The sequence below is a fragment of the Sesamum indicum genome, linkage group LG9, assembly GCF_026168435.1.
Source record: "Sesamum indicum cultivar Baizhima isolate 11 linkage group LG9, ASM2616843v1, whole genome shotgun sequence".
NCBI lineage: Eukaryota > Viridiplantae > Streptophyta > Magnoliopsida > Lamiales > Pedaliaceae > Sesamum > Sesamum indicum.
Window position 1 is genome coordinate 14,874,104 of NC_142665.1, and position 60,236 is coordinate 14,934,339.

Sequence of the window (60,236 nt, forward strand, 5' to 3'; positions counted from 1 at the left end):
CCTGTTGTTATCGCAGAAGATAACTACGAGCTTCGCAATGCTAGGTACCATACCCAACTTTTGGGTGTAGGTTTTCATCCAAGCCGCTTCTTAAGCTGCTATGTATTCAGCTTCCGTGGTGGAAGCCACTGTGGTATCCTGCTTGGAGCTTTTCCAAGAAACCATACCACCATTTAGCTTGAATACAAGACCTGATTGGGACTTGGCATCATCATCATCCGACTGGCAGCTAGTGTCATTATAGCCTTCCAATATCAATTTCCACCACCGTAAATCAAGAAAATATCTTTATTCCTCTTCAGGTACATAAGTATGGTCGTGACTGTGCTCCAGTGCGCCTCCCCCAACGCATGCCTGCTATCTGCTTGTCACGCTCAAAGCCTATGCGACATTGGGCTTGGTGCACTGGACAACATATTGAATGCTTCCTGCGGCTGAAGCATAGGGAATATTCGACATCCTTTCAAGTTCGTCATCAGTCTTGGGAGACTGGTTCATGGACATCTTAATCCCATGCCTCATGGGAAGGCATCCACGTTTTGAGTTCTCCATCTTGAATCTCTTCAAGACTTTCTCAATGTACGAGGATTGGGTCAATCCTAATATTTTTCTAGATCTATCCCTATAGATCTTGATGCCAAAGATGTAAGTGGCCTCACCCATATTCTTCATGGAAAACTGTGTGGACAACCATGATTTAATGTCACCCAACATCTTGACATAATTTCCAATGAGAAAGATGCCGTCTACATAAAGCACAAAGTATGCAACCGTGCTCCTACTGATCTTTTTGTATACACAAGGATCGAATTCATTTTTTATGAAATCATAACCCCGTATAACTTCATTAAAATGCATGTTCCAGCTTTGGGAAGCTTGTTTGAGGCTATAGATGGACCTTAAGAGGCGACAAACCTTTTGTTCTCCTAATGGAAGTGAAACCCTCCGGCTGATCCATGTACATCTCTTCCTCAATGAAACTGTTGAGAAAAACCGTTTTACGTACATCTGTCATATTTCATAGTCATACCATGCTGCTATGGTAAGAAGAATCCGAATGAACATGGCCATGGCTAAGGGCGAATAGGTTTCCTCAAAACTAACCCCGATCCTTGAGTGTATCCTTTTGCCATGACCTTAGCCTTGAAGGCTGTAACCTCCCCATCAGCTCCAAGCTTATGTTTGTAGACCCATTTGCACCCAACAGGTTTAACACCTTTAGTTGGGTCTATGAGGGTCAAAATTTAATTTGAACCCATTGAGTCCATTTTGGATCTCATGGCCTCAAGCCACTTTTCCGAATCGATGTCTAACATCGCTTCTCTGTATATCTTTGGATCATTTTCCAATTGACTGGTTAGTCCAAAGAATCCATACCTATCAGGCGGTCGTGATTCCTTGGTCGACTTATAGAGGACTGGAACACTATCAGTGGAAACTATAGGTTCAAATGATGTTCCTTCTTTCTGCTAAGGTGCCTCACTTGTTTCCTCAAGTAGCACTTCATCACGTCGGCTATCTGCAGGAAAACCCTTTTTCAAGAACATGTGTTTCTTGAGACAAAACCTTTTGCTCAGACGTATCATAGAAGTAGTATCTCGCAGTTTCTTTCTAATATCCAACAAACCTGCATAAACTAGATCTTGAATCTAGTTTGTCTCCCACTAGCCTCTTGACGTTTGCGGGACTACCCCACACTCTCAAGTACTTGTAGGACGCAGGCTTGCCATGCCATATCTCATATGGCGACTGGGGTACCGTCTTAGGTGGTGCCATGTTTTACAATTTGGCCACCATCTCAAGAGCATCACCTCAGAAGGAGGGGGAATTCTGTAAAACTCATCATGAACCGAACCATGTCCATAAAGGGTTCGATTCCTCCTTTCAGTCACACCATTACGTTGTGGCATTTCAGGGGGAGTCCACTAAGAGAGAATTCCATTCTTTTTTAAGTAATCAATGAATTCACCACGTAAATACTCTCCACCTCGATCTGACCGAAGGGTTTTAATTTTACAGCCAGTTTGATTCTCGACTTCAAGTATGTACTCCATGAACCTTCCAAAGGCCTCAGACTTGTACCTCATTAGGTAGACATAACCATACCATGAGTGATCATTGGTGAAGGTTATGAAGTACAAGCATCCTCTCTAGCCGGTATATTTAATAGTCCATAGACGTCCATATGGATCAAATCCAAAAGACCGCTGGCAAACGCACTTTTTCAAACAAAAGGCTTCTTGGGAATTTTCCCTTTCAGATAAGATTTTGCAAGTTGGTAGATTGTCCAAATCGTCTACCTCTAGATTTTTTGAGTCTACTAACTTCCTTATCCTATCTTTTGAGATATGGCCTAGCCTTGCGTGCCGTAACTATGCGCTTTCATGATTATCTAATTTTCATTTGTGTTGGGCAGTCACAATTCAATTATACTGTTGGAGAATATAAAGACCATTGACTAATGTACCAAGAAGAGGAGGGTTATTATCAATCATCAAATAAAAATTATTTTTATTGATCGCAAATTTATAACCATTATTGTCTAAAATAGGAATGAAAATAATATTTTTGATCATGCTTGTTACATAATAACAGTCTTTTAAATCTATCCGAATATTGTCACTAATAACTAAGTTGAGTGATCCCACGGCTTCCGCAGCGACGACCTTACCATCGCCTAGCCTTAGAATCATCTCGCCCTTACTTAGTCTTCTGTTTCTTTCCAGCACCTGCAAGTTATTGCAGATGTGAGCTCCACAGCCGGTATCCAATATCCAAGAAGCAAAATTAGTTATCATATTCACTTTAATCACAAACATACCTGGGTTGGAGGGGAGTTGTGGGCACCTCTTCTAGTGCCCCTTTCCTTGGCAATGTATGCAGACATCATTTGTCTTTTACCGCTAAGAACCACCAACTTTCCCTTTCCCTTTGCCCATTCCCACGGGAGCAGTAGGGGCGCTCGGAGCGCTAATATTGGCTGCAACAGCTTTTCCCTTGCCCTTCTTTCTTCCAGCGTCCAGTCCTCTTGCCTTTCGCTTTAGAGGTTGAAACCTCTCCTACCACTACCACCGATGCAGACTTTAGGGTTGTCGCCTTGTATTGTATCAGCATATTAACTAACTCTCCAGAGGATCAGACGATTGGGGGGGATCCACCTGTGGTTGAAGACAAAATAAGGATTTGGTGGAAGTTCAATCTTAACGGGGTAGCCAAGCACTCCAGTATGAATAGATTTAGTTAATAATAAACGGGTCATAGGCCGGAGCAACTGATTGAAGGATCATGTCAATGTACGTGTCATTTTTAAGCCCAGCTTTGAGGTCTTCAAGCTTCTCCACCAGGGATAGCATCTTAACCCCGTGACTTTATACAAATGATCCTTCAGCCATCTTGGTCCCGAAGAATGTTTTTGTGGCGGCATATCTAATATGTCTATCAGGAAGTATAAACTTCCTTCATGCGGAGCATTATCAAGGGAACATCATATAGCATATCATATTACTTTTGGATGTTATTAGACATCAAAGCCAATATGATACTGTGGACCTTGTAGTTGTCCTTAAGCCACTTCTCGAACATAACACACTCTTTGGGCGAGGACCCTTCTGGCAAGGCCATTGGGAGTGGCTTGTTCAAGACATAGCCCTGATTTTTGAAATCTAAGATAATCCTCAGATTTCACAGCCAGTCGTTATAGTTCGTGCCATTGAGTTTGTTAGTCTTGATAATCATGGTTAAAGGTTCTTAGACATTTTCTAGAAAATATAGAAAATAATAAAAAATCAGTGAATGATTGTAATATTATGAATTAAGCTCAAAGACTTGGTCTTTAGTCTTTAACTCTCCCACTATTTATACGAAAGCCCACCACTCTCAAGTGAAATTTTTGGAATAACTTTTTCTAGTGAGCTTGGGATCCACAAGCGAATTTTCCATTCCCCGCTTTTATGATTCATATGGTAAAAGCCTCATAGGAGGTATGCAATACCATTCTCATTCCATGAGATTCCCAAGATCTTTTACCTCACCTCTTCACATGATTCCGAGGACTCCAAGCGAATCATGTTACTTGGTGTTAGGCCCGACCCATCAACCAAATCATATTTCATTTTTCGCCCCCCATAGCTCGTGAGATAGGAAATGGTGAAATATGTTCTTTTGTTCACAACAATGGTGCAACTTTTCTCTATCCCAAATGTGCCATGATTCGTGAGACTACACTTGGGTATCGGTAGTTTCTTCACCACATTGCAATGGATGGAAGTCTTGGACAGATCAAAACCATTTTGATCCAAGTCCATTATGGGCCTAATATTTAACTTGGTCCAACCAAGTGAGAGTTAATATTGAGTTTTAGACCGAGACCTCATCACATAATAGCATTCCATGCATTGATATCAAATATTTGAAGTATTAAGTAAACGCATCACATGCAATGAAACCTAGCATACCACTGTTGGATGATCACGAGCCCAACCTATGCGTCTCACTGAGCCCGCAGTGAGTCTAAGGACTGTCTAAGGTGGCCCTATGCTATTATAAAAGTGATTTACCCATTAACATATAAATGGGCCTTCAAACTCCTTCCTTCTTCGCGGGCCTTTATCTCCATGAGCTTGCTTTTGTATAGAAATTGCAAAACCTCACCAGAAAACCCATGCTACTTTCATTACAATTGAAATAAAAAACCCCGATCAAAACTCAAGGGAGTACATAGTAGGGAGGAGAGAAAGCCTTATTATTCCAAGGCATAAAACAAGAAAGAGGAGAAAATAAATCATAAGGGCACACGAGCCCATCCAACAAAATTAAAAGACATAAATGCGGTTTAGGGCTACGTGATCATCCATCCATATTCAACTAGCACATAATAACAATTAATCATGCTAGATAAGAAAATGAACATCCCAGAAAAAAAATAATGTGATATCCAATATCACTATAAATAATTATACGTAGAAAAAATAAGTTTAAAATTTGCAATTTAAAAAGATGATTGCACGTAAACCAACCAAATTAATTAAAGTAATTTAATTCTACAAAAATTCAATTTTATCCAAAATTAAATTAACAAAAATTAATGTCTTCAAAAAATGTGCAGAAACTAGAAAATTCAATTTTTTAGAAGAAACGGCGAAAAATGGCCCGGCCGTCAATCACAACAGCGGCCCAGCGGCCGCATAGCCAACTGCATGCTTGCATGTGGCATCCACCGCCTACACGCGGCCTCGTGCACGCACTGCCTTCCAGTGCCCACAGCACATGCGTTGGCCAGGCTACATGCGGGCCCGAGCGCGCTCATGCTATGCACTGCCGGTCGTAGTGCCCTGCTACAATACTAATTTTTTTTGGTTTCTGCATAATAATCTGAAAGTAAAACCAAGTATATTACTAGAAAATTCAATTTTCTTGAAATACTTAAATCATCCAAAAATTGAAAAATTTAAAAAGTTAATTTTCTCATATAATTATTCAACAATAAGCAAAACAAATAACTTGCTTCAGAAGTAATAAAAATCACGTTATCATGCTTATTCACATAAAAACCATAGCCCCACATTGCACCGGGCTCTGGTACCACTTGAAGGCAATAAAAAATTAGGAGTGGATCGGCCTGGGAACACGCAAGCTAAAGGGGTAAATAAAAAATTCTAAATTAAAAACCAAATTAAATAAAATCATTATCACAAGGGGTGTATGGAGTTTCCGGGCGTTCGATGTAGTTAATTATAACAACAATAAAACTAGAATGGGGCTTATGGTAAAAACTAAAACGAGAAGTGCAAGAAACGTAAATCAAGGTTACCTTTTGCTTGATTTGCATCGAACTTCTTTTAGTTGATTCGTTCACGTGAGACATCAACGGAATATGGGATCCCTTAGTTCCCTTTGCTAGATCTACTTGAGGGTATGCGGTAGTCCTGCATGCGACAAAAGGCTAGTGGGAGACAAACTAGAATCAAGATCTAGTCTGTGCAGGTTTGTCGATTATCCGGAAAGGAACTCCAGGTAATATTTTTATAACCTATCGGAACCAAAGGTTTTTGTCTCGAGGAACGTAGTATTCTTGGAAAAGGGTTTTCCTATGGATAGCTGGCATGATGAGGAACTGCTTGAGATAAAATAATACAACATCATCCATACCTACATGATAGTCAAGTGAGATACCTCATCAAAATAATACAACATCATCTGTACCTACAGTTCCCAGTACTAATTCTCTAGTTCTCCGTAGGTCAACCAGAATATCCCGATAGGTATGGATTCTTAAGCTTGACTGGCAAATTGGACGGTGATCGAAGAACGTATGGAGAAGCGATGTCTAACATTGACTCGGATAAGTGGCTTGAGTCCATGAAATCCGAAATGGACTCGATCAGTTCAAATCAAGTTTGGACCCTTGTGGACCCACCTAAAGGCGTTAAGTTAGTTGGTTGCAAATGGGTCTACAAACGTAAGCTTGGAGTTGAGCGGGAGGTTATCGCCTTCAAAGCTGGTCTCGTGGAAAAAGTATACACTTAACGACTAGGGGTCAAATTTGAGGAAACCTATTCGTCGGGGGCGATGGCCAAGTCCATTTGACTACTGCTCGCTATAGTAGCATGGTATGACTATGAGATATGGCAGATGAATGTGAAAACGGCTTTCCTGAATGGTTTCATCGAGGAATAAATCTATATGGATCAGCTGGAAGGTTTCACCTCCACTAGAGAAGAATAGAAAATCTGTCATCTCCAAAAGTCCATCTATGGTCTCAAACAAGCTTCTCGAAGCTAGAACATATGTTTTCATGAAGTCATACGGGGATATCATTTCATCAAAAAGTAATCTGATCTATGTATATACAAGAAGATCAGTGGTAGCTAAGTTACGTTCCTTGTACTTTGTGTTGACGATATCTTGCTCATTGAAAATGATGTGAAGGATATGGGTAGATCTAAAAGGATGTTGGGATTAACCCAATCCTCGTACATTGAGAAAGTTTTGAAGAGATTCAAGATGGATAACTCAAAACGAGGATTCCTTCTAATGAGCCATGGGATTAAGATCTCCAAGAAATAATCTCCTAAGACTGGTAAGGAACTTAAATGGATGTCGGACATCACCTATGCTTCAGCCGTGGGTAGAATTGTATGTTGTCCTATGCACTAGGCTTGATGTCACATGCGCTTTAAACGTAACGAGCATATATCAGGCGTGTGCTGGTGAAGCACATTGGAGTGCAGTCAAGATCATACTTAAGTACCTGAAAAGGACTAAAGATATGTTCTAGATCTACGGTAATGGAGAATTGATACTAGAAGGCTACAGCGACGCTAGCTTCTAGTCAGACAATAATGATGCCAAGTCTCAATCAGATTGTATTCAAGCTAAATGGTGGTGTGGTGACTTGGAAAAGTTCCAAGAAAGCTACCACAGCGGATTCCACTACGGAGGCTGAATACATAGCAACTTCAGAAGCAGATGGATGAAAAACTACATCCAAGAGTTGGGTGTAGTGCCTAACATTGTTGAGCTGAAAGTTATCTTTTGTGATAACAACAGGGTAATAGCGCAAGCAAAGGAACCGAGACCTCATCACTGTTCCAAACCTATTTTTAGACGCTACCATCTACTTAGAGATGGTGAGCAGAGGTGATGTTCGGTAGTCAACTCAGCATAAAACACAGCAGATCCACTGACTTTAGGTTAAGTGTCGCGAATTGCTCATACTCAACATCATGATAAGATGGGTTTGCGGACAATGGGGATTGGCTTTAGGTTAAGTGGGAGATTGTTAGAATAAATGACCATAAGCTAATCAGATTGGCCTAAGATGTATTTTATTCTAACAAATTAATCGATATCATATAATATTATTTCAAGTGAATAAACTGAGTATTCGCTTATTTTGGCATCCATTTTGTTGTGCTCATTTTGTATGTTTACAATTTACTTAAACATCACAACAAAGCTACAAATCGATTGACAACCGTGTAGTTGAGCTGCTCATTGGATGGCGGTCATGAAACCAACTGTCAAAAGGTTGGGTCTAAAACATTACAAGTCGAGGACCTCGAGTATGCGCATCGAGAGTCCTATAGAGACTTACACTAAGAGTCACCTGCAATTGTGAGTACTGTGTTTCATCGGTGACAGACGTGAAGTGTCTATGGGATCTTGGTGGGTTGATTGGCTAGGTGTCGAATTAACTAAGCTAACTTGCGGTGATCGTCATATGGAAGCCTTGGTGGCTTGGTCGGTATGACTCGGATCTCCTGCTTTGATAGTGTAGGAATAGTCCTTAGACTTGAGGAACATAGCAGTCACGAGCATACGATGACTGTATCTTGGATTTGTACGAGAGGTGACTGTGTCACAGACACGATCATCATAAGCCTTATCCAGTATAGCCGGAGTATGTAGCGAGGACGATGAGTTCCAAGAAGAGGATCCGCCCCTGTCAATATGTGACAGAGGTATCTCCTATGCACTTGGAGATGCGTCCACGTTCTATGAATCTGTGGCCATGGTCGTTGATCGAATAGGAAAAAACGGTTCCTATGTCGAGAAACTTGGTGTAGCACGATCTCTAGTATTAAGCATAGACGCCTAGTCCAGAATGGGAACCGACAACTAATTCCATACCCTAGACTAAGGTCGGGAGATGATAGATGGAAGAACCAATCCGTATGGACTCGAGAGCCTAAATGTTCACACAGTAATTCACCTAATCTCTAAAGACATGGACCGTTGCTAGACGGCCACCTAGGGCAACGTGTTTTCTTGATTAAGGATTAATCAAGAATTATTAATTAAAATTAGATTTAATTAATAATATTGTTAGACACCAGCCCAAGTCTAGCTGAAAGGTGAACCTAAAGTGTCACGCACAAATCACCAGAAAGGAACAAAGAATTAATTTGGAATTGATTTCACAAGTAATTGGATTACTTGCAAAGAGAGATCCATTGTATGGCAAAAGGCCCAAGAATAAGTTAGTGGCATTACTTTATATTGGGTTTGTCTTTATAATCTAACAAGTTGGATCTTATTAAATAATGAGGATAATTTGAGCCTATGTATTTAATTAGATTAAATACAAGTTTGGCTCAATTAAATTGGATTTTTATTAAATTGAATTTAAATAAAAATTCATTAGGCATGTATTTTGAAGGGTAAGCATTGGCCAAGCCCAATTGTTTTGAGCCCAAGAAAAATTCTATGGAAGGAAATAAATGACTAGCAAATTGCAATTTTGAAAAGTGCACTTCTAGCCATTTTGGGGATCTCTTTATTTGGAATAAAGAGAAATATGCTTTGTAGATAATAGAATGTATTTAGAGATATTTTTAACTATCAAACAAGGTATATATATATATATATATGAAATATAATTATTTGAAAAATAATTATGATCATTGTTACACAACAAAAAAAAAAAAATCCCTCTCCTTCCGCAAGCTATTTTCTGCCGCCCCTCTCTTTGTGCACTAAGGTGCAATTTCTCCTCTCATTCTCTTCTAGCAAAGAGGATGTAGATACCCCGACTCCATTGTGGTGTGCAAATTATAGGTCTGCTACGTTGGAACCTCAAGTGAAGAGCATTTCAAGCGATCATGAAAAAAGAAGGTACCATTTTTCACCCTTCATTTTTGGTTTTTATGGTTTGCACATCAGCCCTTTGCATGTTTTAATTTTAGTACATCAAGCGCCCATGAACTCCAACTATACACCCCTTGGATTCGTTTAATTTCTGCGTTTAATTTTTGTTATTACGCATTTTTATCTTCACCGATTTCGCCAATGTGTTCCTGGGTCGTACCACGCGATCCTTCAGATTTATGGGTGTTTCTCCTTCTTAGAAAAGTTTTGCAAGCTGATAGATCCAAGTTGTCTATTTCTAGTACTCTTTGAATCCATCAATCTTCCTCATTCTCAAGTAGAAGATATTGACTTACCAAAACTGTAAGTTTCATTCTTGATTATCATTTTAATTCTTTATTTGAGTATTCATAATCTAATTATAAGATAGTGAAAGTTTTATATTTGAAACAAGCAGATAGGAATCCCATTTCTGTCAAATAAAATAACTTTATTGATAAAAAAAAATAGGTAATCAAAGATTGCCCAAAAATAAATAAAAATATTATTTTGATCATGCTGATTTACATAAATATTATCCTAACATGATTACTACTAACCCTAACTTAATCCTCAGTCTTTTCAACAACAGCCCCGTTATCGCTAATCCTTAGGATCATTTGTTTCAACTCTCTACTCCTAATCACCACTGGCAAACCATTCGCAAATTATTAATTATTGGTATCCAATAACAAGAGTAGAATAGTAATCATGTTAATGCACAATTATAGTTTTACCTTCATCAAAGAGGAGCTTAGGACACTCATTTTTCCAATGGTTTTTTCTCAGTAGTAAATGCAAACATCAATTGAAATCTTTGATTGTCAAACATTCTTCCTCTTTCCTTTGCCCCCTCATAGCTATGTAATAGGAGTGCTTGAAGTGTTAGTAGCAGATAATGATGTCTCATCCTTCTTTCTCTTCCAACGTCCGACATCCTTGCCTTCTGCTTTAGAGGTTGAACCTATTCTACTAGTACCGACGGTGCAAATTTTTCAATCATTGCCTTTAATTGGAGCAGCATATTAATCAACTCATGAAAAGTTTTATCAAGCCTATTCATGTTGCAGTTGACAATAAATTGATCGAATGCGGGAGGTAGAGACTGTAGGATCACGTCAATGTACCTTCCATCTTAAGATCAGCGTGGAGGTCTTTGAGTTTCTCCATAAGGGATAGCACCATCACTCCATGCTCACGTACATATGATCTCTCAATCAGTCTAGCGCAAAAGAATGCCTTCATCGTGGCATATCTAATATACTAGTCCAGGACCGCATAAATGTCTTTCATTCGAAGCATTATCTACTAGACATCATCATACCTCCCTCACTATTTCTGGATCTTGTTAGTCATTGAGCCTAGTACGATACTTTGTACTTTTGAGTCAAATGTTCCCTGGGTAAGGACCCCTCCAGCAAAGTTTGATGTAGAGACTTATCCAAAACATAAGTGTAGCTCTGAAAATTGAGGACTATCCTCGAATTTCTTATCCAATTAGCGTAGTTGGTTCCATCAAATTTGTTTGCCTCAAGTATAGAGGTCAGTTGATTCTTAGACATCTACAATTAACATAAAAATACTTTTAGTAGATTATCATATAACCTTTACCACTGTTTTTTTTTTTTTTATATAAAAGCCCACAAGCGAAATTCTCCATGCCCCACTTTTACAATCCACATGAAAAATAACCTTGTGGGAGCTATCTAATATTATTCTCATCCTACGAGATCCCCACTATGCTGATGTAGATCTATGGTCAACCTAGGATTTGGCCAACGCAATTATAAGATATTTAACCCATTCACAAATAATGGGCCTGTAATACCTCTTCATTTTCTTGGACTTCCATCATGGGCTTCGTCCTTCGGGCCTCTTCTCCATGGATCCTCTATTGGCCAATCCATGGACCTCCATTACCTTGGGCTTGTTCCTTATCGTTTATTTATAAAATAAAATAACCTCCCACCTATCTACTCTCATTACAATTGAAGAATAAAAAAAAATTCAATGAAATATTGGGGGGAGTACATAAATAGGGAGAAAAGCAAGCTTTAAATAACAAGGCTAAAAAGCGAGAGGAATAAGTAAACAAGAGGCACGCAGGCCCCAACCCGACAAAAAATAAACCAAGTACAAGGACAATGGGCGTTGTGATCATAAGTCAATGGGTGTCTAATTTAGAAATCTTAGGCAAATTAATTTTAGGAAAAATCCAATCTCATCTCAAATTAAATCAACCAAAAATCAAATATTTTAGAAAAATATGTAAAAACCTAAAAAAATAATTTTTTTGAAAAAGTGGCGAAAAAACGGCCCAGCCATTCAGCCGTCTCAACCACCCGTGCATAGATGGTTGTGCGCACACGCATAGGTTTCCTTGCCTTAGCATCGTGTGCCTGCGATCAGTCCACTTTGTCGCCCGCATGCTATGCCTACACTAGCCTCTGTCTTCTGGTAGAGCGCTATAACAGTAACTGAAATAATTTTTTTTAGTCAGCATACAAAAATTAAAATAAATTTTGAAATCTACAAAAAATTCAATTTGCTAAAAAATCACAAAATTCATTTATTGCTAAAAAATCACAAAATTCATCCATAAACAATAGCAATTTAAACATGCAATTTTTCATAAATAATTATGAAAGTACGAAAGCAATAAACTATATGCTTTCTAGCCAATCTAATCATGTTGTACATGTTCAAAACACGTAAAACACATAGATCCATAGCCTTATACACCAATCCCGGCTCGATACCATTGAAAAAATGGATCGGCCTGATAACATGGCGGAAGTGCGGAAAAGCAAAAATAAAAGCAAGGATGGTGTTCAAGGCCATACCCTTGAACGTTCACTGGCTAGCGGTGTATTACAATCTAGAGGTAATATTATCTAGGCTATGGAGAAATGGAAAAAACCGATAGCAACAAATAAAAGAGAATACTTTTTTTGGTTTTTCACCTTCAATCAGCTACAAGCGTTGCTCCTCTTTGAACGATCATCCATGCAAGTTCCAACATAGGAACTCTCCAAAGGCATCCATACCACAGTGGGAATATGAAAATTTTTCTCGTGCTATCAAAAAATAAATCCGGAAAGAGGGATCGAAAAAGCTACATTATTTGTTAGCATATTTTTCGATCCACCTAGTTCTTGACTTGGTTCTAAACCAAAAAGAAGAGAGATGGAGAGGGATGGTGCGATGGATGAAATCAACAATTAGAAGAGGCACAAATCAGCTAGGGTTAAGAGTTTTGAGTGTTGGAAGAATGAAAATTATATTAGGAGTAAAAAGGAGAAAGACCTAGTCAACTTGGTGAGTTTTCTATCTCCACCAACTTTTCATAAACTCTCCTCTCCCCCTAAAATTCGAAAATCACCCTCAAAATTAAACCCTAGCAGCTATTTTTACTCTCTAAGTTGACTTAGACAAGTCAATCTGGGCTACGCTTGGTGTATTTGAATCGGACTTGATTAATTTGTCCAACAAATTAAATTGAGCCCAATAACTAATTCTGTTGGGCTTATTATTTAATTTAATTAAATAAAATGCCCAACTTAAAAAGTCCAAGTAAATATTTAATCCAGTTAAATATTCACAAGCCCAAAATACACTTAATTAATTAAAACCCACTTAATTAATTATGCCCAATCAACCATAATTAGTCCAACTAATTATTTCTAGCCCAATGCTAATTAATAAATCTAATCCACTAATTAGACAAGTCCATATACTAATCAATTAATGAATTCAATTCACTAATTAATTAGGTCAAGCCTCTACAATTAATCCAATTAATTTAAAGGTCAAATTCAAAATTCAATTAATATAATTAACTAAATTTTGGATCATCCATCCAATGGACGACTCCACATATATGATCCAATAATTAAATTAATTTTCCTCTTTCAAAATTAATTCCAAATTTATTCCATTACTTTTTAGTGATTAGTGTGCGACTCTTTAGGTTCACCCTCAACTAGACTTAAACATGTTACCACATAATTAATTAAAATAATTTAATTAGTTATTTTGTATTAACCTATAACCAGAAATAGCCAATTACCATGAGCAATCGTCTAACAACATCCTTGGCACTAGAGACTAGTTGAATAGTGGCGTGAACATCTAGTCTCTGAGTCCATACGGGCACGATCCTACTGTCATTCAACTTCTAGCCTTAATTTAGGATATGCAATTAGGCGTTGGCTCCCATCCTTAACTATGCATCTATGCTTCATACTCGAGATGTGTTTACTCTACTAATCGTCATAGGGAGTCCCTTCCCACTCAATCAATTGCTATGGCCATAAATTTAAATAGTCTAACCATCTTAGAGCGCAGGAGATCTCGTTATCATAATATTAATAGCGGACATATTCTTTCTTGGAATCCACTGTCCTCACTGCATACTACTACTACTACTACATTGGACAAGACTTATGATAACTATCTCATGACACAGTCACCGCTCGCTAGATCCAAGATATAGTCTTTGTATGCACGTAATTATCATGATTCCTCAAGTTTGAGAACTAATTCCGTACTATCATAATCGAAATTACTAATCATACGGACCAAGCCCTCAAGGCTATGAAAATTCTCATTAGTCAATTCAATCAGTTGACTACCTTACCAACAACTTACTAAAATTGCATAGACGACCTACATCTCCTGCTGACAAAACATGAATGCAATACTTTATACAAATTTCTATTGGACAGTCGATGTCCTGTCTCGAGGTTCTCAACTTGGAACGTTTTAGACTGTCGTTTAGAAGTTGGTTTCATTATTGTAAAACATATGTGCAACCAACTCCACGAATTAACCTTTCAGTCTGTGGGCATTTTGTTGCAATTTTGAAATGTCATACAATATAAGTAGTAAGAACAACAAAACACTAATGTCTTTTGATAAACTCTTATTATATTTGTCATTACAATATTATCTTGATAAAGATTGACGAATAGAAAACAACCAATTCAATTGGCTTCCTAGTCACCTATTCAAACACGTTAATATTTGTTCTTAGTTGTTTTTCAATCTACTGTAAGCTCTGTGTTAATAAGATTTCTGGACCGCGAACAACGACGAGTTTGTTATGTGAGTCATAGACAAGGTGCTAAAAAGAATTATATACTGATTGAGAAATATTCCTTAGCAATGATAGTGACAGCGAGAAAATTGAGACCTTATTGCCAGTTTCATTTCATGCTACAATTGTATTAACTAACCAACCCTTAAAGTACTATCAAAGCCGGATGCATCAAGGAGATTGATTAAATGGGTAGTGGAACTTGGAGAGTATCATATTGAATTTCAACCAAGAACTGCTATCAAAGCTTAAGTTCTCGCAGACTTTTTGGTAGAGATGAACAACCAAAGCAAAGAAATCAGTTGAGGAAAATGGCTTCTTCAAATAGACGGATCTTCAAATTCATATGAAGGGGGGCGAGTATTGTTCTGAGGAACCCAGAAGGTCTTGAATCTAAAAGTAGCCCTAAAAATAAATTTTACAGTCACTTACAATGACGTAGAGTATAAATTTCTTACTGCAAGAATGAGTCTAGCTTCCTAGTTAGGAGCCAAGCACTTGATCGCTTATGCAGATTCCCAGCTTGTGCCTCAACAGTTTAATGGAGTCTATGAATCAAAAGAAGCAAACATGGTAAGATACGTTGAGAAAGTAAGGGAACTTCGATGTAACTTTGTAAACTTTGCATTACATCAAGTCCGAGAGAAGAGAATTAAAGGGTTGATCCCTATTCAAAATTCACAAGCACATCTTTTGTAATAAAATCCAAGAAAATTACTTTACGTATGTCTAAAAAGTCAGAAGTGGAAAGGTTAGAAAAAGACCTACCAGCAAGTGGGTCAGAAAAAAGACCCTTAGGTGTTGAGGTTTGAAAAAGACTTTTGCATTGAAGAACCAGGCAAGGTCCGCAGTTATTGAATGTCCAGATTTTCGCAGATGCTTTGGAAGAATCGATGATCAAATTCCTCCAAGGGGAAGAACAAAGGATTAAAACCACAAACTACAAATGAGAATTTGATCATCAAAATTTATATCATTGGAGGCGAGCGATATAAAAGAATACATTCTGAGATTTTTATTGAAATGTTGGAACACGAATGAAACCATTTATGTGATGAGGGAGATACATGAAGGTGTTGCGGAGGAACAATTCAGGTGGGCGAGCACTAGCTCAGAAGATATTTCGGCAAGGATATTTTTGGAAACACCTTCAAAGATGCCTTGGAATCACCAAGAAATGTATAAGTTGTCAATTTCGAGCAAACATATGAAAGGGGCAAGCGAATTGCCTGGGAACGTGCTAGCGGAAGCGAGAGACGAGAAATAACAATGTAAAATTTAAAATGATCGTACCAAGGGGTGTACCTTTATTGTTCCCGGGCATTCAATGTAGATGAAAGTAAACAACAATAAAATATTCATATGAGGCTATGATTGAGAAACAAGAGGAGAAGCATAAATTTAAAATCAAAATTACCTCTTGAGAAATTCAGGCTTCCAAACGGCTACTCATGTTGAATCGTTCACCCAAGGTACTAACGTAGCAACCCTCTAAAGAAGATCCACACCACACTAGAATGAACAAGGCCTTGATCTCTTTGCTAGAAGAGATCAAGTCAAAATCTCATGTAGTGAGAAAAGGGGAGGGGCGGCCGGATGCTAGGAAGAGAGGCAGAGATTTTTATGTTTTGTATTGTGTAATTATTATTTTCTAAACAATTATACAATATATATATATATATATTACATAGATAAATAGTCATGTGTCTACATACATTCCATTCATCTACAAGGTAACCCTTCCATCTATATGGTATGATCCAATCATTCCATATAGAGAGGGTTCTAATTATAGCCAAGTTTGCACTTTTCAAAAGTACAATTTCTTGGTCAACTCTCATTCCATCAATTTGGTAGTGGGCCTTAATCAGTGGTCGAATTTATATGAAATAAATTCAAGGCCCAAAGAATTTTAGTTAAATTTAATTTAATAAAATTCAATTAATTAAGCCCAATAGGTATTTAATTCAATTAAATACTCAAGCCCGAAATGTCTCTGATTAATTAATAAATCCAATTCATTAATTAATAAAGACAAGCCCAACTCAAGTTAATCCAATTACTTTAATTTTGGGCTATCCATCTAATGAATTCCCAAATGTGAGTAATCCAATTACTTACACCTTGTGGACTTAATTCCAAATTAATTCCTTGTTCTTCCTTGATGATTTGTGCGGGACTCTTTAGGTTCACCTTTCAGCTAGACTTGGGCTAGTGCCCAATACTTCTGATTAATTAAATCCACTTTAATTAATCGTTCTTGATCAATCCTTGATCAAGAAAGCTTGGTCGTCTGGCAACGGTCTATGGCACTAGAGACTAGGTGAATATCCGTGTGAATATTTTGGCTTTCGTTCCATATAGGTATAATCCTTCCATCTACCGTCTCCCTACCTTAGTTTAGGATATGAAATTTGATGTCGGTTCTCATCTTGGACTAGGCATCTATACTTTAATACTTAAAATCGCGTTACCCTTAATTGCTCGACATAGGAACATCTTTTTTCTGTTCGACCAATCACTCTGGTCATAGGTTCATGTGGTGTAAATACGTCTCCAACTGCATAGGAGATACCTCCGTCATGTATTGACAGGAAACAGATCATCTTCTTGAATTTACAGTCCTTGCTACATATTCGCATTGCACTAGACAAAACTTATAATGATCGTATCTGTGACATAATCATGTCTCTCTAGATCCAAGATACAACCATCATATGCACGTGACTACCGTGGTTCCTCAAGTTTGAGAACTAATCCTGTACTATCGAAGCTAAAAATTCAAGTTATACCAACCAAGCCTCCAAGGCTTACGATCCCCATGAGTCAGTTCAGTCGATTTGATACCTAGCCAATCAATCCATTAAGATGGCATAGACGTCCCACATCTATCTCCAATGAAATATGGCACTCATCAAATGAATGTAACCCTTAGTGCAAATATGCATAGGACACTCGAGGTCCTTAACTTGAAGTGTCTCAAAACTAACCCTTCGGCAGTTAATTTCATGATCGCCATCTAATGCATAGTCTAACTACATAGTTGTCCAAATAATTTGTGGGCTTTGTTGTAATGTTTTAGAAAATATAAACATACAGAATGAGCACAACAAAGAAAAAAGCTAATAGCAAAGACTTATTTTATTCACTAAATAATAATATTATATAATATCGAGTATTGTCAAACTAGATTACATCCAGACCAAACTAATTGGCTTTTTGGTCATCTATCCAACAACATACCTCATGTACCTCCAACAAACTTGGTAAATATTCCAATAACTTATCCCTTTTATCAATGGGGAATAGAGATATTGGAACCTTTTCCTTTAGCAACGTGACAGAGAAAGTTAGCATTATGGTAGTCGAACATTTCACCAGGTGGATGGAGGCATAGGTTGTTGCAAGGATTAATGAGAATGAAATAATGAAATTCTTATGGGAAAAAATAGTTTGTCGCTTTGGAATACCAAGAGCTCTAATTGCAAACAATGAACCCAATCCCAATGAGAAAATGTGCAAAACTAGTGTAAAGAGATGAAGATTCAGCAGAATTTCACTTCAGTGGCTAATCCACCAGCCAATGGGCAAGTCAAGGTTAAATGGGATCATATTACAACATCTAAAAACTCATCTCAAAGGCCTCAAAGGAAACTGAGCAGATGAATTACCAGTGTATTATGGGCATACCGCACTACTCCAACGAATTCCACTGGTGAACCCCCATTTTGTATGGTATATAGATCAGAGGCAAGAGTTCAGATATATGCCTATGCACAACCCTAAATGGATTTGATTCTGCTACCTAAGAATCGTGAACTAGCTTACAAAGGTTTGCAAGTATAAGAAGCACATCAAGAAGATGTATGTTAAGAAGGTGAAACATAAGAGTTTTTCAAGTAGGAGATCTAGTGTTGAAAAGACTTGAAGCTTCCAAATATGTCGAAAAATTGAATCCAAAGTGGGAAATTCCCTTCAAAGTAATTAAGCTAGCCAAAAACGGAATGTCGTTTCCAAGTTTCATCAGGAAAAGATCTTCCAAGGCCATGGAATGCTCAGAATCTCAAAAGATTTTGTTCATAGTTTTACATGGCTTGAAGGTTGTATACAAAATCAAGTAATAAAGGAGGATTTCATAGAGAAGTGTTGCTATTTCCTAAGAATAAAGGTCTAAAAAGACCTCCAATATTAAAGGTTTGAAAAATACCTCAAATCTTGAATGTCTGAAAAAGGCGATGTCTGAGAAAGATCTCCAATCTTGAATGTCTAAAAAAGACAAAGGTATGAAAAAAGACCTCTAATCTTAAAGGATGAAAAAAACCTCCAATATTGAATATTTGGAAAAGACAAAGGTTTGAAAAAGACCTCCAATCTTGAATGAAAAAGACAATGGTCCCAAAAAGACCTTTGAACTTTGAAATTAGTTTGAAAAAGACCTATGAACCTGGAAGGTCCGAAAATGACCTTATTACTTAGAATATTATGGTTGAAAAGACCCAAAAAAAAAAAAGATACAAATTCATTCAATTAATTCAAAAGAAGATATGGCCACACAACCAACAGCATTCAAACATCCAGAATATTACAAACCAATGTTTTGAAAATGTTTATGGTGCACGGGTGCCTTCAAATATATTCATCAGAATTTAATCCACGGAAGGGGGAACATCCTCCCCAACACCCTTAATACCTGGCAACTTCCCCAGATCATAGATATTCTCCTTAAAAGATTCTTCATAGGGAACAAATGAAGGTATGGAAAGATCATCAGCATGAGCAACCTCCTAGCCCTGTGGCATATTAAGCTCTGTTGTATCCTCAAATACTATCTCTTTACTTCAGTCCTCTTGGAGAGCAAACGGATCAGGAATGATGTTGACTTCAGTAGGAATAGTAGGAGCAGTTGGAACCTCTAAAGATGACCCCACATGTGGCTTCCATTAAGGTTTCAACAGCTACTTTGACATCCTCATCGATGGGATCAATAGAAGGAGGAGGAAGCAGGGCATAAAACTCATCATTTATAGGGATTTCAGCCGCTGCAGAAAGAAATTGCAGTATTCATCTTTGGTCGGGTCCAGGAGGCCCACATCAAAGTCCTCTCTATAACGATTCAAGATTCGAGTTTGGGAAATACACTTGTTCTAGGTACTCATCAACTCCTCGCATACATTACCATCAATAATGGACTCAAAAATAGGGGACTGCATAAAAGCTTTGTCCCCTGGCAACATGCTATTCTCCACAACCTCTTATATTCATTAGTCAAATAAAACAACTCCTTACCATGATCAAGAGCATGATCAAGACCAATCAAACATCAATAAAAAACTCCAATTCATCCTTCCACTCCTTGTCTCTGGCCACGGACTCTCAGTAACTCTAATCCTGGGCAGACAACAGCTCACATTTCTTTTTGTTGAAAGGGAGCGGATCGACCCAAAAAAGCGGCGGAAGTGCAGTAAGGCGAAAAATAAAAGAAATTAATCGATGTCTAAGGGATGTACCCTAGAATGTTCTCTGGCTATCAGTGTATTAAAATGCAAGGATCATACAATCTAGGCTATGGAGAAGGGAAAACTGCAGCATAAAATAAATAGAAATTCCTTTTCTGGTTTTCACCTTGGATCGGCTACACGTGTTGCTCTCCTCCACTGGTGTTTGTCCACGAAAGACTCCAATAAAGGAGCCTTCTATATCGTCCACACCACATCAGGAATGTGAGATTTGTCCTCGTGCTAGTAAAAAATAAATACGAAGAGAGAAATTAGAAAAACTATTCTATTACTTGGTGTATTTTCCGATTTACCTAATTTTTTACTTGGTTCTAACATGATGAAATCGATACATACAGCAAGCAATTAATAGGAAGTTATGCATTTATTTTATGTGAGAAATAATTATGCTGATATGTAGTTTCTGGCTAAAGATAGTGAATAATCTTTCATTAATTGCAAGATACTTAAATGATGTGGGGTGTGTAACATTTTCTTCCGCCCAATCCACATTCCCCTTGTAGTGTGAACTCCTTTTCGACCAATTCTCACCTCAGGAAATTTACATATAGATCTCATTTTTAGACGTGCAATACAAGCCCCCTCTAAGTCGGGTCTTATATCAAGCACTCACACACAAATCCCACTTCTAAACATCAATAATTTGTATTTTTATACCACTTTGTTGCAAATGCCATACCATACAAAAGAGTGTAATAACCCTTTTTTAATCAGTGCGGAATGGGGGGCATGACATTTTTGTTCCTACAAGAGATGTGTAGACAACGTATTTTTCATTTCCATTGATACTTTTTGTGGAGCACTAAGGAAAACTATATATGTTTATATAAATATACCCTAAATACAAAATGTATAAACACAAAGGAAAAATTACATGCTACCTCTTTATGATATAGATCATATGCGAAACATCCTTTGTGATAAAAAAAATATTAAATTATCTCCTTATATTTTAAAAATTGAAACAAGTTATCCTCTTGAAGGGAGGTATGTAATTCGCACGCCCCACTTGAAACTGGGTATGGTTTTTTAAAAATAAATATTATTTGTTGTGTAATATTATATAAATAATTTATTGATAATTATAATGTCTGTAAATATTTATTAAAATGTAAAACTACTAATTTATATGAAATATATAATATTTTTTATAATATATACTTTTTTATTTAAAAACAATCCCAATGGGTCACCCCATCCCCTTCCCCCCTCAAATCCGTCGCCTCAATGCTCCATTCCCATCGCTGCCTCCACCCAATCGCTCGCGCCACCATGCTATCCCTAGCCACCATCGCAGCCCCTTGTTGCGCCCCCCTCCTCCCCCTTTCCAACTCCCACCTCGGCGTTGTCCCCCCTTCAAAACCAAGATCACCCAACCCTTAAAATCAGTCGCGTTGCCGCCAACAAAATCGGTCTCCCCTCCCCCGACCCCCACCCTCTCAATACCAGTTGTTGCTCCTCCCTTCCCCCATCCCTTTCGCCCGTCGTCGTGCCCAAACCACCACACCTTCCACTCCCCCTCGCTGCACCCACACCCCCTCCCCCAACTTCTTGTCGCGTGCTGTCGCCATCCCTCCGCCTTCAATCCCCGCCTCTCTTTGCGAGTATATAGAACTATAAGTATATATATAAATACATATAATACATTTTAGGATAAATTATAACGGCCTCCCTTAAAGTTTGTCATAATTACAGATGCTACCTAATTGTTTGAAAAATTACAAATACTCCCCTCAAATGGAAAATAATTATATAGCCCCTAAATAGTGAAGTAGACATTACTATTTTACCTTTGTTGAATCTTTTTAAAAAATAAAAAAAGTATTTGAAAAAATGTAAAAATTGAGGGTGGGTAAAATAATTTATCTAGAGAAAATATTAGTTCATAAAATATATAAAATTAGAATTTATAATTCAAAAAGTATTTGATCAGTTCATTACAAAAATTGGATGAAAACCTAACAGAATGAATTCGTTGTTAAACGGACGTCAAAATTAGGGGGTACTTGTAATTTTTAAAATAACAAAAAAGTACTTGTAATTATGTCAAATCTCAGATAATGTGGTTGTAATTTATCTTATATTTTAAATTAATATTTCCACACATATATATATTAATATTAGATACAGTATAATTCAAATTTAGATCGTTGATTTTAATTAAGTAAGATCTAAGTCATTCATCTACTAATTTTATTAATTCTTCTTTATTCGAACTGTTAATTTCTATGGTAGTTGTCTTTGTTGTTGTTAAAAAAAATAAATGCTAAATATATGTGAATCTCCATTTGCACTTTCCAGATAAGAAATCATCTTCATATTTGTTTAAAGGAATAAAGAATCAAATGCATATAAATATCTCATATTTTTTATTATTTCTGGATAAAATAATTATTTTTCTATTATTCACTATTTTTATGTATAGGCCACACTTTCATAGGTTATCGTTTAAAAATATTTGTTTTTACTATACCCTTTAAATAGATAATATCAACATATTTTTGAGAAAAAATTAATGCTTATTTTTTGCAAATTACATATAAAATATTATTATAATTCGTCAATTTTTCTGTCCGCAAGACATCTATGTGCTTTTGTAACTCGAAAGTATTCAATTTTGAGTATTTTTTATTATTAAGATCTGAATTGAGATCAAAGAAAGTTTTATAAAATTATTTAAAGATATAAAAACTAAATAAGAAAAATTATTTTTTTTCTTATTTTCTTTCCTCAGGAAAATCTTAAATCCGAATAGAGTTTAAAAGATTTAGAACAAAATATGCATATCATCTTTCTTTATTTTCTATTTTTTTTATTTTTGTGCTTTTTTTAGCATTATATTTATTGATAGATAAGCTTTACTAATTAATTGCAATAAAATTAATAATGTGATGGAGTTCAAATCCACTTAGCAATGGTATACTTACTATTGCCTCTACCCACTATTATAGTATTATTTTCAAACCGCATTTAGGCATACACAAAAACAAACTACTTCCACACTATACTTAAAACAACTGAAACAAGAACCCATCATATTTCTTCAGCAAGGAAAGAATATCACCAGCAAATATACCGCTAATATATAATTCACCCTCAGTTTAAAAATTTATTTTATGTAGTATCGGATACATATTGAAAATGAATACAGTTGAAATACACCTCAAAAATGTGTCGAAAATAGCATCTGAACGTCCAAAAATATAAAACTAATAAAAAAAGAGAGAATGCAGTGTCAGTCCCATACGTTTTCAAGCCGTGTCTTACACACTCTAGATATACTTACAATTTTTTTATAATTTTTAAAAATTTGGGTTGTTTTTCAATTAAAAAAAATGAACTTTAGGCTTATTTTTTTTTTAAAAAAAAATTATCACTCCTCTCACACTAAAACTTTTCTTATCAAATTACCAAAAAATCAAAAGGTGATCCTCATGATTTAACTAATTTGAATAATTATAATTTTTCAATGCACAGCGTTTTAAATTAAACTAGTTATATATATATATATACATATATATATATATATTTTAAGCCACAATTGGTTGAGAACTTAGAGGTAAGATATGCTTATTTTTATATTTTCTCTTAATATTACATATCTTAATTGCATGAGAAATTAAGAATATACATAATAATAAAAATAAATATTATAGATATAAGGGTCGTGTCGTGTCCTAAATTTTTGAAATAATTATACTCCCCTCTCCTAAGATTTGATTTAATTACACATATACTTCCTGTGATTTGAGAGATTGCATCTAGCACTCCTAAACTTTGCTTCCGTCTGACAAATAAACTCCTCTTTTAGTCAAAATTCATTAAATTTGCTGATATTAACGAAAAAAACAACCGAGTGAAAATTGATATTTACCTCAATTGATTGATTACTAACTTATTGCAGATCAAACAATTTTTTTCGGACTAAACCACCCTTATAACAATAAAAATATACCTCCTCATATGCGTTAATGTGCGAAAACGTATGAAGGTAATTTGGTCATAAAAAGATTTATTAAACCTACAATAATCAGTAATAAGTCAATTAAGAGTTAATTTAAATTTTTTCTAATTTTTTTGTTAATATCACCAAATTCTGTAGATTTTGACTAATTACGGAACTAATTTGTTAGACGGAAGCAAACTTCAGAGGTGTTACATATAATTTTTTAAATCACAGGTGATCTACGTATAATTATACCAAATCTCAGGAAAGAGAGTGTAATTATACCTATTTTTATTTTAAATTTTTTCTGTTGCTGCACTCGCATCGCATTATATCCGTATCCATGCATCAAACCGACTAACCAGTAACATTTTTTCAGCAAGAAACAGATTCGCCAGAAAATATACACAAATAAATAGACCAGGTTGCAACAGATTCATCTCAAGACCAAATAAATCATGTTTCGTCAATATTTCAACAAGGGCAATTACAATCTTCAACAATTATTTTCCTAGAGAAACTACACAACTGTAAGTGCTGAATTCACTACAAAATAGCATCTCCAAATGTTTCTATTGCCTGAAGCTCGAACTCCATTAAGAATCATACTGTGGACACGCAACTAACACCATATTGTTTAGGTTAATTATACTTAAATTCCTTCTAAAAATATGGAATTATACTTTCTTTCAAAAAGAATTTGAAATTATACTTAAACCCCCTGTAAAAATTCATTGTTTATACTTGTCCCCTTTTCGTTAGGGTTTGGACAAAAAATGTTGACGTTAGCAAAAATATTACACAAATTTTTAATTTTACCCCTAATTTAATATTTCCATGTAAAAATTTTGGGAAAAATATAATGATGTTAACTACATATATATATATATATTATATTCATCCTTTTATAAGTACAAAAATATATATGAGATTGTTAAATGAGGGGTACAATTAAAAATTTATATAATATATTTTGTTAACGTCAGTATTTTTCGTCCAAATCCTAATAGAAATGAGTTGGAGAATTTTCGGTAGGAGTATAAATATAGTTTCAAAACTTTTTGGGGGGAAAATCTAATTTTCCAGCATTTTTGGCGGGGTTTAAGTGTAACTAACCATATCTTCCAATAGAGAACAGACCACAACAGATCCTCCCCATGCAACAGAGATTCATAGCCATAACTGAACAAAAACGAAAGTAGAACCTGGCATATCAATAATCAAACAATCAACAGGTAGTATTGCTAGTAAATATTCACAAGTGTTCAAACATCATACCCAAAGTAAATTTGTAGAAAATTTTGTTTTTTCCTCTAAATAGCAGGGACAAAAGCATGCATGAACCCAGCAAGAATTTCAAGAAAACCCCGGGCCAAAAGCCATAAACAGTAAACCTCAGCAAGAATTTACTCATCAAATCAAGGTGTTTCCTACTAAACAAATTGAAGCCATAAACATTACGCCACGGCCAAAACCCCCCACATTTTTCTGTCAACACTTCCACCCCAATTCCACCAGATTTCCAATGATCCACCAACAATAGAGTAAGCTTTCAATGGTCAAACATAAGAAAACCAACAGAAATCGTACAAACATAACAATTTCGCCTCAAATTGCAACCCTAAAATCCAAATCGGCCAACACTCATCATCACAAACAACGCAAAAAACACCGGAAAAATGGGTTTCAAAACATACCTTGTGTCATTTGGGAGTGGGGAAGATGGATAGAGAAGAAAACAAGTAATCGTCTGCAACAGCCATTTTTTTCTCCTCGGTGAACAGTGCCAATTGAGTAGCGTTTTCCCACAAGCAAGCACACCCTTAGCATTTCATTTTGTGTCTCAAAAATGGTCAGCTTGGACAGCTGAGCACTGCCAAAGTGAGCAAGCAGGTTTAATGAATCTTGACGAACTGATGTTCCTAATTGCGACCAGCTATGTTACGAAAAAACTTCAGCTCATGGTATACCTAATGAGAACAGAGAACCATACCGAGGATTTGGGACATCAGAAAAGTCTATTTGCATGTGTTGCATCCAGATAAACAGCCTGCGCAACCAGTAATGAATTTTCAACGAGAGCTAGACTAGAGATGATGTTGCATATAAACAAGTTCAGCAATGCATTATATTTTTGAAAGTTCAGATGAATCAAGACCTATATAACAAAAGGAACCTTAAAAAAGATGAGTGTATAATGTTGCGGCAAATAAAGGAAAGCAGATTAAATTCAGGTGATGAGTAATACTGACCAATGTTAAGCATTATGATCCCCGTAGTGTGTGAATAGCGCTTTCCCTTGAGATGACTTCCAATCGACCCTGTAGGCAGGCATTCCTAAAGATATAGAAAGGAAACATCTTAATCAAGCAACTAACTCGGCTGAATATTGCAGATGTTTCAATCTCAGAAAAAGCATTCGACCACATTTGCTCACAAAATCCCGGTTGTGTCGCATTCTAACGAATCTTTCGATAATTTGTAAGAAACTCTTTCTTTATTAAATTAGAAGACAAGAACAAAACAGAAAGAAATGAAGAAAAATAATAAAGTTGATTATCATACGTATCTTTCATGTAGAAAGATGAATAAGTCCATTTATTTAGTTCTACATTCCTTGGACTTATTCTATATACTCACTTAGATATATAGATACAACCCAAAATCTTGATTAAGGAAAACACCACCCAATTTAATGCATGTACCTACAGGCCTTCCAATTCTTGGCAAGTTGGGCATCAGGAGAAACTGTTGGCTATCGTGATAAATGTTGCATAAATATGCTCCCCATGTAGGCAACCTTGTCCAGCCACAATCAGATCTTTTTCCAACCCAAATTTGTCTAGGAGTACTTTTCACCAATGCTTACCAATAATCCCGGCAAGAACACAAGCCATCCTTGAAATGGTGGAAACGTGTAGCATCTCTAACAATGATTTCCCTATTAACCAATTTAGAGATAAATTTGATGGCAGAATGACAATCATTACAAACTCTAAGGTTCTTCATGATCCTTAGAGTACTGTTGTCTGGAGTATTCATTAATGCAAACGCAATGGCGAGTTTCTCACTGTGATGCTTGAGAATTTGCTCTTTCAATTCTAGATCAAGATCATGTAATACTGAAGCAGTGTCTGGAACAAAACCCATCTTTTTAATCTCCTCCCAGATTTTGGCGATCATCTGATAGATTGCATCTCTGTGTGGATGAAGTGCATCATCTGCACCAAAGACATGGACTTCACTCTTTATTTGCAACCAACTGATTCCTTGCTCTTTCTTCACCTGTCTATCTTTCATCCACTTTCTAATTTTGGCAGCCTCCTCCCATTTCCCACAAGCTGAATAGACATTTGCAAGAGCCGAATAGGCCCCACTATTGTCAGGTTCAATTGAAAGCATTCTTTCTGCTGCAATTGCTGCGAGTTCCACATTTTTGTGGGCTTTACAAGAAGCTAAAAGCGACCCCCAAGCAATAACATCTGGTTCAACTGACATGGTCTTTATAAAATCTTGTGCTTCCCCTAACAACCCTGCACGACCAAACAGGTCAATCATGCAAGCACAATGGCTTGATGTGGGTTCAATTCCGTGCACATCTTTCATCATTTTAAAGTATCTGCGACCTTTTTCCACTAGTCCCACGTGGGTACAGGCTGAGAGAACACCCACATAAGTTATATGGTCTGGCGTAATCCCTAATGTCAACATGTTTTCAAACAATTGTAATGCCTCCTCTCCAAATCCATGCTGTGCTAAAGCCATGATCATGGAAGTCCAGGAGACTGAATCTCTTCTCTGTTGAATTAGAATGAATACTTTTCTGGCAAAGTTGATACTACCAGCCTTCGCATACATGTTAATTAATGCATTGCTCACAGAAACAGATGATGCTTCCCCCAACTTTATGGCAATTGCGTGGATTTGTTGACCATGATTTATTGAAGCCAAACTCGAACTGACACTTAGCATAGCTGCAAGGGTATAACTGTTAGGCACCGGGCCATCTTTGATCATGGATCTGAAGAGCTCCATTGCATCATTATTGAGGCCATTCTGTGCATATCCAACAACCATAGCTGTCCATGCAACCACATCACGCTCCTGCAATGAGTCAAAAATCTGCCTGGCTGGATTTATATCTCCAAGCTTGATGAATCCATCTAATAAAGCTGTAAACGCTATAATATTAAGTGTAGATGTTCCACATTTCTGCAACAATCTTTGAGCTATTTCAAGACCACCACACTTTGAGTACATAGAGATCAACGCGTTCCCAACTGCTCCTGAAGTATCAAATTCAGTTCTAATGATATAAGCATGAATTTGTTTCCCAATTTCTATGTCCTCAAGATTTGCACAAGAAGACAATACACTGGCCAGAGTGTATCTATCAGGTCTTAGTTTAGACTCCTTGAGCATTTCTGAAAACAAGTTCAGTGCTTTGGCATCAAAACCACACTGATTATAACCTGCAATCATTGAATTCCAAGAAATAACATCACGTTCTTTCATTTCCTCAAATTGAGCCAATGCACGCTCTACCTGACCAGTCAGCATATGCAGTGAGATAACTGCATTCCAAGTTGAAACATTCTTCAACTTCATCCTATTAAGCACAGCCACTGCTGTCCCAACATCACCCACCTTTGCGTACATATTCACTAAAGAATTCGCTACAGACACGTAGCCAGAGAGGCCAAGTTTAACAACAAATGAGTGAACCTTCCTACCTACATCCAACGCCTCAATTGCTGCACAAGAGGCAAGAACGTTAGTAAGTGTGTATTCAGTAGGCACAACTTTACACTTCATCATCTCCAGGAACATCCGAAAAGCTACCCCAAAACGGCCCATTTGATTATACCCCACAATCATCGCCGTCCAAGAAACAGAGTCGGGTTCAGGCACTTCATTGAAGATACAAAGCGCTTCTCGTATCATACCCTGCTTTGCACAGGCAGACAAGAGAGTGTTATATGAAGATACATTCTTAACAGACATCCCATCGAACACGCGGCGAGCATCAGAAACAAACCCTGTCTTAGCATACGCATTCATAAGATTATTCATCAAGAAAACCCCCAGGTGAAGCCCAGATTTGACTATACGGGCGTGGATTGGTTTGATGGCAGAAAGGCTTTTGGTTTTGAGACTTGTTTGCAGAATGGATGCATACAAATCCACCTGCGACGTGGGAGGTGGTGGATTTTGCATTGCTATGGGTCACGAACAGGCAATATAACTTGAATCCCGTCGCTCGACCTATCTGAGTTGTTCTTTTCATCAATCTTCTTTGAAAGGAAAAACTCTAATCGTCCTGAAGAAGAATGGTGGCCAGAACGGCAGCGGCTTTTGTTCTTGCAAGTCGAAATTCAAATAATTAATAGAAGAAAAAAGCAAATTATACATTAAAGCCCAATCATATTAAAAATCTTTTTGTCCTTCAAAATAATAAGTTTTGTGTTATATATAGACTTTATGTTTGTTTGTGTGTATTAATTTGAAATTCTAATTTAGTGAGAAATGCATCAAGAATGATTCATTATTATTTTTAAGGAAAAATGCAATTTACCCCCCAAAAACAAAACTCTGTGAAAAATAATTAACAAATTATCCCCTTTATTTAAAAGATGAAGCAAATTATTCTTCCATCTAAACCAAACCATTGATAAGGGTAATTTATTACATTTTTCAAAATATAGAGGATTAATTTACTAATTTTCTTTTTTACAAGAGAATTTTTACTCATTTCACATATCACGCATTAATCTTTTTATTTTATCAACTTATTTATCAGAAACTACATTAAAATGATTTCAGGTTAAATTTTTGCGCCCCATGTTGTCCTCGTCAACTAAATATGTGCCATCTCAAGCAAATTTACCCAACAAACTTTCCAGGTGAATTCATGACGGGTCAGTAACTTCTTTTGTATCAATCTATATTTATATCATATATAGGGTGAATAACAATTTATTCCCCTGTCATATTGAAAATGAGCATATTATCCCCTTATGAAAAAAATATCGCAATTTATCCCCCTGTACTTTTTAAAATGAATTGCTTCATTTTAAAAAGCATAGGAAGGTAAATTATTATATTTTAAAAAATATAGGAAGGTAAATCGCTATTTATTTTTTCATAAAGAGGTAATCTCATTTGTGATATCACAAGGGGTTGGTTGCATTTTCCCCTTTATATTATATATAAGTAATAAAAGTGAAACAAATTTGAAATATGCAATAATTTAAATGGTGATTTTTTGTGACAAATATAAGGATGAAAGTAATATTACGAGAATATTAGAATCTAAAAAAGTTTAACCGAAGATAATTGACAACAAAAATAAGTAAAATTATCAATTTTTTATATAATCTCATAATGGATATGGGGATGATAAATAAATATCGTAAAGCTAATTATAAAATTTTAAAGTCCTTGCAATAAGTAAACAAAAGTTAAAATGTAAAATATCAACCTTTTTGCATTAAATAGAAATTCATAAATTTCATACAAAAAAAAAAGTTATATATCCAGGTGAAAATTTTTGTACACGATTAATTAGTTTCATGATCCTATTATAACTACATGTTTCTTTTATCATAGATGTGGTGAAATTTTATCCAACGGGACCTACCCGGTGCTTATGGAAATTCAAGACCAATTTCTGGGTTCATTATATTTTTATTTAATTGAATAATAATATAATCATTCTAATATACACTTTTTGTAATGATAAATATTATATCTTGAAATAGTAAAAATATTTCTCCCCTTAGCTTACAAGAAATGAATAATAATTCTTATGTCCTGATCCCTAATAAATTTTAGTTGACGCCACTACAAAAAAAATGAGTTATTCTGTAGCTAATTACCATAGTCCATAGCCAAAAGTGAAAAAATCGTAGTGGATACAACATCCATTAAATGCTTGGTGAACATCTTCATTTCTTAATTTAAATCAATAAGAATATGGTATAAATGTTTCAAAGAGATCTTTTAATGTCACTTTTAGAGATGATAAAGTAAATGTAGGCATAACACAATTTCAATAGAAGATGAAAAATTTATAGTAAAAGAATGAAGTGCATCAATATATCTCTATGTGATTTTAAACATAGATATGGTAGATATATATTACACATACTATAGAACATCAATGGGAACAAAAAGACAAAATATGCGAAAATAATAGAGGCACGTTCTTCATTCTCAAAATAAATATTATTATATGTAGAAAATTCTATCGAAGAGTTACAATATTTTTCATACTAGTAAGATTGCTCTAAAGGAAACATTAAAATTTTACCAAATGATTTTGATTACAAGTGATCGTTTCATGATTAGGTTACCGGTTCAAGTTCGTCTATTGCGTGGAGCACATCATATATGACTTTCTAATTTTTATACGTATATGATTTTTCAATCATTGATCAAAGATACCCGAGGCTTCTCAATTAGGATATATATATATATATAAATTAATCCCTTCAATGCTACAAGTAAGGAAATTAATAAAAAGACAAGTACAAGTTGAATTTCCAGTATATGTGATGTATGCAGTCAAACAACATGCTATCATTACTTACTTGTCCCTATTTGCAGCAGCCTTCTTGCAAACTTCTTGTACTGTTTCCTTGTTGTTTACAAGAACTACAAGACTCTGAGATTTCTTTCTAACATTGTTTCCCTGGTCTTTTCCAATAGAATCATGAAGAACAAACGGCACCAGATTCAGCATTTGGTCAAGAAATTAAAAAAACGATTCCTTAATAGGGATATCGTTGTACTACAATACCTTAAAAGAAATCAATTGAATCTTGCTGCATTTGTATGAGGGAGCTTCGACATCTATATAAAAATTAAAGAAGTCCATATCTCAAATTATGGAAAACAAACCTTGTACACATGCCGCCAAACAAAATTCACACAAGATATGATCATTCAAAGAAATATCCAGGTAAAGACGAAAATCTTACTCGACAATATTACTCCAAGACATAGACGAAAAAAACAATGTTTTAATAAAATTACATAGAACATTCAAGACATATACATAGCGTTAGACAAGAGTTAAAAATTGGATATTTAGAGTTGCAATGGGATATAATTTTCGACATCTAAACACGCCGTAGCTATAAATTCAAACCAGAAAAAATAAGTGGATAATAAAAAACATTTCTGCAAACTTACCAGACAGATGCTACTTTCTCAAAATCCCAGTTCAATTAACAATGTAGAGATTATTCCATCAGAAAAAAGATCCAACTAAAATAGACTGAGGTAAAAACTGAGATTCCATTAGAATTCACAACTGACAGGGGCGGCGGAACAGAGAAGAAAGACGCGGCGGAAGGAGAGGGAGAAGGGGGAGGGAAAAAGAGAGACGAGAGAGTGGGGGGAAGGAGCTCGGCGACGGCAGACGCGCCGAGGAGAGAAGAGAGATTAAGGAGCGGCGGATAGAGGCGGCAGAACGACAGAAGAGGGGGAGAGGGAGAGGAAAAGTGGGGAAGGGCGGAGAGAATGAGATAACACAGAAAGAGAATGAGGAGGAAAAGTAGAAAAAGTGGCTTTCGAAAATAAATTAAAAAGAGAGGAGGAATTTGAGGGCAAATTTGGAGCTTAATTTTTATTAAATTTAGTAAATTTATATTTATTATTTTAATTAATTATTTTATATAATTATTTTATCTTAAAAAATAAAAAATAATAATTGTAATAAAATAGATGACGAGAATAAAATGAGGTACATAGTGTAAAATTAATAATCTAAATCATCAATGTTCAAGTGCTTCTTCGATCATTCGTTTTATTTCAAAATTATCTTTCTCCCCTTCATCACTACTACATTTTTTATTATCTGATTCGAGTTACATGCGCTATCATTTAGAGGTTAAATTTAATTTTTTATAATAATAATTGAAATAATATTCGACCTCATCCTCCTTCTGTTTGTCGTGCAAATCAAAAAGTTATTGTCCAGTATTAGATGCTGATGATCCATATGTGAGGCTCACCATGAGATGATTAATTGTAATATATTTTTCGCAAAATATTTTCTTAAGAAATCATATGTCACCTTATTTACTTTCAATAAATTCTCGGTTTACTTCATTTTCGATTTTCAATTGTTGAATAATTTCAAAAAATATTTATTTATTTGTTAGTGAATACATAAATAAGTAACGCATATTTCTTTATATATTACATAGATTTAAAAGTATATTTTTGTAGTTTTATAAATTATTGAAAATACAAATATATTTTTTTTTAAAAAAGATATGAGGAAAAATTTTAAAAAATGGTGTCAGCATTTACAAACAAAACAAATTTTATTTCTAAAATTTCTAGATTTATTGTGGCCACTGTTATTTTTACAAACTTTACTTTTATTGTGACAATTCAAAATATTATTTCAAGAAAAACAGTTCATTTGCCGCCATTAGTTCTATTCAAGTTATCTTTTACTTCGCGTAACGAATATTTTTCTTTTTGTTATGAAAAATTATTTTTTGTAAGAAAATTCATTTTCTTGTAACGAATTCATACAATTCTTACTAAAATTCAACTCTATTATAGCAATCACTACCCTTTGTTACAAAAAATTGGTTATTGTAACAATTTGAGCATTCTTTACAATTATTTTGTTATCTAAAATATTTTTTCTTGTAGTGTGATGGCGCATGTTCACAATTATTTGGATTGGTTTTATTGTAGTAGATAAAGTTAATATGTTATTAATGACCAAATTTAGTTATTTAAATATTTGAATTCATGTACCGTTAATATTATTTATGCAATATAGAAGATACATTAGGATAGGAAAGATAAGACATCATAAAATAGAAGTTTAAGGAGTGTAAATTATAGATATAAGTCATTGTTCTTGAAGAACAAGAAGAAACGTATTTATTAAATGTTTGATAATCACGTCGACAGTATTACCTATATTCTCGTAATTTCACCAAACTTTAATTGATATATATTGTTAAAATTAATTTTTATTTAAGAATTTTGTTTATCTTTGAATTAATAATATTTAATCTTTTGGTGATAAATGTTTCTCGCATGTCAAAAGTTTTTTCTGCTAAAAATATTTTAAGTACGAGAAATTTGATTTTTGAACTTTTTAGTCTTGATTTGTGTATTTATGTTGTTTTTACAATGCATTACTATTATATTTTTGATATTACTTTTCTTGTTCTTTCTTAAGAACAAGAAAATATCACGTTGATCATCTTGAGAATGTCATTATATGAACTCCTTTTACATAACTTGAACAATAATAAAACAATAACTTCACCATACGTGGTAGAAATATATAAGTTGAATATTTACTATCTATATATCCAAAGCATCAATTATTATCCATATTACAATACTCCTTGATGTGCATAAAAATAAATTGGCTCAAAGAGGTCCAAGCGATTCAAAAAGAAAAAAGAAACGAAAGGCTTTATAACATCCTAGGAGACCCAAAAGGACCTGGTAGGCGGCCCTGGTGGGTACCCCCCAGAGTTAGATTAGCAAATGGAGGAGGCCCAGGACATTCCCCTACTCAGATAATGATCAAAACCTAACAAACTATTCGATCCAAAAAGTCCACACATGTGGCACCCCAGTCACCCACGTAGCACCTCATCAGCCCAGAGGTCAGCAGCCACCCTAGAACTACATCAGCCCTAGCAAGAAGGACATCCCTGACGGTTGGGACTCCTTGTAGACGAGGAAGGTCCACCCAAAGCACTAGACTCCTTGGCGGCTAAGTCTCTCCAACGTTTAGGGTCGTCGCTCATGAAGAGTCCTCTCAACTGGAGATAAGCATTTAACGACAAGATTAACAGAAGCTACGAACATATTATAGCTTATCCAAATGGTCCTTATGCATTTCTCCCCGAGAATGAAGGCAACGTGCAGAGCCCCATAGTAGGGGGACACCTCCCTATAAATACAAGTTTACTCCTATACACAGAAGCACTCTCTAACGTCTCTCACAAATTCATGAGACATTCCTGACACATTTCTCACTCTCTAAACACCCCCGTCAAGTTCCTCACACTTCTCCTATTCTCTATCATCTCTCACACCTTCCTAACACCTTTCTCACTCTCTGATCACGTCCCTCATATCTCTCTTACTCTTTAAATCATCTCTCCTACTCTCTAACCATTCTCTAAGCACTTTACAAGCACGTTATCACGTGTTCTTACACTTTTCACCGACTTTTTTCACCATATCTCGATTACAATTACATTTATTTACTTTTTAGTTTTGTTCAATCTCAAATTCAATACTAACTTGGGCGTCAAAGTACGAACCCCTTTTTTGCAGGTCCTCTCTTTAGGATTTGCATTCGCTTCGGCTCAAGTTTTGAGCATAATCCATATCTATTAGACCCGTACATTTTTCGAACGCATCACTCCTATATGTGACAACAATATAGAAAATGAAACATAATAATTATAAGTTACATAGAATTATAAGTTATATTATTAGGATTCATAGTTTGTTAGTTCTAACACCATATAATTAGAATTTAAATTTGTTAAAATTTCTAGTACGTGGTTTATTAGAAGCATTTCATACGTCTAACTTATATAATTTTAACTTCCTTCAACTATATGTACTCTTTAAAGAGTCTACTTGCAATTCCAGAATATGCCCCTAATTTTTCTTTTTTTTTTATGTTTTAAATTTTATACGAATTGTGTATAATTGTTACCAAAAGATAATATTTTTTTATATTTATATTTTTTCCTTTTACATACAGGAATATATATAACTAACAATTTCTTATCTTTTAAGTATAATTTTTGTTTATTTAATAATGTTGGCCATCTTTTTTTATATTTCGATTCTCAAATGACTAATTTGTTAGTTTATAATAACATAACTCCAAATATTTTAGAGACATGGGCATGTTATCAAACTTATGTGATTGTATTGATCTAATCAATGTAAGACGATAGAAATAAGAAAAAATGAATAAGAAAGATGATATTGAAATTCAAAAGCCAAACAATGGGGAGATAATTACTAATTTCATCAAAAAAAATAAGAAATTAATGAAACCAAGCAAGGAATTTATCCTGCCAACAAAATCGAACAAGCCAATGTAATGAAACTACGTGTTTACGTAACAACTTATTTCGTAATAATATTATTTAGCTTTTGAATTTTTATTGAATAGAAAGTTTGTGACATAATTTGTAAAAGTCCAAATTCATTAAGCTTAATGAGTTATGATCTATTTTATTTATAAAGTAGTTATTAAATTAAAAAATATTTCTTAATTAATGAAATACCTTATATTTTTATTTAATTAAACTTTCAAATAATATAATCATTTTGTCAAAATAAACATTACGTGCAATGCACGTGATTACTACTAGTTCACTAAAACGTTCAAGTCTCAGTTGCAATTTATTTATTTCACCTTGGTCACTACCTTATGAATTTTTTTTAAACAAAATACCCCATGTATTTTAAACAAAAAATATTAGTAAATTAAGCAAAATCCTCCGACTAAACCGTTGAACAGGCGAGAGGGTTTAATTTACTTCATTTCTCAAAATATAAAGGTAATTTACTAATATTTTTTTAATGAGATTTTTTACTCATTTTTCATATTACACGAAGATAAATTACATTTAATTCCCCCATATATTTTAGTGCAAAACATCTTGTTGTTTACTCGCCCTATTTTGGTGAGCCCAAAAATCCCTACCGTGGTGTCACTTGAAGTCGTTGAAACGATTAAGGAAATATTCAGCATAAGCTTTGTTGCTTGGTGAAGCTTCGAACTTCTGTTGGAGATTTCGTTCTGGCCTAGGTGTAGTTTGAGTGTAAGGGTTGAGGCAAGCTTCGTGTGAATTTATATGTGGATCTGGTGGTGTGGGGGATTGATTATTAATTAGTGTTATTTCTTTGGTATTTGAGAATGGGGAAAATGCAAGTAATCCTTCGTGATATTACTATTGAGAATTTATTTCTGTAGTGAGCCAATAAATAGAACCCTAAATATTTATCTATTACAAAAAATTGAGGGTTACAAAAACCCCCTAACATTACAAGCTGGATTACAGGAACACTAACAAATAAATTATAGAATATTAGACATAATATCGAAATCAGAGAAAAGAAAGATGGCTTAGGGAGCCGAATCGGGAAGGGAGAGTCCACGGCCACCAAGGCCGGCAACCCAAACACACCAGTTGCTCATACCAACATGCCGCAAAGGCTAAGTCGCTCATCCACCATAGACCATCGAAATCACTCAGTCGATTTTTGTCTTTTGTTCTCAGTTATTCTCTTGTGTCTAAAAGCCAGAAGCCACTGGAAGATTTATAGTGGTAGAGCATTGAAGACGAAAGAGGTGGAGAAAATTCTGAAGCCATGGGAATCAGTTACTTAGAGAAACAAGGGAGGGGGAGAGAGAGAGAGAGAGAAGATGAAGGGAAACAACGGCCGAGTAGAATGAGGAGTAATAAGTGATGGACCAGGTCGGGTCAACATTAGAGTGGGCCGGGTGGTGGATTGGGTAGAGCCATCCAGGTATGTTGGGATGGGTGGATATGGGTTGAGCCTACCAATTGGGTCATGGGCCAAAATATTCCTCCCTTGGACCAGGACCCAACAAAAAAGGAAAACCCAGTCCAAAAATTGGATTATGCATCATCGTCGCCATTTGTACATGCAAAATAGAGATGTTAAGAACAGAAGTAGAAACATAGTACCAGAAGCACTAAGTAGCATACAACAGATAATATTTACGTATAGCAGATAATATTTGCACATAACAAATAACACTAAGTCTTTCTTTTCTTTTTTTTTTTTTTTGCACCAAGCAAATTACCAAAAAAGAATATCAATGGTATAAACCCATAGCCACAGAAACTAAGTCACAAAGACTAACAGCCAAAAGTCTCAACATCCACCAAAACCAAGTCACAAAGACCAACAGCCACAAAGGCTATCAACACAAAGCCACAACATCCACAAAGGAACATCTTTAATGCACTAAGCATAACATTACACACAACAGGTCACAACATTTGCACAAAGCCAAAAAAAAAAAAGAAAAAGAAAAAAATTAAAAAATACCAAAATTTCAAAATTAACCACTTAGCAATTTTTTCAGATTTTCAGAGACTAACCACACAGGTATTTTTTCGCACAAAGTGAACTTTAAAAAAAAATTAGAGGGAATGAAGTTTCAGCCCTTAAAAAATTATTCGCACGAAGCAAAACCAAAAATTGTACTTCAATAATAATGCACTTAGCAAAATTAGAAAGATTCGGCAATTTCAGTAATCACCAAGCAATTTTACTAAACAACTTTTTAGAAAATGGGAGCACTTGAATATTATACTGCTATTTTTCTGTGCTTCAAAGAAAATATATTTTTTTCTACTAGGATTTGAGTATTTCTGTCGCTTGCTGAATATTTTTCTGGTGATTAGTGTTGCTATACTTATGCTAAAAATTTTTTGTCGATATTTCTACATTCTACTGTGAAAATTTCCTGTCGATTAATATTCTGGAATTATTTTGCTTCGTGTGAAATTTTGGATATTATTCTACTTCGTATCCTGATATTATTTTGCTTAGTGCATTTTCTGTAAATCCACTACCCAATCTCTCTGTCAATAACTCACCTGGCCGAACCCCTGAGGTCAAAGGGTATTTGGTTGAGCTTGACCTGAGATCCCCTTATCATTTCTGCAATATCTCTTAAATTATTATCTGTTAATACCCCTGTTATATATTCTCTAATAAATGACTGGTTACAATTTTCAACAATTTGATGGAAAAATTGATTTTTTAATATGACAACAAAAAATGAAAGGCAATTTAATATAACAAAAGATTTTTAAAGCCATTGATGACAGATATTCTGAAAATATTTCTAGAAAAAAGAAAATTGAGATTGATGAGTATGCCTTGATGGGTGTCGAATCCACCAAAAATAATTCCTACAGACACTTTTGTAGAAGCGTGAGTAGGGTCGAATCCACAGAGATTGATTTTAAATTAATTCCTTCAAAAATAAGAATAATTAGGGGGTTTTTGATTGTGAAGAAGAATAAAAATAAAAACTAAATTAAACTAAAGAGATAATAAAATTAGAAGAGATGAATATAAGAGAAGAGTATTCCAGTTAAAGACAGGATCATGCTTAATTCCACGGTCGATCATAGATACAAAGATAACAATCATTCATGATAGATAAATTAGTTATGGCCATTGGTACGACCTAACGACCTCACCTTTCCTTACCTTGTGGATAATCAAGGAACGTCCGTTGACTAAATCCCTAATCAGTAAACAACCTTGGGAACATCCTCAAGATTTAATTTACCGACAGCATTAAGAACTAGAAAGGCCCAATTCTAACCAATAAATTCCTACGAGGATTTATTTAAGTTAGATTGTGCATTCCCCACAACATAATCAAAAACTTCTACATAATCAATTATGCTATGTTACCACTAGTTATTGAACTAAACAAACAATTACGGATTTGCAAGTTCAATTGACTAGGCAAATATTTTTGACAATAAATCAGATTATTTGTAATAAAAGCACAGAAAACACAAATACCAATATGAATAAAAATAGAAAGCATAATTAGATCTCACAACTCGTTGGATTTAAGCATTTACCAAGTTTTCAACCGGAATGAGAGAACCAGCTAGAGATGCTCATGGAAGAATGCATGAAAAGCAAAGTAAGAAAATATCATAAAAACGTAGAGATTTCAAGAGTTCAACACTGAAAACTTAAAGTAAATTACATCCCTATATATAATAACTAGATACCTAATTCTACTAGGATTAAAAGTAGATTCCTAATTAAACTAAAAGGCTTATGGAAATAAAATTATAATCCTAGTTAAACTCCTCATTCATCAAAATATAGTCCAAGCATCTCCAAATTCTTGTCAAAAATTGAGTTTAAGTCTTGTCCGGATTTTCATTTTGGTGCTTTTTTTCATTTTTCATTTTATTTGTCCTAATGCTGCAAAATAATATTTAATTAGGAGCATTTTGATCACAAAATAGGTCAAAATATTACATAAAATAAGCACAAAATGCGATCCTATCATGCCTATTGCTCAATAATTTTAAATCTTTCAGATACTATTTTGATAAAAGTTGAAAAATAAGTTTCAACAAAGGATTTGTGGAAAAAGTTAGAAGATTTGTATACGGAAACTTCTTTACCAAGCAAATTGTTTTTACTTGAATTTTTTTTTCATTATAAACTGGACTCGTTTAAAAATATTGATGAAAATTTGGATGATTTTACAAAATTGGTTCAGGATATAAAATTGACTAGTGATAAGAATATAGATGATTATTATGTCATTGTTTTTTTGAATGTCATTCCTGATTATTATAGTGATGTTAAAGTTATCATTAAATACGATAGGGATAACATTAGTCTTGATGCTGTTGTTAACGGATTAAAGATTAAGGAAATTGACATAAAGACTAATAAACCAAGTAAGGGACAAAATGCGATAAATTTTGTTAGAGGAAGAACAAGATATAAAAATTTCGAACATAAAAGACATAGTAAAGAAACGAATAGAAGCCATGCCAGTTTTGAATCTAGTGATAATGAGGAAAGAACTAGGGATGAAAAACATAGAGATAGGAGATGCTATAATTATGGCACAAAGGGTTATTTTATAAAAGACTATAAAAAGCCAAATAAAAATAACAGAAATAAGGAAGAAGCGAATGTAACCTTTGAGGAATTTTTGAAGAAGTATTTACAGTTTATTGATTTTGTATCAAACCCATAATTTTATTACTTCTTGAATGCTGTGTGCAAGTTTTATACTTAGTGCATTAAAAGTGCTCCTTTGTGGATTTGAGCCTAGGTGGCTGGTTGAGCATAGGTGGCTGTTAGACTTTGCCTCGATGGCTATGAGTTATAGCATTGTTATTGTTTGTTAACATGCTTAGTGCTATTGGCTGTGTGCTATGTTATTCCAATGCTTTGTTAAATATGTTGTGTACTGCTTAGTGCTTCCAGTATCATCTTTCGAATCTTGTTGTTAACATCTCTATTTTTACAGGCAAAAATGACGATGATGAATGCCAAATCAGTACTTGGACTGGATTTCCCTTTGAGTCCTGGTCCAAGGGGGGAATTGTTGGAAAATGGCCCATAACCCTTCTTTGGTAGGCCCAAAAACCCACAGCCAACTTCCTCACTCATCTAGATGACAGCCCAGTCCACCAACCCACGACCCGATTACCCGACCTCTTCACCCGACCCAGCTTTCTAACTATATATTGCTGGTAACCCTAACCCTAATCACTTTCCTCCTTCCTCATTCCCTTGGCTGTTGTTTTCCCTTCGTATTCTCTCTCTCTCTCTCTCTCTCTCCCCCTTGTTTCTCTAAACCATTGATTTCCATGGCCTCGAAATTTCTCTATCGCCTTCATCTTTAATGTTCGACCAATATAAAACTCTTTCCTCTTTCTGGTTTGTTCCAACTTAATAGAACAATACCAGAACCTCAAAAATTTCCTCTATTCTTTGTGAACATATCTGTGATCTTTTTTGAGAAATTACCTTAATGGTGTTGGTTGGTTATGCTTTGGTCCTTGGTGGACCTGACCTGCCTTTCTGATAAAAACTTGCAACCAGTGAGTGAGGTTGCCGGCATTAGTGGCCGTGGGAGACTCTTCACCAAATTTGGTCTTTGAGCCGAAAAAGTGTTGGATTTATGTTTCGGGTTCTTTCTTTATTTTTGTGTAATATATATATATATATATATATATTGTAGATATGATAGTTTCTTCATTGCTTTTTAATTAGTTTGCAATTCGGCTTGTAATATTATTTAGGTCTTTTTGTAACCCACCATTTATTGTAATAGTTTGTGATTTCTGGGCTCATCATTGTGGGATAAAAACCTAACAATTACCAATGGGCAAATTATCTTTCTAAACAAAGTAATTTACCTCTTTGTATTTTAAAAATGCAGCAATTTATCGTCCTATATTTTTTAAAATGAAGCAATTTACCTCCTTAGATAGGGAGATAAATTGTTTCATTTCAAAAAAAAATATAAGGAAGTAAATTACTATTATTTTTTATAAAAGGATAATTTATTCATTTATAATATCACATGGAGGTAAATTGCGTTAAGATAATTATTGACATAGTTAACTGGTGGTATCAGTTGCATCATAGATTTTAGGCAAGATTTTTCACTCAAATATGATTTGATAAGTTTGTCTTATTATAGTGATTTTAGGGTAAATTTCATATTAGCCCCAGTAATATTCAAAATATTTAAATAAGCTTTTGTAAAAAGAAAAAATCATATAACCCTCTGTGTTATTTAAAATGGTGCAAATTATCCTCTCTCTTCTAGAATTGTATCTCACACACGAAAAATACAATTGGGTAAGTATTTTTAGCCCCTTAATGTTATTATTAACCGTAATCAATAACTATTTATTATTAACTATAGCAGCATAGTTAAATGTTATATTTGTTGTGGTAACCTCAATGCATTTGTTTTTTTTGTTTTTTTAAATTTTCTTTCGGTATCTTTTTAGCTCAATTACTTTATATTAATGCTTACAATATGTAAATTAACTAAAATTAAAAATTAAAAACACACAATTTTCTACTGAAAATGAAAACACAAACCAACAATAAACATATATTTCCAAAAATGGAATATGAATGTAGGAGTATTAGCAAAACCCGAAACCAGAGTAAAAAAACATATAAGAAAAGTTAAACCACAAGATAAAAATGTAGATAGGGACAGCGCGCAGCGGTTACATACTTATTCAAACTCTTCAACATTGGTGAAATTCCCCATGCGCACGCGAATAAGTAGGAAGATATGTGGATAGAGATATCAGTTATGTCCGGAGGGGCAAAAGGGGAAAAGAGAAAAGAAAAAAGAAAAAGCGGGAATTGAACCCGACGTGAATCGAACACGCAACCTTCTGATCTGGAGTCAGACGCGCTACCATTGCGCCACGGATCCACTTATCTGATAAAGTTATAAATAATTAATAATCAATTTTTAATGCTATTTCGGGAGGGACAAAAGGGGTAAAAAAAAGAATAAAGCGGGAATTGAACCCGACGTGAGTCGAACACGCAACCTTCTGATCTGGAGTCAGACGCGCTACCATTGCGCCACGGATCCACATGATGCTAGGTATCAATACTTTCTATATTATCGATAATTCCATCAATGTGTTTGAATGAGCTTTTCTAAAATATTTTATAAATTTTTAAATCTTATAAAATATTTTCGGAGCTTATAATGTGCTGAATTTTAGTTTCAGAAATAATCTTTTTAAAGCATAAAATATTGGCTAAATTTCATTTTGCCCATTGTGTTTTGACAAATTAGCTAAAACCCCTCTTGTATTTTGAAGTATAGGCTAACACAACCCCCCTCCCCCGGCCGCCCCTTTTTAATAAGTTCATGAAACCCCCAATTTCATGGAAGGTTGTGTACACTCGTGGGTATGCGTTTGAACTTGATTTTTTGTGCGTCTTGAAAATTTGTTGGCCCTTAATTGATAAAATGTTCCCATATTGTGTTTAAAATTGCCTTAGTCAACTTTACTTGTTTTAATCATATTTTTAGTATTTTTTTTTGTATTTTCATCCCTTCTAAAAAAAATTAATAATTTTGTTCTTAGATATATTTATTTAAATATTAAAATACCAAAAAATATATATATTTTTTATAAATTAATAATTTAATTGAAAAATAATATCACAATCCAAAAACTAATATACTAAAATTTGAAATCTTGGCAACGGCGGGTCATCGTCTCCCAGATCTGCCATGTGGCCACGGCCATCGCTGTTGCCCAAATCTACCATGTTTGAGATTAGTTTAAACCCTTATTTTTTTTTTCCTTATGAATTTAAGATCTAACGGTTGAGATTAATTGATCAGATGTGATAGTTCTTATAAAATAAAAATATATCCAATGATCATTAAAATAGAAAATAACATGTAAAAGATCAGGATCATAGAGAGAGGAAAATTCTCTCTCTTCTCTCACACACATTACACATACTAACAGCCATGCAAGCACTTCAGACCCTAACCCTAAAGGTGAGTCTGGCAGTAACGATGGGAGTTAGGTGGCGAGGAAGCAGGGGCCAACGGACCCTAGATTGCTGGAAAAGGTTCTTGCGACCTTCAATTTCGAGAAAATTGTATCACTAGCCTTGCGAGTCCTTGATGATGGGGATGTTGAATCTATTGATGCCTTGGAAAGAGGCCATATTATAATCACTTGAGTAGCTCCACTAAATCCACTTAAGCTTAGGTGAAGGAGATCAAGCTACAACATCAGCTTTTTACTTCTTTCAATTCAAAATTGGAGCTGCTATGGGATGAGGTCATTAAGTGGGGGGGGGGGGGTAGGCTCTTTGAGGGTCAACCTATTGTGATTCAAAGATGGGAACTTGGGATGATGTTAAGAAAGAGACAACAAACTCAAGTGCCTGTATGGATTTGATTGGGCTATCTCCTAGTTGAATATTGGACTAAGGATGGCCTCAGTATTGTGGTTAGTGGAGTTGGGAAGCCACTGTACACTGATGTTGTTACTAAGGCTTGTGCACATTTGGACTATGCTCCTGTGTAATGCTTGACTTTGGTTATTCAATTCCGAAGCATTTTGTTATTCTTAGTCCTTGAATTGTTAGGTTAGAGATCCAGACGAGGTTGGATAACGAATATGAGCGACTAACATGTCGTTGTGCCAGTTGCAAACCATTGGACATGATCAAGCCAGTTGCCCAATGTTGAAATAGCCTATGAACTTAGTTGTTGTTTATGTTTAAAAATAGAAGTAAAATGTAATTGACTTGGAACCTAAGGTGGCAGATGATGTGGAAGGTAAGACAACTTAAGACCTTGGGCAAAACAAGTACAGAACGGATAACGGATTTTGCTCACTGACCAGGGACAAGTACAGTCTAATGAAAGTGGCTTATCCATGACATAAACCAAGTTTCCGAAATTGAGGACAATCGTCATATTTTGTAGCCAATTTGTTTAATGCATTCCATCAAATAAAATAAGTCTAAAAAATATAATGGTAAGTGGATTATAGACACGCATTCAAAATATAAAGTAGAAAAGACAAGCAGCTTATAGTAACATTGCATTCAAGTTAAAGCTTGATCTTTTAGTCATTACCCCTCTCACTATTTTTACAAAAGCCCACCACTCTCGAGTGGGACTTCGAAAAACCATTTTCTAGTAGGCCTGGAATCCACAAGCACAATCTACTATGCCTCGGTTTTACGATTCATATGGCAAAAGGCTCATGGGAGGTATTCAATACCATTCTCATTACATGAGATTCCCAAGATATTTTGTGTCACATCTTCACATGATCCCGAGGACTCTAAGTGAATCATGCTACTCAAATTTTAGGCTTGACCCATCAACCGAATCACACCTCAACTATCAAGCCCTACGACTCGAGAGATAGGAAAACAATGAGCGTGTTCATTTGTTCACAACAAAAGTGTAACTTGTCTCTATTCCAAATGTGCCACCACTCGTGAGACCATATTTGGGTAGCAGTATCTTCCTCATCACATTATTATAGATGGAAGGCCTGGACAGATTGAAAAACCATTATGATCCAAGTCCATTACGGGCCTAATATTTGTTTAGTGTTAGGCTCAACCCATCAATCAAATCACACCTCAACTGTCGCTCCCCACGACTCGTGAGACAGGAAAATAGTGAGCGAATTCCTTAGTTCACAATAACTGTACAACTTGCCTCTATTCCAAGTGTGCCACAACTCGTGAGGTTTCACTTGGGTAGCCCAGCTTCCTCACCACATTATTGTAGATGGAAAGTTTGGACAGATCAAAACAATTTTGATCCAAGTCCGTTGTGGCTGGACATTTTAAGTTGGTTCAACCAAGTGAGAGTTTGATTGTGTATTGACCAACAGTTTATCACTTTTGTATTTTGCATGCATAAATACTAAATATTTAAAAGCATTAAAAAATAAATGTGATGCATGCAAATAAACCTAGGATACTCCTGTTGGATGATCAAGAGCCCTACCTATACGATCCTCTGAACCCATAGTGGATCTATAGTCTGTCTAGGGTAGCCCTACACTATTAAAAAGTTTATTTACCCATTATCATGCTATTGGGCCTTGTAATCTCTCTTGGATTTCCTCATGTTTTTGCCTTGGGCCTCCATCCACCGTGGGCCTTCTTCTCCGTGGGCTTGCTTTAATTTCATAAGATAAAACCTCACTAAAGTCCTATCTACTCTCATTACATAAGAAAAAAGAAACCCCAATCAAACATCGGGGGGAGTACATTAATAGGTAGGAAGATCAAACCTTATTATTTCAAGGCATAAAACAAGAGATGAAAGTTGTAAATCAAGAGGCACATATGCCCCATCAAATAGAAAATAAAGTCCATATATGCGGTCATAGGCTCGGTGATCATCCATTGTTAATCTAATTAACAACTAAGCATAATAACTCCAAATAATCATGCTCAACACATATAACACATACCATATATTATATAACCTATAATATCCAATATCATAAAATTACAATTATATGGACAAAAATACAAGTTTAGAATTGCAATTGAATGGATAGTAAAATATGTGCACCCAATGCACAAAATATACCAATTACTTAAGCAATTTAATTTCAGAAAAAATCTAATTTAATCCAAAATTAAAATAGCAAAATTAATTATTTCAGAAAAATATGCAGAAATCCAGAAATTCTAATTTTTCAAAAAAAACGGCGAAAAAATGGCCCATTTGTTCGACCGTTCGACTGCAGTACAACCAATCAACCATGCGCACGCGCGTTGGCACTTTTGGTAGAACCCGCGCGCGCACAGTGCACTGCTACAGTGTTTTTTCAAATTTTTTTGTTCTGCATATTAAACGGAAACAAAAATATGTATTTACTGAAATTCCAATTTTCTTAAATACACCAAATATCCAAAATAATTAAAAAATTAAACAAGTTAATTCTAACATATAATCATCAACAACTGAAGCAATTAAACCATGCTTTAAAACTGTAAAACACGTTTTCATGCTTAACAAATAAAGAACACACATAAGTATATAGCCATACATCGAACCGGGCTCTGATACAACTTGAAGAGACAAGCGGATTAGCTTGAAAACGCTTTAGCAGAAGCGAGAGAAAAAAATAAAAATAAAATTATTCTATGACCAACCAAGGGTTGTACCCCTAGTGCTCCCGGGCATTCAATGTAGTATGTGGATTTAAAATAAATAAAACAACAAAGCCCAACATATTATAGAAACAAACGTGAAGCGGTATTTAAACGATATCTTATCTCTTTCATTTTTCATTTGAACCGGCAATCGTGCATTTGCTCCTTTGTTCACTCTAGGTTCCAAGCCATCTAGATATAATCCACACCACACTATGGAAGATTTCTTTGATCTCTTCGCTAGAAGAAATCAAAGCTACTTGGAAGAAAGAAGAGAACTACACTATTGATTAGTATATTCTGTTCATAGAAAAGTTCTCTACAACTCTATCTTTGATCCTAGATCAAAGAGAGTTAGAGAATTAGAGAGATAAGAGGGGGAGAAAGAGAGAGGGCCAAGAGTACTAGGAGGAGGAAGGAGAGTCTATGTTCTCTTCACATTTTACTTTGCGTTGTTATCATATGAATAATGATGATAATACACATACATATATGCTTTGTATGAGAAGATGGAAATGTGATTAGATACGTTCTACCTACCTACAAGAGAACCTCCTTATATGGTATGATCCAATCATGCCATATAAGAAGGGTTCCAAATATGGTCAAATCTACACTTTCCAAAAGTGCAATTTTGACCAACCCTCCTTCTAACAATAGAAGTCAACTCTATTGTTAGTGGACCTTAATTTAGTAGGCCAGATTTTATTTTAGTCAAATTAACATAAATTTAAGGCTCGATGAATTCAATTAAATTCAATTTAATAAAATCCAACTAAATTAAGCCCGATGTCATTTAATCCAATTAAAGACATAAGCCCAATTCACTTTAATTAATAAATTGATTAAGACAAATCCAATTAATTTGATCTTTGATTATACATCCAATAGATCATCCCACATGTTAATAATCCAAATATTTACATCTTCCGAAATTAATTCCTAGTCCTTCCACGGTGATTTGTGTGTAACTTTTTAGGTTCACCTTTCACCTAAACTTGGGCTAGTGTCCAACACTGCTGATTAATTAAATCTAATTTAATTAATCGTTCTTGATCAACCATTGATCAAGAACACTGGCTACCATAGGTGGTCGTCTAGCAACGATTCATGGCACTAGAGATTAGGTGAATATCTTTGTGAACATTTAGGCTGTTGAGTCCATATGAGTACGGTCCTTCCATCTACGGTCTCCGGACCTCAGTCTAGCGCATGGAATTTGGTGTCGGTTCCCATCTTGGACTAAGCATCTATGTTTAATATTTGAGACTATGTTACGCTAAGTTACTCGACATAGGAACCTCTTTTTCCTATTCGATCAACCACTATGGCCACAGGTTCATAAGGCGTGAACGTGTCTCCAAGTGCATAGGAGATACCTCTATCACATATTGATAGGGGACAGATCCTCTTCTTGAAATTCCCATCCCTGCAATATACTCTGACTGCAGTGGACAAGGCTTATGATGATCATGTCTGTGACATAATCACCTCGCACATAGATCTAAGATATAGCCATTGTATGCATGTGATCATGTTTCCTCAAGTCTGAGGACTACTCCTGCATTATAATAGTCGGGGACTCAAATCATACCGACCAAGCCTCCAAGGTTTTCATATGACGATCCCCGCGAGTCAATTCAATTAGTTGACTACTTTGTCAACTAATCCACTGAAATTGAATAGACGTCCAACGTCCGTCGCCGATGAAACAAGTTACTCATCCAATGAATGCGCACTCAGTACAAGTCTCAATAGGACTCTCGATGTCCAGTCTTAAGATTCTCGACTTGGAACATTTTAGACCAACCCTCAGAAGTTGTTCATATCCATCATCCAATGCGCAACCCAACTACTTGGATTATGTAAATCGGTCTATTAGCATTTGTTGTGATGTTAAAGCAATGGTTAACGTGATTGGCATAAGAGGTTAGGGCACATAAGTGCCAAAGGACTTGAAAGGTTTCTTAACTGACAAAGTTGAAAATTAAGTTTTTGTGATGAATGTGTGTTAGGAAAACAACATAAAGTGCATTTTCCATCATCACGTTACCCAAACCCCTCATCCTCATCAAGCATTTTAGAATATGTTAATGCAGATGTTTGGGGTCCTACAAATACTGCTACCCATGGTGGCAATAAATATTGTTTATCTATTATTGATAACTTTTCTAGGAAAGTATTTGTGTTTTTAATGAAAAACAAATCTGAAGTTTTTGAAAAATTTAAAACTTTGAAAGCCTTTGTGGAAAACCAAACTGGAAAAAGACTGAAAGCTCTAAGAACTGATAATGGCCTAGAATTTTATAACCAACAGTTTATTGATTTGTGTAATGAATTTGGGATTAAAAACATAGGACCACTCCTTACATACCCTAACAATATGGGGTGGCTAAAAGGATGAATAGGACTCTACTTAATAAAGTTAGGTGCATGTTCATAAGTTCTAGCTTATCAAAATCTTTTTGGGGGGAAGCTGTATTGACTGCTGCCTATTTAATTAATAGATCGCCCTGTTCCCTTTTTAGGAAAAATTTCAGAAAATGTTTGGTCTGATAAAATTGTTGAATTTTCTAATCTACGCATTTTTTGTTGCTCTGCCTTTGCATTATTGTCTAATGATAAACTAGAACCTAGATCCAAAAAACGTGTTTTTATTGGTTATCCAGAAGGAGTCAAAGGTTATAGATTGTGGTTGAGAAATCAACCTGGTTTTAAAGTAATTATTAGTAGAGATGTAACCTTTAATGAGCTGGAGATGCCATGTCTTATTACCTCATCAAAAACGTCTAAAGATGTAGACATAATATCTGTCTTTAATAAGGTAGAGACTCCTCTTGAGGATAACCAATAAGGGGAAGAAGGTAGAGTAGAAAATCAATAAAACAGTGAAAATAGTGAGTCTAATGAGCCAAATTTACAAAACTACCAACTTGCTAGAGATAGAGTAAGGAGAGAACGTAGAATGCCTTCGAGGCTAAAAGATTTTCACCTTGTTTTAAATACTGTCGAAAATTTAGAGCCAAGTCCTTATGAAGAAGCACTAAACTCTAAAAATTCTGAACAATGGATATAAGCTATGAAAGAAGAAATAAAATTCCTAAATGATAATAAAACATGGGTGTTTGTTCCTAAACTAAATGATTGTACGATTGTTGATTGTAAATGGGTATTTAAAATAAAACAAGAGCATAACCTTACACGTTTTAAAGCAAGGTTAGTTGCTAAAGGATTCACTCAAAAAGAAGGCATTGATTATAATGAAACTTTTTCTCTTGTTGTTAAATATACATCTGTTAGAATTATTCTTGCTCTCGTTGCTCAGCATGATTGAAAATTAAATCAAATGGACGTTAAGACTGCTTTGTTGCATGGAAACTTAGATGAAACAATTTACATGCATCAACCATGTAGTTTTATTGATAATCTAAATCCTGACCATGTCTGCTTGCTTAAACGCTCTCTCTATTGTCTAAAACAATCTCCCAGGCAATGGAACAAGAAATTTGATGAATTTACGATATCATTAAGTAAGACTGTTTTGTTGCATGGAAACTTAGATGAAACAATTTACATGCATCAACCATGTAGTTTTATTGATAATCTTAATCTTGACCATGTATGCTTGCCTAAACGCTCTCTCTATCGTCTAAAACAATCTCCCAGGCAATGGAACAAGAAATTTGATGAATTTACGATATCATTAAGTTTTAACATAAGTGCTTATGATCATTGTTTGTATTTCAAATACGTTAATTTTATCCCTATATTTCTTGTCTTGTATGTGGATGATATGCTGATAGCTAGTCCTTGTTTCAAGTTAATTAAGGAACTACAAAATGATTTAAGTAAAAATTTTGAAATGAAAAATCTAGGAGATGCTAAGAAGATTTTAGGTATGACCATCAATAGGGATAGGAAGAACTCAACGATTTTCTTAAATAAAAAATCATACATCAAAATTGTTTTAGAAAAGTTTTCGATGGAAAACTCAAAACCAACTTCTGTCCCTTTAGGGGCTCACTACAAATTAAATAAAGAACAAAGCCCTAAAACAGATTTAGAAAAATAGAAAATGAAAAAGGTACCTTACTCTAATGCAATAGGGTCTGTAATGTTTCTAATGGTGAGTACCAGACCTGACATTGCCTATATAGTAAGCTGCCTACATAGGTACATGTCTGACCCTGGAAGAATTGATTGGGATGCAATTAAATGGTTACTAAGATATCTGAATGGTTCTATAAACTGTGGAATAACCTTTTCTAAAAGTAATCAAACTAAACTAATTGGTTATGTTGACTCCAATTATGCCAATGATAGGAAATCAACCACTTCATATGTGTTTACATTATGTGGCTCATGCATAAGCTGGAAATCCCAGCTTCAACATATAGTTGCATTATCTACCACTGAAGCAGAATACATTGCAGCAACAGAAGCATTCAAAGAAGCAATTTGGCTTAAAGGCCTATTTAAAGAATTTGGTATTCTAAAGGATAAAGTAACTATGTTTTCTGACAATCAGTCAGGCATACAACTCTGCAAAAACCCAATATTTCATGATAGGACAAAGCATATTGATGTAAGATATCACTTTATAAGAGATATAGTTCGAAAGGATATCATTAACTTAGACATGGGAACAAAATGTCTACCTTTGGAAAAATTCAACACCTGCCTTCAAATATTAAATTTAAGGTAATCTTCTAGTCACTTTACTTGTTTTATCCTAACCCATATAGATAATTGTCTCCTGTTTTTCTTTGGTCCTTTGCAGGTACTCCCACTGGCGTTTTTCGACTGTGATGAATGCCAAAGATCTGACTTTGGGCTAGGTTCCCTATTGGGTCCTAGTCCAAGGTAGAGAATATAAAATTAAAGTGGCCCATGACCAATTCTGGAAGGCCCAAAGCCCATCCCTCATTGGATGGCCTTTTAATCACCAAGGCCCAACTCACTTTACTCCAGCCCATGACCCGATCCAAGCCCATCCCCTTTGACCCGACCCGGTGAATTTTAAACCCTTTAACCCTAACCCTAACTCAGTTTCTCACTTCACTCTTCCCTCTCTCTCACTGGCTGCGGCCGCTTCTCCTCTCCCCCTTGTCTCGCCTCTTAGTCTTCTTCTCCTCCTCTGGTTCTTCAATGGAAGTTTCCCAATGGTGTTGGGAACATCCTCCATCTCCATTCACACCCTTCTCTCATCTCTTTCATCGGAATAAATATTTCCTACCATTTGTGGATCTCTAACCAAACACTAGAACAAAAATCCTTTCATTATGTTTGGATTAATGTTTTGGATGTTTTTGTTTTGGTGTTTTGGAGATAGAGAGAGAAAAATAGAGATAAGTAAGTATGTGTAGATAGATGGTATGTTTGGATTTGTGTTTTGATATAATATAAAATAGTGTAAAATTGGTGTCGGTTTGATGTTGGGATTTGGGAGACATGAGTTACTATTCATTGTCAAATCATGTATTTGAATATATATATTTAGTAATATATATGTGTATGTATATAGTATTTTTTTTGTTAGTAAAATATAATATATATATTTATGTTAAGTAATTTTTTTTATTGATGAATTTCTTTTTATATTTTAAATAATAATTATAATTTTTAATGCATAATTAAATACATTGTAGTATTGTCTCCAAAATGATTTTGTCAGACTTTATCTTTGGAATGAAAAAACATAATATATAAAATTTAAAAAAAATTAGAATTAAGTATGTATTATTGGTATATTGTCCTCAAATTTCAAATTTCTCAAATGTTTCAGTGAAATAGGAAAAATTATAAGTACAAAAGATTTAAATGGTCTAAGTTGAAAAAATTTGTAATCAAGAGTTAAATGCACTATATAACATGTTGAAAATACATTCATTAGAATTTTATATGTGAACTGATAAATTTTAATAGATAATTGAAGTAATAAAAATACGAATTAGGTATATAGACTGATATATTGTCAGTAGTGTACACAACTGCTACAATATTTCCGTTAGGTAGAAAAGTTTTACATATTTTAACTAAGTAGCATAGATATTAAATATCTTTAATATCAATGATTTCATAAGTTAATAATTTGCTTTTAGTAGTAATTATTAATTACATTCCACAAATATTATATATTAAATAACATATAATAAGAAAGAAGAAAGAAGAAAAGAAAGAAAGAGAAGAAGGAGAGAGAAGAATGCTGTGACAAGATGTAAGAAGAGAGAGAAAAGAAACAAGAGAGAGAAAAGAATAAAAGAATATTTAAAATTAAACTTGTACACCTAGTGTAGGTGTGCAAATTACAAAACCAAACATAGGGTTTGTGTTCTTGAATCTCTTTGTAAAATCCTTAGTAGTTGGCTTGATCTACTTTGTGGCTGAAGTTCTTAGTGAACGAGTGGTGTTACTCTTGGTGAGAAAGAAGCAACCATGAGTGGTTGTGGTTGTCGGCCTTCTTGTGGCTGTGTTCGACCGCCTCGGATCTTTGGCTCCCTGAGCCGATATTTTTGTTACAGCATTCCTTCATTGTTTGTATATCTCTATAGTAATCATTATTGTTGTATTTCTAGTTGTATTACTTAAGGGTTCAAAACCCATAAATCTGTAATAGTTGAATAGGTTCTTCGAGCTTCCGCTGAAGGGTAAAAACCCAACATCTTCGAAGGGGGATATTATAGACATAGGTCGAATATTATCTCTTACCGAGGAAGAGGAGGAAGAAGTGGTTATTCCAGATGCAGACTGGTTTACTAAAAGGGATTATCTCAATCTTACACTTGTGGGCAGACTTCTTACTCATATAATGGTTAATTTCGAGGCTTTAAAATCTACTCTGCAAAATCTGATATGCCTAGCCCGTGGGATGAAAGTTTTTAGATTCAATAATGATTTGATAATCTTCAAGTTTTAGCATATGGTTGATTTGCGAAGAACCTTAGACGGAAGACCTTGGACATTTGATACGAATCTTTTGATTTTGGAACCGACAAGAGAAACACTACAAAAAAATTATTTTATTAGAATGGTTTTTGTAATGTCCATTTTATTAATTCGAAACGGATTTTTTTAAATTGTAATGGCTTTTGTAACGGACAGCCGTACCGCGCTAAATCAGGCATTACAAATTATTTGTAACGGCTTGATTGAAAACCATTACAATTTGTAACGATTGTTGCCAGCTATTATAAGCCGCACTACAGAAAAAAGGCAGGATTTGGTACGGCTAGGGCACCCGTTCCAAACCCCGTTCCACATTGGAACGGGTTTTGTAGCGCTTGAGGAATAGATGTTGAAAGATTACATTAGGTGGAATATTTTCTTTGGGTTACGAGTTTGGCACGGCAAACCGTCCCAAGTTGAGTTCCAAAGAAATAGTTACTAAATCCGTTCCACATTCTGTGCCAAATTGATAATGAAAAATCGTTGGAACTCAGTTTAGAACACTATATTAGATGTAGGAACAAACACAATCTAACTGTTCCTATACCCGTTGTCAAATGTGTCTCAAAATTGACAGTTCAAAAATGTATTCCTAAATGAGGTGAAAATTGGAATAGTTCCTTAGAATTATTTGGTATGTGTTATTGTGTCTGTTCCAAGTGATCTTCAACGGCTACATTTCAACGGTCGACTAACCGTTCCAAAAACCGTGTCCACAACCGATCTGAAGTAGGAAATAACGGCTACTTTTTAATGACTACTTAGTGTTCATATGCCCATTCATAAGCCTGTTCCAATTTTTTCTATATATATGTGTTCCTCTCTTTCCATTTAATTTCACTATCTTCTTCGATCTTTCTTATTCTCTCTCTAATTAGAAAATTAAGTTTGAAAGTTATACTTCTATAACTTTGAAACTTAAGTTTGAACTTGCACTATCGACATTGTTTTTCACTGCGTCTCTTGATTATCTCTTACATAATTTCTTCTCGACCCCTGGTAATTTCTCATCAACTCTGACCATAGTCCCATTTTCATAATTAATGTTGTCCCATGAGTTTCTGAATCAGTGCCTACGGATGTCCACAACCTGATCGTTTTGTTCTCGATTACGATATCTCTACATCCGAGACCCTGATTAATGCTAAATTTTAATGTATAATAACACTTATCATATGTCAACATTTCTAATAGTCCGATCTAAAGCCGAACTGTCTTATTGACAGTTGCATCGTTTTTAATATCATTGATTGTGTATCAGATATGATATCACAGGATCCATACAACAAAAATGTCCAAAACATCATCGAATGTAGTATTTTGTTGATTTGATAATATCCAACGTTCCGATTAAAATTTTAATGGTCTGATTACGCGATTCAATACAACAGTATAAGATGCTATTTACATCTATGTAAAACTAACAATTCTGTACATACAAATACATTTGATTTTTTGAACAGTTGCCAAATTTTATTCATAACGTTATATGCTTCCAATTACCTTAATTACTTGTTGGTCTACTTTTTCCTGATTAATAACAAGTCTGGGATGGTTTCTCCTATATTTTTTTATTTTTCTTAATTTTTGAAAAATTAAATTTGAAACACGTTTAGGAACGGTTTGTTATAATTAGGAACAGTCTACATAATACTACATAGAAACGACACCGTTTTGTTCTATTTGAAACGGTTACTAAATAGGAACGGTATTTTAATCAAAGTTCGTAATTTTTTCAAAAAATATTTTCTGTAATTTTTTTTGAACATTTCGTAATTTTTATAAATAATTGATAATTATAAAATATTTCTGAAAATTAATCATAATGTTTGGATTCATTTTCTAAGTGTTTTGTTGTGTTTTGTGGAGATAGAGAGAGAAAAATAAAGATAAATAAGTGTGTGTTAAAGATAGTATGTATATTTGGATTTGTTTTTGGAGATAATTTAAAATAAGTATTGTATGTTTAATGTTGTGTTTTGAGAGACAAAAATTACTATTCTTTGTCAAATCATGTCTGTTTTATATATATTTATATATATGTATGTGTATATATATAAGTATGTATTTATGTTAAAACAGTTTAAAACACCTAGATAATGTGTTTCTGAATGATGGCAAACATTGGATATGTTTTAACTTGTCTCGGAAATAACTTGAAAATGAAAACAAACATAGTGAATGGTTAAAAAAAAATTGATTTTAAATTTTTAAAAATATTTTTCAGAATTATTTTCTGAAAATATTTTTTTTGAAATTTTGGTATTTTTTAAAATTTTTTGAAAATAATATTTTGTAATTTGTGGTAATTTTTAAAATTTTTCTAATTTTTTTTGTATCTTTTAAAATTTATGTATAATTTATACAATTTAGGTGTAATTTATACTATTTATGTGTAGTTTATGCAATTTATTTATAATTTATGCAATACATGTGTAATTTATGCAATTAAAGAATCTATGTGTTATTACACAAATTTCGGTTATTTGAGAAATGTATGCAATATATGTTAAATTTATCGATCCTATGCAATTTATGTGTTATTACACAAATTTCTGTAATTTATGCAATTTAATAAAATTTTAGATGATAATCACATTAATAATGTAATAATCAAAAAATTAATTTAGACCAATTTCGTAGTTTTTGTCAATAATATATTAATAACATAGTAATGTCAATAATCTAAAAATTTAAACTCATACTTTTATGTCTAGTGGTACGCCGCTTCTACCGCGTGGTCTAGGGTGTGGCCCGGTACTGCCACCAATACCGTCACATGCTTCATAGGTTGGGGAAGCATCCGCTCGACCACCCACATCACCTCATACGCCCACATCGTCCCTCGCCTCGCAGATTCCAGATGATGCAGGTTCATCTGGAGCTTCATGCACAGCTCCGAACGACGTATTACAGCAACCTACCACACCGGCGGCTGCTCCACCACCACCACCACCACCACCATCAATCCCCTCACCATCAATGCGCAATTGCATCAGTCTCGATGAGGCAAGGTAAGTTGGTTTACCTAATTTTTTATAATGAATTATTTTAGTTTTAAAAGGTTAAATAATTGTTTAATTTATAATACATTTAAGGTCTAACCGGCGGTTTTATGAGCCATCAATGCGGTCGTGCGGGGACATTTCCCCCACTAGTGGCCGTGTCTGAGTCAGGTGCCGCCAGAGCACCAACATTTTTTGTTCGAGAGCATGAAGGTAATTAGTTTTAAATTAATTTTTTTTATCTAGTATATAATATAATTATTTAATTTATTTTACTAATGTTTTGTTTAATCTTATTACTGCAGATGACCTACTGGTGGGACTGGGACGATGAGTTTATGTTTCGCGTCTTCCACATGTGGGCCTGGAAGTACATTAGAAAGACTTTCTTGGTCGCCCGGTCCAGTGTGGTCAGGCACCTATGGCTGGCCAACGAGGTCTGGCTCCAATTCCAGGGTACTGGGTCAGCAAGGCTTCTAGCAGGAGTACTCAAAGAATAAGGCGAATCGAGCGGCAAACCCACGTCGTCCTCGAATGTTTACTTGGGAGGGTCTTCCTCAGTCGGCATGCACAAGAAAAAGTTGGTAAGTAAATATAAATAATTTTTGTGATGAATAATTATTTATAGATAGTATGCTAATTAATTAATTAACTGTTTTTTCCTTATACAGGAGACGGAGCTCGGTCGGCCGTCCAAGCAGACGGAATTATTCGAGCGCTGCTACAAGAAGAAAAAGAACGGCGGCTAGGGTGGCCGAAGGCGGCGGACGTCGCGATAAGTAGCTAAATAATTTATATTATGTTCCAGAAGATGTTGTAATTAAATGTTTTTTATATTAATATAATTTTTTAAATTATTTATGTTTCTTAATGTTTATTAAGTTCCATAATTTCATATTTATTTAATTAATTAAATTTATAGATAATATTAATTCAAATTTCATTAAACTAAATTAATTATATCTAAAAATTTATTAAAATCTATAAATTTATTTATTTATTCAAATTTATTAAATCTATTAATAAATAAGAAAAAAAATATAAAATTCTTAACTTAGGAACGGTTTTAGTAATGTTAAATAAAATGTTATAATTTTTACATAATATCATTCCAAATAACTCTCCAAATAGCATTAGTAATAAGCACCACATATGTGTTCTAAACTATACAAACAGTTCCAAAAGTGTTCCAAATTCAGCAACCCATTGCAAAATAATGTTCCAAGTTCTGTTCCTAAGATACAAGAACAAACAGTTACAAAATTAACTCACGAGTATTACAAATACCGTTCCAAAATTTCAACTAAAAATCATAACAAACTATTCCAGAGTCCGTCCCAAACCATTCCAATTAGTAAATTAGTAACTTTTCGGCCTAAATATTAGGAACGGGTACCAATAACCGATGCAATTATTGTTCCTATCTGGAACGATTTTCCTTAAATTGTTCCTACATTTTTGTAACGCTACTTCCAGGGACGGATTTCGAACCGTTCCAAATCCGTTCTAAATCCTGGTCCAAATAAGTTCGTGTTCTTCTAACCGTTCCAAAATCCGACCCAAATCCCACCTTTTTCTGTAGTGCCGTTACAAATCTAGTCACACCAAAAAAAAATGAATTTGGAACTGCTTTTGTAACAGCTCAGTAGATTTTGATTTAATTGTTAATGTAACGACCTTTGTAATATATTTAGGTAGGGTTGTGATTGATATTTGGATCGATTTTTTAATACTCTTTGTAACCATTTTGAATTATATTCTATGTATTTTTGCCACTGCATTTGTTATTGCTTTTGTAACGATTTTTTGAACGGCAATGTTCGAAATTGATAAGTATTTTTGGCACAGTCTTTGTAACGGTCTTACAATTATATCTGTTCTTAGTATATTACAAAGGTCGTTACAATTTCTGTTACAAAAATTATTATTTATTTAATATATTTTAATATTTATTTTATTTTATATATTTTAATATCTATTTTTTCAAAATAAATAAATGAATTTATATTAAAATACATAATTTAACAAAAAAATAATAAATTAATTACAAAAATAAAAGTATTGTTTTAAAAATATATTTTTGCAAAAAACAAAAAATCCTAATCTAAATCATTATCCCCTACGGTTGCGTGTTCGTCGTCGTCGTCGGGTGTCGGAGGATCAACTGGAGGCTTGGGCACTAAATGATCGGGTTAGTTGGGATCGATACTTCTGATGTACAGCTCAAGGGCTAGTACCCGATCATCAAGGTCGGGGCGCTGCGGCTGTTGTGGTGAGTGCGATGGAACGGCTAGGCTATGATGGTCCAGCAACCGAGTGGTGGGCCTCAGAGCTGAGATCGGATACTCAGCCCCTCTTCCAGCCGACAGTTGATAACATCTAGACCTGCTACTCGTTCAGGGCTACAGAGCCTTGAGACGATAATGGAGGTTTTTCATTATTGTTGTATTGTCTCTGTTGTTCCTCCATCATCCTCAAGAACATCTCTTGCGAACATGTTAAATAATTAGATTAAAAAAATAATTCAAAGTTAAAAGAATAAATTATGTGAATTACATACTGCGACCTCCCCCGCCCTCTGGCCGCTCCACTGGTTGTCCTCCTTCTTCTTGTAAACCTTCTCGAACACCTCCATCTGATTGATGGAACGTCCGAGTTGGGCCTCCTATTCAAAAATTATTTTAAAAAATGATTAGAAATATAAAAATTAAATAAAACTATTAATACACGTTAAAATACTTACCATCTTTCGGATTGGTTGTCCAGTTGACTTTATTCTTGGCTGACTGTGCTTGAAATTTTGGGCTTGACCAGAACTCCAG

At 34.8% G+C, this 60,236-nt stretch overlaps 1 protein-coding gene, 2 non-coding genes and 1 pseudogene across 18 annotated transcripts; 1 reads left to right on the forward strand and 3 right to left on the reverse strand.

Annotated features, from left to right (window-relative positions):
• Positions 1-11,666: 11,666 nt before the first annotated feature.
• Positions 11,667-32,746, reverse strand: LOC105171241 (pentatricopeptide (PPR) repeat-containing protein). Of its 16 annotated transcripts, none has more exons than XM_011092283.3 (10): positions 32,384-32,746; positions 31,989-32,041; positions 31,780-31,885; positions 26,893-29,547; positions 26,440-26,524; positions 26,181-26,237; positions 25,885-26,060; positions 25,304-25,392; positions 20,348-20,463; positions 11,667-12,104 (listed from the first exon to the last, which is right to left on the reverse strand). In XM_011092283.3, exon 4 carries the CDS (start codon positions 29,402-29,404, stop codon positions 27,053-27,055), a length of 2,352 nt encoding a protein of 783 aa, XP_011090585.1. In that variant the 5' UTR covers positions 29,405-29,547; positions 31,780-31,885; positions 31,989-32,041; positions 32,384-32,746; the 3' UTR covers positions 11,667-12,104; positions 20,348-20,463; positions 25,304-25,392; positions 25,885-26,060; positions 26,181-26,237; positions 26,440-26,524; positions 26,893-27,052. The 16 variants fall into 16 exon arrangements, with proteins under 16 accessions (XP_011090585.1, XP_020552370.1, XP_011090582.1 ...); XM_011092280.3 differs by lacking the exon at positions 11,667-12,104 and adding an exon at positions 15,011-15,273; XM_088884683.1 differs by lacking the exon at positions 11,667-12,104 and adding an exon at positions 19,227-19,764.
• A 10,402-nt stretch (positions 32,747-43,148) lies between these two features.
• TRNAW-CCA (transfer RNA tryptophan (anticodon CCA)) lies at positions 43,149-43,220 on the reverse strand. The gene has a single exon. It is a non-coding gene; the product is annotated as a tRNA-Trp (tRNA).
• Positions 43,221-43,313: 93 nt separating this feature from the next.
• On the reverse strand, positions 43,314-43,385 carry TRNAW-CCA (transfer RNA tryptophan (anticodon CCA)). Its single transcript has one exon. It is a non-coding gene; the product is annotated as a tRNA-Trp (tRNA).
• An 8,256-nt stretch (positions 43,386-51,641) lies between these two features.
• On the forward strand, positions 51,642-52,331 carry LOC148786913 (secreted RxLR effector protein 161 pseudogene; annotated as a pseudogene).
• The last annotated feature ends 7,905 nt before the right edge of the window (positions 52,332-60,236 follow it).

Bases quoted from the DNA above. Each gene is read 5' to 3' on its own strand.
- LOC105171241 (XM_020696711.2), bottom strand. From the start codon at position 29,404: ATGCAAAATCCACCACCTCCCACGTCGCAGGTGGATTTGTATGCATCC.